The 72,089-nt window shown below is 41.6% G+C and overlaps 1 protein-coding gene across 1 annotated transcript; it reads left to right on the top strand.

Moving 5' to 3' along the window:
- Positions 1–23,863: 23,863 nt before the first annotated feature.
- LOC124788212 (UDP-glucosyltransferase 2-like) lies at positions 23,864–51,019 on the top strand. Its single transcript, XM_047255391.1, has 7 exons — positions 23,864–23,963; positions 24,299–24,503; positions 39,563–39,744; positions 39,833–40,292; positions 48,081–48,303; positions 48,386–48,605; positions 50,507–51,019. The coding sequence occupies exons 2-7, from the start codon at positions 24,321–24,323 to the stop codon at positions 50,781–50,783; spliced, it is 1,545 nt and encodes a 514-aa protein (XP_047111347.1). The 5' UTR covers positions 23,864–23,963; positions 24,299–24,320; the 3' UTR covers positions 50,784–51,019.
- Positions 51,020–72,089: the final 21,070 nt, after the last annotated feature.

The raw sequence follows: 72,089 nt of genomic DNA, 5'->3' as shown, positions 1-72,089 counted from the left end.
AAGAAGAGAAATTAAGCCCATACAGCAAGGTACTTGCAAGCCATACCGTGGGTAGTGTAGCCGCTATAACTGACAGCCACCAGATAAGACTTTTCGGTATTCTACTTTAGTACAGCGTGAACCATTAATTTAAACTGTGTTTTATTAGTGAATAGTTATTCTTGAACTTTAAAGAAACTGGTTCACCTTGTTATTTCATCCTAACCGTACACCTATATAGGTTTCCTTCCTGGTGTTTGGTTAATCCGAGTATCCTGTTTTACAAACGCATAAGTTCCAACCTAATATAAAGAGGTACCATTTAAAATTGTTTTTGTGTAAATAATGAGAGTTACAGCTTTTGAAAGTAAATTCCAGTAAGAAAGAGGTTTTCTTGAAATGAAATGTTCAGTATAAAAAATATGCGCTGTAGTATCTAAGTATTTTAGTATTTAAGTTAGTTGGTTATGAAAAATGCTTTTCTAAATGTCTCCTCTGGCCATTTTTTTTCGCTTCCTTGAAGTTATCTACTGGGCTTTTTCTCTTTTAAAAACGTAATGTATGAGGGTATAGTAGTCAAACAATTGCAGTGTCTGCACCAACATTGTTTACGTGGAGCAATATTTATTTGGAGAAGCAACTTACACATTAGCAAGAGAGTAGGTAAAATTCATACTTCCACTTTTCCAATACTTCATTGTTTCATTGCCTGAATAGGCTGGTGATCGTTAGTGCGTATTTTAAACCACTAAATAAACTTTGAGCCGAGTTGTCCTAGCTTCAGTATAATACTATTCGTACTGTGTTTCTTTCTAACTGCTGGGTAAGGCCTTGGGAAAATAATTGAATAGTCTGATTTATTTATCCATTAGGTACTACACATGGTCAAAAACTTGTGCAAAGGTTAACTCTATGGATTAACTTTTCTTATTAACAGGACTATCCGCCATAGTGTACTTTATTCGGAAAGTAAACAAAATTTAGTAAGAGGGTTATACAAGGCAACATAGAGACAAGGTTTCTCTTATTTAGGTAAAAACGTAATAAATTACAATAGTATTGGCAGGGTTATACTCGACATAGGACATTCATATTCACGGGTCATATATATTAGTATGTTCTTCAGAAATGATTAGCATTTCAGTCTCCTCGGCTGAGCATGAGCCCTGTTGGCTAGTAGGCATTTGGTCCGCCATGGTTCCTGATAACTTGTTCCATGCGTGATGGCTTTGGCGGGTATAAGGCGCAAATAGTAGTCTGTGGTAGAGCTACACATGCTTCATTCACCTGTTTCCAAAGTTCGTCTATGGTGGTTGGCATTGGGTCACAGTGCAACACCCATCGCTTCACCATGTCCTAGACATTTTGGATTGTCGGCAAGTCTGGTGATCTGGTGGGCCTGGGCAATAGGCTGACATCTTATGACACAAAGAAGGCACTTGTTCATGTAGCAACATAATGGTCGTGTACTGCCTCCCTGGAAAATGGCGTCTGGGGTGTTGTGCAGAGAGGGTGCGGTTATGGCTCGCAGTATATTTATTCCCATAGGTCACTCTGCCCTGGACATGCATCAACTGTGATCTGTGGTTGTACCCAGTAGCACACCACACCGTATGGTCTCGAACTGGCGCTGATTGTCTTGTGCTAATGCAGTCACTATGATGCCGCTCCCCCTGTCTCTGGCGAACCGAAATGCCGCCATCGTATTCAAACAAACGTAATCAGGATTCGTCCGAAAACACCATCTGATGCCATTCCCGTCCCCAGTGACGTCGTTTCATACACCATGTAAGATTTATGTGAGGTAAGTGATTCATGAAAGGTGTAGGTTACTGTTAGTGAGGGCCATTCTTTTGGAGGGATTTTTGAAATGTAGATTGCGTTGCGCTAAAAAATATTGTGTGTCAGTTTAGTGATGATCAGAATAAGTAAAGAGAGAAATGTCTGAGTACGTTCAGTTTTGCTCAGCGTTTTGAAAATCAAATAACGTAGAAGTTTACCAGCATAGTCATTCTTACTTTTTCTAAGGGGTCGTTTCATATTTCGCCCCTTAGCCGAGGATACCTCACTGGAATCTTCTGCTTTTTCTTGTAGTTTGAGTAATTAGTGTAATTATTGTTTATTCCTAGCGCGTAGTTGTAGAGAGAATCTCCTTTGCAGTTGAAGTTTTTCATTGTTGTACGGTAAAAGAGTTGTGGCATGCATGTAGATACGCACCAAGTATTTCGCAGCCGCTCTTCTAATTAATTAGATATTATTTTCAGTGGTATTTTAATGTGTTTTCTTATTTTGCTCTTCAAATTGTGCTCTTCTGTGTTATCGTGTGAAATATTGTGACAATTACGGCGTATGAAAAACGTAATAGTAGCCTCCAAAGTAAACTATGAAATGGTAGTGAAGACGAGAGTAGTGTGTTAGCGCCACTGTGTGATGAATTAACAAATATTCAGAATAGTAATTTGGTAATTGTGCGCAGGGGGATGGCCGAGACAATAAATAATCGTGTAGACAGTGAAACAGCTAGTGAACAGGGTAATATTGTCGATCCATCGGCCGGCAACAGCTCGCCCCAGGAACCTGAAATGACAGGACAGAATCTTGCAAATACCTTAGATTTAGGTTTTGCGTCCTCACCTTTATCTCAATTAAGTCAAGACACATTTTCTGCTTTTCTAAATGCGAAAGCTGCCGGTGCAAATGCACTACCGATAGCCACAAAGGAACATGATCCAGACACTAATACATTATCACCGCAATTAATGCAACAAATGAAACAAAATAAAAAAAATGGAACAAAATCAAAAACAAATTAAAGAAACACTTCAACAAACACGTGTAGGTTAAGTAACTGCTGAGTTACTTAAAATCGAATCGAAATGTCAAAAAGTCTGTAATGACGTAAAAACACAAATTTGTGAGCATTTTCAACCTATTTTTTCATGACATGAAAATGCATTACAGAATCATGAAGCAGCTATAAACGAACTGCAAACTATTGTTCATGAAAATCCCGACACCTTGCAAGATAAAATTGACTCAGTTGCATCTACCGATTCGGTTACGCAACTTGCAAGAACTTAGGAAAACTTAAAGGACACAGTAGATACTCCGAAACTTGGTTCAGAATGACACATGGAGGAAATCTATTAATTATCAGAAAAAGTAGTCGAACTTTCAGATCAGTTAAATAATTTATCTACGAAGGTGGATGATAATTTGAATGATACAAGACCGGTAGTCTTTACTCGCACGGAAGAGTACGAACAGGTTAGGAAATCCAAACCACATCAGAATCAAATTAATACGCAACACAAAAGAGAAATCCGCGAAGTACAAGATCAGTTGCCACAAGTAATAGAAGAATTACATATTTCAGAGGACACTCTCGCTCCAATACGGGAATAAGGGCATATAAATACGGAAAAGCCACAAAATATTAACACAGGGCATTTCGGAAATTATGAAAGAAATTGGCAAGGTGCACCGAATTTTGAGACGGAACCGCCGACACGACGTAACAATGACCGATATGCGACTCGCCGACATGGTGATTTTCACTATATGCTGTTTATTACTACATGTAAATTCAAAACATTTAAGAATTCTGGCAACGACATTCATCCACAAGCGTGGCTTCATCAGTTCTCTCATTGTTTTCCTCACAACTGGTCATTAGAGCACAGATTAGAACTTATGTGTGGCTACTTAGAGAATGAACCTGCTGTAAGAATGAGTTCGGTCATTCACGATTGTCACAGTGAAGAAGAATTTTATCATGCCTTCCTCTCAGCATATTGGTCTCAAGCTAGTAAAGATCGCGTAAAACATAGCATCATAATGATGAAACACTTTGAACAATCTGAATTCTCCAGTCTTGTCAAATATTTTGAAGACATGTTGCATAAGAATCAGTACCTGTCAAACCCATACAGCCTCTCAGAACTCATCCGCATTTGCTTAATCAAATTGCCTGAACATTTGCGACATATTATTTTGGCAGGACGTTGCAAAGACGACATCGAAGCTTTTCAGGGACTGTTACAAGAATTGGAAATTGACACTGACAATCACGGGACGCGAAAGAAGGAGAGCAACAATTACAGGTCACGTCCGTCACAATTCCGTGACCACAGAAACAATAACTGGACAAGACAAGGCTATTCTTACAACGCAAATCATGACCAAAACAGACACCACCCATATGACAACCGTTGACAGAGTAATAATAATTGTAGGAAAAGATCACCTCTCCGCAGTAATGACTATGACAAAGACAATCAGAGAAACAGACAATATGGGAACCAAAATAATTATTATCAAGGGAGACAGAATATCTTCAGATGCAATGGTCCACCAGGCAGTTAGGACTCAGGGAGAAGTTCTCCCCCACGTGACCGACAAGAAAGAAATTACAGAAACTACCGACATGACGACAGACGATGTAATCATAACGACAGACCTGAATTTCATCAGAACTTGTGGAATTCAAACAGGGAAGGGTCCTCTAGACAAGCTGAAATTGTAAAGATCAGATCTCCAAATCCCAATAACGACACACGACAACGAAGATGCAGTAGACAATGACTCACACCGCTGGCAGCCACAAAATGTAAGATTAGATCTCCAACTCCCAATAACGACACGCGACAACGAAGATACAGTAGACAATGACTCACACCGCTGGCAGCCACAAAACGTACTTATGAAGCTGACGACGTAGCTGCCTTGGCTATTAATCACGTAAAAATGGAAGACATTAGGGACATCTTACTCCAAGAACACGACGTAAAACATAACAACATTGCATATGCTGTAATTCGCATTACAGTAAATGTAAAATTTACGGCAGTACTTGACTCTGGCAGTCTCATTTCAGTAATTAGTGAAACAGCTTTTAGCAAATGCAACAAATTGAACAATTGCCCCACACTTATTTTACGTAAGATTAAACTACAAGGTGCAAGTTTTGGAAAAAGTGTAGATGTACGCCAACAAACTAACTTAGAATTCTTTTGTCAAAGCCACAGATTCACTATGAACTTTCTTAGCGTTCTTTTATATTGCGAGTAGACTTTTTGAATGAATACAAAGCAATCTTAAACTTTCACGATGCTGAAATAAGTTTAGAGAAAGAAGGTAAGTCAATAGCTTTGAAATTTGAAATTTGGCTCTCAAAACATGACGAGGAAATTAATCGGCTTTACCTCTTGTTAGACGACAGTTCGGAACATTCGACGGAGCTTGACACTAACAATCACCCTGCAAGTATTAACAGGGATGATATCGATGGCGTATATGATACTAATGAGTTAATTCAGAATAAAATTCAAACAATTGAGAATGACACTGACCTTTTTGAGATTTTACAATCACATTCCACAGTTCTTAGTCACGTAACAGAAACAATCAAGGGATTTCAACAGTAATTTCGTGTTCGTGAGCATACTAAATTTTGTGTTAGACCATACGTCATTTCGGCACATTATAGGGGCTGTGTTAGAACAGAAATACAATCTAGGCTTGACGAGGGCATCACTGAGCCTGCAGTAAGCTCATACAACAAATGGATCGATCGGCTTCTCTTAGATTCGAGGCAAATCAATACTATAATCATTCCTGAAACAGGCAGGCCGCAAACGTTGGAAGAACTTTTTCAAAATTTTAATGGTGTAAAAGTGTTGTCTTCTATTGATCTCAGATCCAGCTTTTATCAGATCTAACTTCATCCAGAATGTAGAAAATACACACTTTTCTTTGTTTCGGCGTTTGTTATCAATTTCGGAAGATTCCTTTTGGTTTGAACATTTCTTTGGCAGCGATCATTCGTGGGCTAAATTCCATATTACCTGAATTCTTAAAACGTCTCGTCACCTTATATGTGGGTGATATTCTAATAGCAGAAGCCTCATGGGAACAACATAATCGCATCCTCAATAGTGTGTTGCGTATTTTTGCAGACTCTGGAACTACAGTTAACTTGGAAAAGTCTGAGCTCGGTAGGACAAAGGTGAAGTTTTAAGGACATACTATTTCTTCTGAAGGCATTCAGCCGGATTCTGAAAAGTTAGAAGCAATCAGAGCTATTCCAGTTCCATCCACGAAAAAAAAAAAAAAAAAAACCAAGTCTGCAGTTTTCTAGGTCTCGTAAATTTTTACCGTCGTTTTCTGAATATGTAAATTCTAGTTACACCAAAACTTTGTTCTCTCACTGGAAAAAGTCCTATTTGGAAATGGGACAAACGGGCATAGTTGGAATTTAATTCTTAGAAAGAAGCGCTTCTTAACGCGCCAATACTAGCTCATCCAGATCTGTCACAAGATTTCTGCCTTAGCAGAGATTCTTCTAAAGTCGGTCTTGGTGCCCGTTTATTTCAAGAAGCCATAGAAAATGACAGTGCTGTTCAGAAAACCATTGCTTTTGCTACCCGCATGCTAACAAAATCTGAAGTTAGCTATCGTTTGGACATTTTACAAATTCCGTTTCTTTCTTTCTGATAAACACGTAAAATTACACAGTGATCATCGTGCATTAAAATTTCTTACGTCTTTAAAATTAAATCATGACAGGTTAAAACGTTGGGCTTTGTTTCTGCAAGAATGCCACATCACAATAGTCTACATTCCTGGCAAGGAGAACATTGTTGCGGATGCTCTATCACGTGCACCCGATGGGCTTGAGAAAAGTAACAAAGAAGGCAACCTAAAAAAAATTTCAGTATTCCTTACATTCAGAAAGTCGCCTTTGTAAACTTCATCACCACATCTTTAAAGGACATTTCTCATGAACAAGTTAAAGATCCGATTTGGAAAGATATCAAAAGTAAATGGCATAAAAAGACACACACACAGATTCGGCATATTATGTGGTTAGAAACAACATACTCTTGAAACGCTGCGCTGTTGAAGACAAGCTATTGGTACTTTGGAGTCCTGACGATTTAGTTAACAAGCTCATTTGGCACATTCATTTCAGCTACACACATTTTGGTCCACGAAAATGTTATCATATTCTTCGGACTACTTGTTATTTTAACAATATGGAAAAGAGAATTCGAAGAGTCTTGTGTATTTGTAAACTTTGTCAAAACGCTAAACCATCTACTATCTCACATCGTTCTCCGTTGTTTCCTATCATTCCTTCTAAATTAAAAAAAATTGCTACTGTTGTCTCTTAGGACCCCTTGTCAGAACATCGAATGGATTTTCGTACGTTCTAGTCGCTGTTGAACTTACTACAAAATTTGTTTCTTTCACACCGTTAAGTAAAGCCACTGGACGGTCTGTATCCAACGTCTTTGTGAAAATTTTCTTACACGTTAGTAAAGTCATTTCAGGTAACGGACCGCAATTCAGATCTACTGTTTGGTCACGCATGCTTCGGAATCATAACATCAAACATGTTTTTATTTCAATTTCTTTCTGATTCACAATAGACCTTACAGAATCCGACTTATACAACATGATAATTGCGTTCAAGTTGAAACTCTGCGTACTAGGAAGAGCAAAGGTTTACATGCCATTTCACATGTAAAACCGTTTATTGAGAGACAATCTGCTTTTTAAGTTCGTCTTCTTCATAAAATTTTTCACTTCATGTTACTAGTACGCTTAGTCACACTTAGAAACTGTTAACATGCAACCATGTTTTGAGTTCATCTATGCAGTCAAGAACCTAGGGAGCTTATTTAGGCAGTAATTGCGAATGCATTTTTGTAGTGAACAGACAACACAGTGTTATTGTGTGTACATTCTTGCTTGTTCGTTGCATGATTACGTAACGACTATAAGGCTTACATACGTAGAACATTTACTGCTAATGAGATTTTAATGCATCATTTTTGTTTACTTGAAAAGACGTTCTAGATTTAACGTAATTACTGAATGATAACAGATGACACAGTCGTTAGTTTATTTGACAGCTACACGATTATATCACGATGCTGTTAATGAGTAACACAATTAACATTATTGCTTTTGTGCTGTATCTGTTTTATGCATGCACAGTTTTTCTGTATTATTATGGAAAGTAAAAGATGTTTTAGAAGTAACTTTGTGGTATAGCTACAATGAGACAGCCTTTCCGTAACACAACAATACGTTACAGTGAAGTACTTTCTTGTTAACGGCAGTGAAATGTCGTGTGACGAGGGCCTCCCGTCGGGTAGACCGTTCGCCTGGTGCAAGTCTTTCGATTTGACGCCACTTCGGCGACTTGCGCGTCGATGGGGATGAAATGATGATGATTAGGACAACACAACACCCAGCCCCTGAGCAGAGAAAATCTCCGACCCAGCCGGGAATCGAAGCCGGGCCCTTTGGATTGACAGTCTGTCGCGCTGACCACTCAGCTAACGGCAGTAAGCGTAATAGCTACGATATCTATATGCAAAGCATTTCACTTTTGTTTATGATGAGGTAAGTACATTGACTTTTGCAGAACTTTGCTTACAGAGGACTATAATTACGACACTTGGCACATTTTTACCGTTAAGTAATGACAGAAACTATCCTACAGGAAGATGCACAATTTACTGCTACAGGACACGTATTTGAGTGATTAATTTTTGTACTTAAAACATTTTTTAAAGATTTTTGAATTACAAAGATACAAAGAAGTTTTTCGGTGATACATTTCATTTCATTGCTGTAATCTGTAACACCTGAGGGTATAATTACATTAATCCTCAGGGAGTACACGCCTACTTTGTGTACTAAGCGTGTGACAAGCGCTAGGAGTCCTAGCTAATACGGTATTTGCTTATACAACTTTACACATCGGTACCATATTTATGTAACACAGAATTACACAGGTATCTGATCATTTAAATGAGAGAGACAAAGATTTTTTTTACTATATCAATGACACATGTTTACGCAGTAACATAGTTGCATAACTTCACACTTATGAATTTGTATTTTGTCTGTACTTTGTGAACTGTTCATATAATTTTGGAACCATTGTGATACTATGAGAGCTTTGAGTGATGTATTTGAAGTACATTTGAGTTAGATGACAGTCTAGAAACGAGCAGAGAATTTTTTTTAAGGTTTGAAGTTATTGACAGAAGCTGCGACGATTTTGCGATGTGATTGATCTGTTATGACGATGTTATTACGACAAGGATGTGTATTATGGTGTTGATATATGTTTATGATCAATAAGATGACGCCATATGAGGAATGTGAGTATGTGTTTATATGTGTCTGAATAATGAGTAGTGGTTAGGGACTCTGATTTGTGAAAAGGATGTTGGAAACGAAGAATCGTACTTTAAGAGTTATGAAATGTGTGTACATGCATGAATGTATCACAACACTGCTATTCATGAGATTTCGTTTCTACACATTTCTACTGTAATTTTTTGACCTGTGAATTTTTTTTTAATGTGAGACTGTCAATGTAGCGGAAACTGCTGTCGTAAACATTTCAGTAAGGAAGATAAGTGACCTTGATTTAATGCATTGTGGGCACATAGCTGCATGACAGTCGCCTTTAAAAAAACCATTAGGTGGAGAAAAAAAGAGGCCATTAATCTCACTATTGACATTTCTTTGTAGAAAGCATCGCAAATAGGACACACTCATACTCGAAGACAAACGATTACACTTTGTAGCTCGTAATTTCTGATATTTACTGAAATGCCATACAGCTGGTGAATGACGTTTCATGCCTTGCTTTATGTATATATTTGCTTATTTTGTTTAATATCTGGTTTCTAGTTGCACTGCAATATTGGTTAAAATAAAATTTAATACATGTACTATTATCACTATTTTTTGTCTACAGATGGATTAAATAATAATTTTATGATCTACTTTCTTAAAAAAGGGAGCACAAATAGACATAACCCTTCACAGGAGTTGCATACTTAATTTTTTATTGATCTGGTAGAGTAAGTTGAGAGGCACCCACATGCCTTACTCATACTGTGGCATCAAGCAGTCAGGCCTGCAAGATGAGTGGTCTGCCAAGCAAGTGGATTCATTCTTATTTATCGAGTAACATGAACTCTCGTACTCACAATTAAGTTCCAACGGAAGCGCACATCTGACTATCAGTAATTTACAGAACTCTGACTGTTCACTACGCACTGGCAATACCACATTTTCTTTTTTTTTTTTATTTAACGGCCATCGCACTGAATATGAGTGGCGCACACATTATAAATTCTGGATATCATGACAACATACAATTCGAAGGAAAAGGCACCAATCTTTTTATTTTCACTATCTTATTTATTCCGATAAATTCTATAATCTAAACACACAAATTCTATAACCTACAACAATAACACATGAGAAATTCCGCTTAGTGTGCAGGGCTTTACATTGGTGATTCTCTATCTTATGGTCTCGTAATTATGTAATGCTACAGTGCACTTTCTGGATAGGATGGTGGATCTTTTTCTATATCTCACACTTCGACTCTCACAACCGTTATCACGAAACTTTCCTCCAGACCGAGCGGTACAAAAGGAACACGCATAACCCACTACCTTGCTACTCTCCCATGCAAACCACACATACTTAAATTACATGACATACACCACACTACAACATGAAATACAACACAGGGAATAGTCACAACATTATCACTTTCAGCTTTCCCACTTCAATTAATATTTGTCCCAGTTTCACACGACACTGCCCCACTTCGTAATTCTACTTTCCTACTATGAACTCTGGAGATATATGCACGTCTTCCTGTGGAATGCAAGCCAAGTGGCGTTGCTGGATAGACGGCTGACTCACCTTGCTTCTCTCTCAGAGTATGAATCAAGCATCACATGGAAACATATCACGCAAAGTAATATTAAGAACATATTCATCACACACGCGAGTCCTCAACTGATACCATGGACGAGTACTTCTCTTTATCCTTTGTCTCATACACAGATTGAGACTTACACAGTACTCACCACGTGGAAGTACTCGTCTCTAATTTCAAGTCCTGCACACGCCATTTCTTAAATATTTCAACTTATAGTGCACACGCTAGTAATTCAGCTTAACTTAAGCACACGGAAGTATTTCAACTTATTGCTACACGTGGTTTCATTGTGACCGTTGGTCACTTCCGAAGATTACTACGATCCCATTAATATTACCTGCCTGACATTTAATTCTCCCCACCAAAGTTCCTGAAATAGAGAAATTATTATTTCAAACTACTCTTAAGTATTCCACATGCATACCATGTCTCGACTCTTTTGTCTTTACGGAGCACACCTAAGACAGGTCTTAACAGCACAAGATCCAAGATGGCCATTCTTCAGGTCATCTTGCACCTCTGTTGAGGTGGGGGGAAGACCATACTACCGTATTGGTCAGCCACATTTCAGGCACTCAAAGCTCCAGTAAGTTTTATCTCTTTGGTTCCACCAAAGGATCGTCTCAAAGATGATCTTATATTCACATTCACTATCTGAGGTTAGCAGACGACCATACATTCATTCATTTCACAGATCTCACCAAACTGGATGTAGGGATTTATTTTGTGGGAGTGCACATATGATCAATTAAATAAATAAATTGTCATTCTTTCCCACACTGGTATCCGGCTTTGCTGTTTTAATTGAAATTGAGTTATTATTAGAAAAAATATGTTGTTCTGACAAGAATAACGAAGAATGTTGTGCCTATTTTCAATGTCGGGCGGTACTGTACCCTTTCAAAGTTATTGTGATGCATCACTCTAGTGTTAAAATCTGAAATATGTATTACACATTTCCTATCTTTACTGTAGTATTTTCTCTGCTTGCGCTTTTTCATGTTTAGATATAAGTTCTTGCATTTGCTGCTGCTGCTTGTCAGGTTTAGTTCTACTGAATTTTAAGTTGTGTTAATCCAGTTTTACTACAGATTTATTTTTCTTGTTGCTGCACATTGGCTCATATTAGTTGTAATGTTGCATTTGCTCTGCTAATTTAGATATACTGCTGCTTGCTTTGCCAATTTGCATTTTTTCGTCATTGCTGTTTGTGTTAATTGTTTTGTGCTGCTGCATTGCCTCGTCCCCTAGTTTATGCATCTGAGCTCAGTAGATTTAAGTTAGCTTAAGAGGGGTAGGCTATATAAGAGAATGAGTTGTAATGAATTGGAAGAAATGCATTAAGAAGCTATAAGAAAAACGTTTGGCCAAACAAGTAGTGTACAATGAAGAATAATTGTTTTGAAAGAGGATATGAACAAAAAGTAGGGTTTAGGGACAACAGGTTTAGGTAGGATTTTCTTGTAAACAAATGATGAACTAATGGAGATCTCCGAGAAGTAAAGAAAATTTTGTTTGCAAATCAACTAGTATAAATAGTGCAGTACCAAATGTCACACTGATAATAAACCCTGTGCTGTCCTTTTGTGTTGTTCCGCTATGTGTTTGTGTTCTTCCTGTCTTGATGTGTTTATCTGATAAGAGTTATGTTGTAGAATTTTTCTAATACTTACATTCACTATGATGAGCAATACTGTTATCGTCAAATATAATTTGCATTAATAATATGTTATTTACTTTGTAAAGATGTTTAGACATTATTTATTATGTTCTGTTTTAATGCTCATGTGTGAAGTTAATGTTTCGAAAACTATTCTCATTATTTAATTTATTTACTTATGTCATAATTCCTGTAACACTGATGTATATGTGTATTTCTATTCTTCTGTAAAGCCTGTATTACTACAAATGTTATCTGTATTATTATGCTCTGTAATGATTTGTTTTGTACCTTTGTAATTGTATTCTCATGTCGTAAATTTGTAATTGTATATGCACCAGTTCTTCAATTTCATTTCACTGCACACGTTTCTGTTGGTCATAGTATATGCACAATATGTGAGAAGTTAAAAAATTAAAAAAGACTGTTAGTGCTCGCATGTGTGTTGGTAATTCAAAAAGGGACTGGTTAACAGCACTGCTGGTTCTAAGGACATTCCAAAAAGGTTGTGAGTGCACAAGTGGTGGTTTATGGACTTGATATATTGTCTGCAAGACTTTTCGATTTGTGATTTTGCACCTGCACAGTTGCAACAGATGGCTGCTGGCCATCTTTACACGGACTACAGTGGGTCTGCACCTTTGATGATCCACCAGTACCATTATCTCTACAAGGACAACAGTGGGTCTGCACCTTTGATGGCCCACCAATACCATTATCTCTACAGGGACTGCAGTGGGTCTGCACCTTTGGTGGCCCACCAATACCATAATCTCTACAAGAAGTACTGTGGGTCTGCTCTGTGATGACGTACCTACCTATATTCTTCAAAACTTCGACTGACTCTTCTGTGGGTTTAGTCTGTTGTGGCCCATTACCTGTCTGCATGTCAAGAGTCAGCACTGTCTTTCCGTTGGAAGGACTACACTACTTCATCAAGACTGCATGGAAATCCACTACTTCTGTGTGCATTTTCTTTTGGTGATCAGACGTTGTGCAATGTAATTACGACCGTGATGAATGATCAGGACTGTCTTTATGAGAACAATTTTTGCTTCTGACCAACATTGTATCAATAATTGTTTGCATTTGATAATTTTTTGTCGTCAATATAAAAAAATTAGCAAATAATTATTAAGCACTGCCCAAAACAATTTGCAAAATTTTTTGTGGGGAGCATGGGGGCTATGTAAGTAGGTTGTTTAGGTTTTTATGTTGGTAACGCCACGTAGTGCTCTGTATGAAAATCACTGATTGTGCTGTGCGCAGTCTGTGGCTGGTTGGACTCATTGTTGGAATATTCGCTTATGTAGTGTTGGACAGTTGGATGTGAACAGCGTGTAGCGTTTTGCAGTTGGAGGTGAGCCGCTAGCAGTGGTGGATGTGGAGAGAGAGATGCCAGAGCTTTGAGCGGACGATCTGAACGTGTGTCCCTCAGAAAAAGGAAATTTGTTTAATTGGATGTCACAAAATTATATATAATGACTTTTGAACGCTATTATGGTAAATACATAGTTGGTTCTCTATCAAAATCTTTCGTTTGCTAACTATGCCTATCAGTAGTTAGTGCCTTCAGTAGTTAGAATCTTTTATTTAGCTGGCAATATTGGCGCTCGCTGTATTGCAGTAGTTCGAGTAACGAAGATTTATGTATGGTAAGTGATTCATGAAGGGTATAGGCTATTGTTGGTCAGGCCCATTCTTTTGTAGAGATTATTGTTAGTTAGATTGCGTTGCGCTAAAAAAATATTGTGTGTCAGTTTAGTGACGATCAGAATAAGTAAAGTGAGAGTTTTGCTCAGCTTTTTGTAGGGGACGTTCAACCATTACCGTCTAACAAGTGTCTGCACATTCATCAAAGATAAGCGGAGAAGTGGACGTCGTGCACGTAACCGATGCCATCATCAACAGCGACGGACTGTCGTTCCTCATAGTGTTCGATGTGTTACACTATTCCAGTTTTGCGCCAATGCCGAGAAGGACGCAGATCTGTCCTGAAAGGCCATTCGGACGAGGTGTCGATCTTCTCAGGGGATGGTGTGGGTGGTGTCACAACACCCACCTCATCGTGTTCTGCAGCCTTCCGTGAACCAGTCTGCACAAACCGGTTGCGCTGCCGAAAGACTCGTCCACACGAGCATTTTTTTCTTTATTGTTATTTTTCACCTCATACAAAGGTGGGCTGGCAGCGGACAAATCTACTCCACTCTTCAGCGACAAGCATTACAATAAAAGAGACAAGGAAGACAGAATAGTAACAGATTGGTGGTTAAAAACAGTAGATGCAAAAATGAAAAACACGAAGCCATTCACACTCGACGAAAAGACACGAAAAACTCTCGGCACTGCACACATACAGTGATGACTTAGACGGTACAGGTGACCGAAGGCGCGTGACGGCGAAAAACACTAAACACAAACACGATGGTACACACACGAGAAACTGATGGCGATGATCTCCAGCGTGCGAATGTCCACTTAGCGTGTGCGAGTCCACACGAGCAGGAATTTCCCGGCTGAAAATTCGTAGTAGTAAGGTCTTATGGGAACAAACTGCTGGGGTCATTGGTCCCTAAGCTTATACCCTACTTAATCTAACTTAAACTAACTTACGCTAAGGACGAGACATACACCCACGCCCGAGGGAGGACTCGAACCTCGGACGTCGGAGAGACGCGCGGTCCGTGACAACGCCCCAGACCGCGTGGTCACACCGTGCGGCTCTCCCAGATGGGTGCGTCGTATTCGCTCATACCAATAATGCGCCTTCTTTCAGACTCACCGATTTGACTGTTCGCGCATGCGTCTGTGAGGGATCCTGCACATCTGCTCAAGCCACACTGATCTATTAACCTCGATTTATACCTACAACGAGAGCCTCAGGCACATTTTACCGGTAGGTAGTGTTGAACCGCGATATCGATATTGATCTCGAACACGCGACATGACATGGTTCAAATGATAATCAGTTCTTCAGCAAATACTAATTTACATGTGTTCTGAATATAAACGACCTATCTCTAGTTGTTCGAGGTGTTCTGTTTACTTTTTTTCTGATCAGGAATGTATTTTTCAGGTATGCTACAGAAAAACCAAAAACATCAGAGAGATTGTGGCGATGATAGGAGCCCATTGCCAGTTTAAATTTAATTTTAAAGAAAATTCTTTAAATGTTATTAACCTTTTAATTAAAATAGTTTATAAAACTAATAACAAATGAGCCAATGAAGCAATATCTGCACATGATATGTCATTTAAAATTTGATGATGTTACTAATCAGCACAACACACTTCTTTTACAGTAAGGTAGGCGTATAAATAATTGTGGACAATTTTACCTAATTTATATGCAATTTGTGCCATTACTAGGAATATTCCACGTAACCTGCAACGTGTGAGTGTCCCTGAACGTAAATTAACATTCCTATAAGGAACTAGGATTCTCTTAACCCTTTGAGTGCTGCACCGGCGCGTGCGGCTGGCCGTGCCAAGCCTGCACCTGGGGCCGCCTAATCCGGTACTCGAAGTGGCAGCCACTTCCGCGGTCTACTGTCACAGACAAAGATATGTTACTCTGTGCTACTGTGTGTGCGTGAGCTCTCCGCTCAGCCATTCTCTCCCTGGCCTGAGTATTTCTGGAATGTCCGCGGTTCGTGGCCTTGCGGTAGCGTTCTCGCTTTCCGCGCACGGGGTCCCGGGTTCGACTCCCGGCGGGGTCGGGGATTTTCTCTGCCTCGAGGTGACTGGCTGTTGTGTGTCTTTCATCATCATTTCATCCTCATTCACTCGCAAGTCGCCGTAGTGGTGTTGAAAAACTTATGGAGCGGCGGCTATTTCTGGAACCACGGCGGTCGTGACCACAGAGCGTATCCTTCTATGCTCTGTGGTCGTGACCATCTAGCAGATAGTGTGATCATCGACGTTACAAATAAACGCAGGATAGCTGGATACTTATTCCATAGCTTTGAATCTGGAGATGAATTGCTCTATAGACCTAATGTACACTGAAACTGCTTACGCTGCTAACATGTAACTCCTCATCAAAGGCTTTCTTTCATTTGCAATTAGTTCTTGAGAATCGTCATAAGGTCTCAGTATGCATCTGTGTTTTATTTGACATACTGATACTTAATTATCAGATTTTTGTACGCAACTTACGATGTAAACGCTGTAGAATCCGTAACGACCAAACATTGACGTTCTTCTGTACTAGCGCAATAATTCGCCCGCAAACAACCGTCTGGATGCCGAGACACACTTTTGCAGCTAATCGCTATATTTAGAGAGAATTAACCAAATAAATTATCCCCAAGGAAACTTCAAAATCAAAAATTCAACATTTCTGAATCATTTTTATATGGGACGCTATTGTTATAGTACAGTATAAATAAACAATGATTTATAACTTTTGCTTAAGAACTAGGCATGGAAATACTTAAGTTTCGAAACTACTTAACTAAATATCACCTTTAATTACTATTGACCTTTTGTGCTTCAGAAACGGGCGAGTGTGTGCAACTGACCAACGAGTACCGAGACGCTCTTTCCAAGCGTAGTCCTAAAATTTTTTCATAAATTCGCTGACCTGGAAAACATAGGACAACAATCTGTTACTGAATATTATTACCAACAGACTGAATGTTTCACATGTTCGTACATAAGGTGTTTGTCAGCAAAGTAATTCATCGGGAGAGGCTCTTCAAGCTCAGATAATTCGGTGATTTACTTTTTTCTTTCTTTTCTTTTTTATTGCACAGTTATATTTCCCATCCTTCTTTCTCATCCGGACTTTGGACAGGCAATGGCGAAGTTAAAAATATTTTTTATATTTTTTTATTATTTTCGTTTTCTTAAATTTTTAAGTAATTTTTTTCAGAAGTAAGGGCTCCATTTCATCTTCCAGCTGTAGCAACTTGGCTAAAAGTTCTTCTTTGTGTGGTATGTTTCAGAATACGTGTCAACGCACAAAGGTACGTTGCATGTTTTGCATTCAAATTTCGTTCCTCGACGCATATTCTGTTTCGAGCAGACTGCGCATCTACGCAGTAGTCGGCGTTCCTTGGACTGGCCACCTGGAATGACATGTGGAAAGTGCCTCCCAGTAAAGCGAAGAGGATTCTCGTCATCAAAGCGTCATCCTATCCTATCTCTTCTCCGTTCTGTAGCAAATTTTTCCACAAGTTCTCGAACCAGTCATAAATGAAAATCTGCTTATGATATTTTGCTCCCCGTCACCGATCTGTGAAGAGTGTGAGCATTCAAAACACAAAGGTCCACAACATGAAAAAAATACTTTTTGTACCATTTAACAGATTTACGCACATATGCAACAGAGCTTAACAGCATGTCGGAGTGGTCTACTGCTCCCGTATTTGCATCGTAATGAACAACACATTGCTGCTTCATTACTTTTTCGTCAGTCGTCCTGTCTGTCTTTCCCGTGTCACGCATTTCTGTAGTGTTGCAGGTAGTCAGCATGAACACTTCTCTCTTGTTGCACCATTTGATGGCCAGCATTGCGTCACTTGACATAAACTCAACTTCTCCTCGTTTCAGTTTCTTTTGTAGCTTCGAAAGTTGCGCTTGTTCCTACGTACAGTGCCGCATGCTTCTGTTCTCTGATTGTATAAACAGAAGAACAAGGCTGTACTTGTATGCCAATTGTCGACGTACTGGGTATATCCACGTTCAAGGTATGGCTTCATTAGTGTTGCCACAATATCACCAGATTTCCCCAAATTATGGACTTCAATTCCTGTTGTTGTGCCCGTGTATACAATAAAATCCAAGACGTATCCAATTTTGCAGTCGCACAACACGAATGTTATGATTCCAAATCTACATCGTTTCGAAGGAATGTATTGTTTAAAACATAAGCGACCTTTCAACAATAAAAGGCTATCATCGACACAAAGTTTTCTGTGTGGATTAAATGCACTGCGCAACGCCACACGAACTATATCAATTATTTTCCTAATTTTAAACAAACTGTCATCTCCACGACTGGCCGAGTTGTCACTAAAATGCAACATTCTCAAAAGTAACATAAAACGGTCACGGGACATAACTTCGCCAAAAATTGGAGAACTCAGAAGTTTTCCTTTATCCTCAATTTTTTAACACGAGCCATGAAAAGTCAAATGCCTATGAAGCTATCATCATCATGAGTTATCTGCTATATTAGCAGGCCCTTTGCCTCTCCATTTTCTGCGATCCATTGCTTCCTTCTAAGGCTGCTGTATGTTGTACCGTCCATCATGTCATCCAGTATCTGGAATCTCTTCCTTCCTCGCTTCCTTTTCTCTTCTACATAACCTTCTAAAACTGTTTTTATCAGTCCGTCATTCTTTCTTAATATATGCCCAATCCAATTTCTTTTTCTTCTCTTTATTACATCTAGTAACTGTCTTTTCTCTCCCACTCTTCTCAGTACCTCTTCATTTTTTACTCTGTCCATTCAACTTATTCTTTCCATCTTCCGCCATGTCTAGATCTCAAAAGCCTCCAGCCTTTCTCAGTCTTTTTTCCTCATAGTCCATGTTTCTTCCTCCTAGTGCCAATACTTTTGTTTTATTTGTGTTAATTTTCATTCCATATTTTTTTCCGTTAGTTGCAATGGTGTCCACCAAATCCTGTAATTCTTTTTCCCCTGTGGCTAGAAGGATCGTGTCATCAGCAAATCTCAAACACCCTACTCTTCTTCCTCCGATTTCTACTCCTTTGTCATCTAATGAGCATTGGTCAATCATATTTTCCAAGTAGAGGTTGAAAAGAGTAGGTGATAAACAGCATCCTTGTCTTACTCCTTTTCCTAGTCTGATCCAGTTTGTACTTTCTCTTCTCACTTTAACTGAAACTTTTTGATTAAGATATAATGAGTTTATAAGTCTTCTGGTTTTCCAGTCCACTCTCTTTTCCCTCATTATAGTCGTCAGCTTGTCCCAAACCACATTGTCAAATGAAGCTATACATTTCCTCAAAACCTGTACCTTTCCAGGTAGATAGTCGAGAACGAACTGATTCCGACGTACTCGCCAGGGTGAAAGTGAAAAATCGATTCGTTTCAAGTGCTATAAATTTCAACAGATCTTCTGATAGAAATAGCATTAAAAAGGCTAGAACGCTTGAATCAAACGCTAGTTGGCAATTATGTCCTGAAAATGAGTCATCAAACGCGTGAAGTGCTGGACTGAAATAACGTTTTTGCCAATCCAATTTATCATTCTAAGGCGTGGCCTTTTACGGATCGATTCGTCTTCACTTTCAGAATCAGAAGAACTGTCCTGGAGAGCTCTACTAGGTGAAGTACGTGAAGGTATATTACTACGAGATTCTTCTGATGAATCTTCATCGTCACTACATTCATTGAAGATGCCACACTCAATGTCACTGCTTGTCAGTATCTCCAGTATCTCTTCGTCAGTGCAACGAATCCGTTGTGCCATTTGTCTGTGGAAAAGTGAGAGAACTCTAAAACTCGTCATGAAACGGCAGATGGTTAAACGACACCAAAAAAAGCAGAATATCACATGAACCAGCTAGCACGAATGTCGATCAGCAACTGCGAAATCCGTAGCAGAGTGTTTCCCAGATAGCAGGGACAGCGGCACAGAACAATAAATAGGGTACATCCATCCCAGAGAGTGCACGGCACAAAAGACATGCAGCCCTGAGCGGCTATTAACGTCCGCAGGCCCACAGGCAGTGGAGCCTGCTGCGGTATAAGCCGTCATTAGGACTCAGGTACCGGCCAGGCCGCGCGGCGAATGCCGTCTGCAGGGCTCACGGGAGAGCCCACTTCAACGGCAAAGAACATCCACAGGCCCCGCGGCAAGGTGGAGAGCCGCGGTTTGTCACGTCCGCAGTACTCAGAGGATTAATGTACTGTCAAACAAATGATGACATTGGCTACGAAGTTTATTGCATAAAAATTTCTCGGTTAACTTGCCGTGCCAAATTCGGATAAAATTCCAGGCTCTCAATGAAACCACCATGCAGCTTCGTCAGGAACTCAAAACTGACTGTCATGAACTGACAATGTTCTCTCTTTTATGCCGACAGTACAGCAACTGATTGGCTGGATTAAGTCATGATGCGCTCTCTAGCTAGCGTTGTTGCAGTAAAAAAAAGTTGAAGAAACATTGCAACAGGCCTTTAGACACTTTCGACCTGAGAGTGTCGGGAATTTATAGCGTTCCTTAAGAATGTGACAATAGTTTCGTGACCCACTGACCCACTTTATACCGACGGCTAGCGATCCTTACGTCGAAAATCAGAGTCATCTTAAACATAGAGATTTGGATAACTCAGGGGCGGCAGAGTACAGCATATTAAATATGCACAAGTTTTTGTTTGAATAAACGAGAACACTTGTTCACGCATCAAACTGTTGGCACTCTTTGATCAGAGAAGCACTTGAAATTATACTTTGAGAAAAAACCTTCGTTAGAGACACTGGCTATGCTTTTAACAATTCATGTAAGCGTGCGTTTGACAAGCAGAAACCAGAGAGGAACACTTACAGCATTTCACCGCCGCATGCGATGGACGACGCTTCCAGCAAAGCTAAGTAGAGAGCACAAGCAGAATCTGTGGACGTACCTCTGCACGCACCATCATGACGTAATCCAGCCAATCGGATCCCGCACTGCGGATACAAAAGAGGGAACCTCGCCAGTTCACTACAGTGAATTTTAATTCCTGACGAAGATGGTAGACAACATCACCGAGAGCTATCAATTTTATCCAGATCTGATACGGAAAGTGAACCGAGAAATTTTCATGCAAACGATGACAATTTCATAAAAGTTGGATGATTTATTCAAGAGAAAGAGCTTCACAAATTAAACAAGCTAATAATTCGCTGGTCCACTCTGGTCCTTATGCAAGCAATTATTGTGCGTGGCGTTCATTGATAGTTTCTGGGTGTCCTCATGAGGTATATTGTGTCAAATTCTGACCAGTCGTCACATCAAATCGCCAAAATCCAAAGATAACTGGAGAGCTCTGCCCATAATGATCTAAAAATTCTCATTTGGTGACAGATGCGGCGATATTGCTGGCAGGGTTTGGCAAGCACAGAGTCAAGCAGTGGAAACTCTTACTATGTACCAGGGGGCTGATACGTAATCTGATATATAAGCGTACGATAGCGTGACATGAAGGGGAATAAAACGGGGTGTGAAATATCGTCGACGTACTTCTGTGCTGCAAGGCTGTCGTGGATTACAGCCAAACTGGTCCTGCTGTGAAATGAAATGGTACCCCAGACTATCATTCCTGGTTGTCAGGCCGTATAGCAGACGACAGCCAGGTTTGAATCCCATTGCTGTCTGCGGCGTCTTCAGACTGGAATCTAATTGACTAGAACAGATTTGTCGGCAGTGAACAGTCCCACTTCGAAATGAGCCGTGGTGACCAGCGAAGACGTCCCCGCAGATTGTCGCCCGCCATACGTCGCGACAGCCAGGAATGATGATCTGGGGGGGGGGGGGGGGTCTTTTCATTTCATGGGAGAACTCATTTGGTTGTTGTCCGCTGCACTCTTACAGCACAGCGGGACGTCGACGATATTCTACTCCCAGTTTTGTAGCCCTTCTGGGTAACCTTTCCTCGGCTTACATTTCAGCAAGATAATGCGCACTCATATACGGTGAGAGTTTCAACTGGCTGTAATCATGGTTGCCAAATTATACCTTGGCCAGCAAGGTCGCCGGATCTCTCCCCAACTGAGAACGTTTGGAGCATTATGGGCAGGGGTCCTCCAACCAGCTCGGATTCTGACGATCTAAGGCGCCAGTTACTCAGTATTCCGGACTCTAAATCTTGACGATACTTAGGATTATTCGTGTGAGTCTCTGTGATTGTTTTTCTGCTACAACGCGAACTTCAACTTTGTCTGGGTACTGATGCTTGCAGAAAAAAAAACACCAAGTTGTCCCTTTTAGTAATGCTATTTTTTCACATAAACAGCGCCGTTGCCGGTTTCGAATCGGCAAGTTCATGATCAGATGGCTTTTCACGTTAAGTTACGTATTTGTTGTTATCTGCATTAGTTTTCACTTTTTATTCCCCTTGTGACGGTGGTGTCGTCGAAAGTCCCGCATCATTACCATGCAATGCTGACTACTTCCGTTCATGCATATAATTTTCATTACTGCATGAACGCAAGCAGTAGACATTACAACGTAATGTCGCAGGACTTCAGACAGTAGCATCACCCCAAGGAACTTTAACGAGAATGGGGGATAAAATTTGAAAACTAATATAAACAAAAACAATTATGTATCTTAACGTGAACAGACATCCGATGATGAACTTGCCGGTTTCGACAACGATAACGGTACTATTTATGTGAATTAACAGTATTATTAAAAGTGACTGCTAGCTTTCTTCTCTGCGAGATTCGATGTGAACTTACTAGATGTTTCTCGCGATAGTCATTGACATAGTGAAGGTGTACGACCAGCGCCATCTAACTTACAGCAAGCCAAGCAAACGTTGCCTTGTCCACATAAGCATCGGTCATTTTCAATCTTTTCGTTGAGTCTGTAACTGAGATTTTTCACTTACGAACTTTAAGTTCTTGTTGCTGAATTTGAGATGTATCGTGCTATTAAATGAACTTTATTCGCCGATGCCACTGTGTTTTAACTCTCTGCTCGCGCTACATGTTTTACGCTGCATAATTAATTATACTTCAACTGTCTTAATTTCGTAAGATCGCATAACTTGCGAAACCACCTTTCCGATATGTGGAAACTTGCGTTAAATAGCATTCCTTAATTTGTACTTTAAACAACAAATTATCCTTCAGGACTTTTCCCAGTGTTCCATTACTTGTTATATTTCAGCTATTATTTCAGAACATATACAGATTTACTTATTCGCTTACATTGTCTGTTTTCTGGTCAAAAGTATGATGGATATATCTGTATTGCGAAACAGAGTGAAGGTGTACGACCAGCGCCATCTAACTTACAGCAAGCCAAGCAAACGTTGCCTTGTCCACATAAGCATCGGTCATTTTCAATCTTCGTGCTCTTGTCCCACGAAAATGTCAATAGAGTCCTATTTCATGCTCTGCAAAGAAAGTTTTAGCTGAGTCAACATGACATAGATATCGACATCATTCCACTTTGCGCAGCTCATATCGCCCTGAGAGAGCCATGCACTCAATGTTGGCAGACACTTATGAAACTTAACGAGATAAGTGAAACAAGAAGATAATCTATAAAGTCATGTTTTACGGAGTTTTGAGACAATCTTCAGACCCAAACTCTCCTTAGTGTCACAAGGGAGATAAAACTCAAGCACACGAGTCGCCAAGTCATGATTACTAATCCCTCAGTTGGAGGAGTACTAGCTAGCATTACTCAGCGAATTCCCCGTCCGTGACTGGACCTATTACCGAGGCCACGCGCTAACAGATAAACGGCAGAACAGATGCGGCTGTATCCAGACGCCTTCCGATTCTTCTCCCGGCGGAGTCGAGGTCCTAGGTGACAGCATACGCCTCTCGTGGCGTTGCCGTTCTTTAGCACATCTGAACAGGTGACGTCTCTACTCAAAACGTTTGTGAGCTAGAAATTTGCCTATATTCATTTGATCGTTTAACAATGCTCCACGTAAAATTTAAAAAGAAATCTTAGATTGTTGCGCGTCGTAGTCCACTTGACATAGAATCATCCAATATTCCTTTTTACATACCTTGGTGGTCTGGGACTAATACAGAGAGTAGCCATAATAAATATTCGATTCTTTCCCACGCGGCTGTTGAGAGAAAACTTCCAGAAACACGGCAGTGTCAGGGATTGTGCTTTAGTTATTCTTTTTCTCTGTAGCAGACCGGTAAAGTGCTTTTATGTAGTCCTTGCCTTTGTCTGCAGGTGCACGATTGGTTATTTCGCTATGAGGAGCTCTGTGACGCTATACCTGGTGCTGATGCTGGCAGCTCGAGCTACAAATTCTGCCAGGATTCTGGCCATCATCCCGACACCGTCCATCAGCCACCAGCTGCCTTTCCGACTGATAGCCCTCGAGCTCGCCAGAAGAGGCCACCAGGTCACACTCATCACAGCGGACCCCATAAGAGTAAGTAAACCTTTGGCTGTACAGAGAATATCACTGTCATAACAGGTAGAGAAGGAATCTATGACAAGGAATGTAGTTTTTATACAGCTTGGACGGCACTTTTCCTCACTGAAGGTTATTGTTCGGAGCAGCATGAATTCCACGAACAATCTGCAGAGTTATGTTGGCGAGAGATACCAGAAAGATCACTGTGCAGACATTTAAAACTCTGTAGACGTCACAATTGTAATTTAAATTTCTCGTCTGTTATAGCATACGCCGAAAAGGTTCATTTGATGAGTAATGGTCCTTGGTCGGCAATTACCTGATTTCTTTACAGCCTTAACTGCCGTTAAATTACGTAAAAATAGCGAAATCGTGGATTTATGCTCAAGGATCCAATGCATTTTTTCGACTTATCACTCTTTCCTTTTATCACATGACGTCATTAGACGGCAATATAACAGTGGCATGTATTGATCACGTTCCTCTCCTGGACTTCGGAACCTGGAGTCGTTTGCTATCGAGCTGCCGGCGATCCAATGTTTCCTCCCACTTTTAGGAGCACTAGAAGATCGACCCCGGTTTGATGATGCGATGCACTTTTGGGAAGCTGGGGCAGACGATAGCCTGTTACTGAGATACTGTAGCTGCTGTTATCAACTGAGATGTTATTATGCGACTCTGGATGGATGCCGTAATTTTATTGAGGGACAAATCCATCGTAAAGCCTTAGTCGCAGAACTGCCGGTGACCACTCGTTAAACTTGCAGAGGAAGGTGCTCTATAAACTCGTAGCACATGTGTCAGCTTAAGATTGCTCTATGAATTAAGCTACCGTCTTGTTACACAGCTTCGAAGTCTGCACATACTGAAACGAATGTCATAAAAAATATTCTTTCAGTTAAAAACTGAAGCAGTCTTTTGCTACAAGCGTGACTTTTACCGTCATTAAGCACGAGAGAAGACGTGCAGCTGTGTCTTAACCCCATGTAACGATACAGAAATGTTTAGGGAAATTTGTTTGCTTTTCAAACTGATTTTCAGCGTCAGACACCTAATAAAGCATGTAGATATGTTTAATGTATGCAGGTGTATCACTCAGACATCATATATTGTTACAATATTTCAAATTCCGTGCCAAAGATACTAGATGGTGCTTTTGAAATCTGTATGACGCTACTTATTTTGAGTTCAACCATTCTGTAGCAAATATGACATTATTTTTGTTACTGGAATTTCAATGCGGCTTAGTTGTTAATGAATAGTAAATCATAGATTAATTAAATTCCTTCAGATAAACTGTACACGTGTCTCTCAAGTCCAAAATTGAAGGATTTTTAGTTGCCATTGTGAACGGCAGTCATTGCAGTATCGCAGTGCCAGTCATTTGCATTATTGTTGTGCAAGATACTTTTAATACACTCCTGGAAATTGATATAAGAACACCGTGAATTCATTGTCCCAGGAAGGGGAAACTTTATTGACACATTCCTGGGGTCAGATACATTACATGATCACACTGACAGAACCACAGGCACATAGACACAGGCAACAGAGCATGCACAATGTCGGCACTAGTACAGTGTATATCCACCTTTCGCAGCAATGCAGGCTGCTATTCTCCCATGGAGACGATCGTAGAGATGCTGGGTGTAGTCCTGTGGAACGGCTTGCCATGCCATTTCCACCTGGCGCCTCAGTTGGACCAGCGTTCGTGCTGGACGTGCAGACCGCGTGAGACGACGCTTCATCCAGTCCCAAACATGCTCAATGGGGGACAGATCCGGAGATCTTGCTGGCCAGGGTAGTTGACTTACACCTTCTAGAGCACGTTGGGTGGCACGGGATACATGCGGACGTGCATTGTCCTGTTGGAACAGCAAGTTCCCTTGCCGGTTTAGGAATGGTAGAACGATGGGTTCGATGACGGTTTGGATGTACCGTGCACTATTCAGTGTCCCCTCGACGATCACCAGTGGTGTACGGTCAGTGTAGGAGATCGTTCCCCACACCATGATGCCGGGTGTTGGCCCTGTGTGCCTCGGTCGTATGCAGTCCTGATTGTGGCGCTCACCTGTACGGCGCCAAACACGCATACGACCATCATTGGCACCAAGGCAGAAGCGACTCTCATCGCTGAAGACGACACGTCTCCATTCGTCCCTCCATTCACGCCTGTCGCGACACCACTGGAGGCGGGCTGCACGATGTTGGGGCGTGAGCGGAAGACGGCCTAACGGTGTGTGGGACCGTAGCCCAGCTTCATGGAGACGGTTGCGAATGGTCCTCGCCGATACCCCAGGAGCAACAGTGTCCCTAATGTGCTGGGAAGTGGCGGTGCGGTCCCCTACGGCACTGCGTAGGATCCTACGGTCTTGGAGTGCATCCGTGCGTCGCTGCGGTCCGGTCCCAGGTCGACGGGCACGTGCACCTTCCGCCGACCACTGGCGACAACATCGACGTACTGTGGAGACCTCACGCCCCACGTGTTGAGCAATTCGGCGGTACGTCCACCCGGCCTCCCGCATGCCTACTATACGCCCTCGCTCAAAGTCCGTCAACTGCACATACGGTTCACGTCCACGCTGTCGCGGCATGCTACCAGTGTTAAAGACTGCAATGGAGCTCCGTATGCCACGGCAAACTGGCTGACACTGACGGCGGCGGTGCACAAATGCTGCGCAGCTAGCGCCATTCGAAGGCCAACACCGCGGTTCCTGGTGTGTCCGCTGTGCCGTGCGTGTGATCATTGCTTGTACAGCCCTCTCGCAGTGTCCGGAGCAAGTATGGTGGGTCTGACACACCGGTGTCAATGTGTTCTTTTTTCCATTTCCAGGAGTGTACATTACTATATTAATTTCATTTCATACTGTTCGCTACATTATACAAAGGCATTTCCATTGGTTTTAATACATGTCTATCAAGCAGTTACATTCACGCATATTTTTAGCTTTTACTTCCTTATGTATTGATTTATTTCCACTACCAAATCTAGGGCTCCTACATCTAACTAGGTACAGTACATTTTCCAATTTACACTCATTACGATAAGCACGGACACATGAGGAACGTGATAAAAAAGCGAGTAATGAAACTATAGGAGAAGAAACTGGCGTGACTGTGTGAAAAATGAAAAGAAGAAGAAGCGTAACTGGAAGAAGATAGGAGTTGCCTCCCACGTGACAGTGTTGTGGAGACATTTTTCAGTACACTCGTCCACACACGACACGTGTCTCTCTATAAACTGTCTGATTTTGAGCTACTGCTGTGGCCAGCAATGTCCTCAAGTCTGACCCTGACAAAACGTGCTTGACAAGATCAGACATCAAATCCATCCTGGTGTCAGTATCCAGGCCAGCTTGGCTCAGGGGAGAATATAACTGATTTACGACATTATACCTAACAGGATCATACATCCGGGCCAGAGGGACTGCGACATATCACTGATAAATGGGATTGTTGTATGACTTACCGAAATACGTATCCTCATAAAGAATTAGGATATCTGTCTGTTAATTATTGTTGAGTGTGCTCCCTGCCGCCGTTGGATAAGCAGCTGCAGCAGCAAGTCGTATACTCCTAGCTCACTCATTTGTTACATAGTTTAATTCTTAATTTCTTTGCGTGTTTTTGGTACTTGCATTGTTTAATTCATAAATTTCGGGCGTATTATAGTATTTGAGAGTGTAGCATCGCGTTTTAGTACCTGAATAGTGTAAATTCGCGTAGTCTCCTTCCGCCGCCGAGCAGTGTCAGCAGTGCGCAAGTAGCAGCATTACCGCATTTACTAGGCAATCTTGTATTTTAATAACCGTTTAAATTTTGTCGATTCGTTTGCGCTCGCTGTAGATTAGTTCAGATGTTCTTTTCAAAACAGTTTTTAGCATGGATAGGGACTGCAACTGCTGTGTTCGGATGCAATCTGAGTTGGCATCCCTTCGCTCCCAGCTTCAGGCAGTGTTGGCTTCGGTCAGCTTGAGGCTGTTGCCAATGGGCATCACTGTGGGGGTCCGGATGGGGGTTTGTCGGGGACGGCCAGCTCGTCCCATGCATCCCATGATCGGACTACGACTGTGGTTGCCCGGGATACTGCCCGCATTGAGGCTGATCCCTCACCTGTGGTAGAGTGGGAGGTCGTCTCAAGGTGTGGCAGGGGGCGAAAGACATTCCGGAGGGCTGAACGGAAAGCCTCTCCAGTTTGTCTGACGAACCGGTTTCAGGCTCTGTCTCAGGCTGATACTGATATTCGGCCTGGCATGGCTGCTTGTCCAGTTCCAGAGGTTGCCCCTCAGTCTGCAAGATCCGGGCAGTCGCAGAGGGTGGGCTTACTGGTAGTTGGGAGCTCCAACGTCAGGCGCGTAATGGGGCCCCTTAAGGAAATGGCAGCAAGAGAGGGGAAGAAAACCAATGTGCACTCCGTGTGCATACCGGGGGGAGTCATTCCAGATGTGGAAAGGGTCCTTCCGGATGCCATGAAGGGTACAGGGTGCACCCATCTGCAGGTGGTCGCTCATGTCGGCACCAATGATGTGTGTCGCTATGGATCGGAGGAAATCCTCTCTGGCTTCCGGCGGCTATCTGATTTGAAGACTGCCAGTCTCGCTAGCGGGATGGAAGCAGAGCTCACCATCTGCAGCATCGTCGACAGGACTGACTGCGGACCTTTGGTACAGAGCCGAGTGGAGGGTCTGAATCAGAGGCTGAGACGGTTCTGCGACCGTGTGGGCTGCAGATTCCTCGACTTCCGCCATAGGGTGGTGGGGTTTCGGGTTCCGCTGGATAGGTCAGGAGTCCACTACACGCAACAAGCGGCTACACGGGTAGCAGGGGTTGTGTGGCGTGGGCTGGGCAGTTTTTTAGGTTAGATGGCCTCGGGCAAGTACAGAAAGGGCAACAGCCTCAACGGGTGCGGGGCAAAGTCAGGACATGCAGGGACCAAGCAGCAATCGGTATTGTAATTGTCAACTGTCGAAGCTGCGTTGGTAAAGTACCAGAACTTCAAGCGCTGATAGAAAGCACCGAAGCTGAAATCGTTATAGGTACAGAAAGCTGGCTTAAGCCAGAGATAAATTCTGCCGAAATTTTTACAAAGGTACAGACGGTGTTTAGAAAGGATAGATTGCATGCAACCGGTGGTGGAGTGTTCGTCGCTGTTAGTAGTAGTTTATCCTGTAGTGAAGTAGAAGTGGATAGTTCCTGTGAATTATTATGGGTGGAGGTTACACTCAACAACCGAACTAGGTTAATAATTGGCTCCTTTTACCGACCTCCCGACTCAGCAGCATTAGTGGCAGAACAACTGAGAGAAAATTTGGAATTCATTTCACATAAATTTTCTCAGCATGTTATAGTCTTAGGTGGAGATTTCAATTTACCAGATATAGACTGGGACACTCAGATGTTTAGGACGGGTGGTAGGGACAGAGCATCGAGTGACGTTATACTGAGTGCACTATCCGAAAATTACCTCGAGCAATTAAACAGAGAACCGACTCGTGGAGATAACATCTTGGACCTACTGATAACAAACAGACCCGAACTTTTCGACTCTGTATGTACAGAACAGGGAATCAGTGATCATAAGGCCGTTGCAGCATCCCTGAATACGGAAGTTAATAAGAACATAAAAAAAGGGACGAAGGTTTATCTGTTTAGCAAGGCAGATTTCAGGCTACCTAACAGATCAAAACGAAAATTTCTGTTCCGACACTGACAATGTTGAGTGTTTATGGAAAAAGTTCAAGGCAATCGTAAAATGCGTTTTAGACAGGTACGTGCCGAGTAAAACTGTGAGGGACGGGAAAAACCCACCGTGGTACAACAACAAAGTTAGGAAACTACTGCGAAAGCAAAGAGAGCTCCACTCCAAGTTTAAACGCAGCCAAAACCTCTCAGACAAACAGAAGCTAAACGATGTCAAAGTTAGCGTAAGGATGGCTATGCGTGAAGCGTTCAGTGAATTCGAAAGTAAAATTCTATGTACCGACTTGACAGAAAATCCTAGGAAGTTCTGGTCTTACGTTAAATCAGTAAGTGGCTCGAAACAGCATATCCAGACACTACGGGATGATGATGGCATCGAAACAGAGGATGACACTCGTAAAGCTGAAGTACTAAACACCTTTTTCCAAAGCTGTTTCACAGAGGAAGACCGCACTGCAGTTCCTTCTCTAAATCCTCGCACAAACGAAAAAATGGCTGACATCGAAATAAGTGTCCAAGGAATAGAAAAGCAACTGGAATCACTCAATAGAGGAAAGTCCACTGGACCTGACATGATACCAATTCGATTCTACACAGAGTATGCGAAAGAACTTGCCCCCCTTCTAACAGCCGTGTACCGCAAGTCTCTAGAGGAACGGAGGGTTCCAAATGATTGGAAAAGAGCACAGATAGTCCCAGTCTTCAAGAAGGGTCGTCGAGCAGATGCGCAAAACTATAGACCTATATCTCTGACGTCGATCTGTTGTAGAATTTTAGAACATGTTTTTTGCTCGAGTATCATGTCGTTTTTGGAAACCCAGAATCTACTATGTAGAAATCAACATGGATTCCGGAAACAGCGATCGTGTGAGACCCAACTCGCTTTATTTGATCATGAGACCCAGAAAATATTAGATACAGGCTCCCAGGTAGATGCTATTTTTGTTGACTTCCGGAAGGCGTTCGATACAGTTCCGCACTGTCGCCTGATAAACAAAGTAAGAGCCTACGGAATATCAGACCAGCTGTGTGGCTGGATTGAAGAGTTTTTAGCAAACAGAACACAGCATGTTGTTATCAATGGAGAGACGTCTACAGACGTTAAAGTAACCTCTGGCGTGCCACAGGGGAGTGTTATGGGACCATTGCTTTTCACAATATATATAAATGACCTAGTAGATAGTGTCGGAAGTTCCATGCGGCTTTTCGCGGATGATGCTGTAGTATACAGAGAAGTTGCAGCATTAGAAAATTGTAGCGAAATGCAGGAAGATCAGCAGCGGATAGGCACTTGGTGCAGGGTGTAGCAACTGACCCTTAACATAGACAAATGTAATGTATTGCGAATACATAGAAAGAAGGATCCTTTACTGTATGATTATATGATAGCGGAACAAACACTGGTAGCAGTTACATCTGTAAAATATCTGGGAGTATGCGTGCGTAACGATTTGAAGTGGAATGATCATATAAAATTAATTGTTGGTAAGGCGGGTACCAGGTTGAGATTCATTGGGAGAGTGCTTAGAAAATGTAGTCCATCAACAAAGGAGGTGGCTTACAAAACACTCGTTCGACCTATACTTGAGTATTGCTCATCAGTGTGGGATCCGTACCAGATCGGTTTGACGGAGGAGATAGAGAAGATCCAAAGAAGAGCGGCACGTTTCGTCACAGGGTTATTTGGTAACCGTGATAGCGTTCCCGGAGATGTTTAATAAACTCAAGTGGCAGACTCTGCAAGAGAGACGCTCTGCATTGCGCTGTAGCTTGCTCGCCAGGTTTCGAGAGGGTGCGTTTCTGGATGAGGTATCGAATATATTGCTTCCCCCTACTTATACCTCCCGAGGAGATCACGAATGTAAAATTAGAGAGATTAGAGCGCGCACGGAGGCTTTCAGACAGTCGTTCTTCCCGCGAACCATACGCGACTGGAACAGGAAAGGGAGGTAATGACAGTGGCACGTAAAGTGCCGTCCACCACACACCGTTGGTTGGCTTGCGGAGTATAAATGTAGATGTAGATGTAGATGTAGAACGATGCACATACCCAAAGTAAAACAGGAACTGATGAGCCAAAACATTACTACCACCTGCTTAATAGCTTGTTTGTCCGTCTTTGGAACGAAATACATCACTGATTCTGCGTATCGGGGATCGGATTGTTTGTTAGTAGGTTTGCGGAGATGTGTGGCATTAGATGTCTGTTCACAGGTCATGTAATGCGCGTAAATAACGGGCTGCCGATTTGCGTACGCGATGATGGCACCCGATAGCGACCCAGATGGGTTCGATAGGATTTACTTAAGAACGAATTTCGCTGCCGAGACATCAACGTGAGTTCACTATAACATTCCTCAAACTACTGTAACACGGTTCCTTGATATCCCGGATACTGGCATCGGGATGGATTTGGGGTCTGAGCTGGTCCCACATGTTTTATCAGGGTCAGTTTTGGGAGTATTGCTGGCCACGTTAGTATCTCAAACTCACACAGACAGTTCGTAGAGACGCGCGTCGGGTGTGGACGAGACATGGACAATTCTACTGTTTAAAGATGGCATCGCTGTCGGGGAAAACACCATACACGAATGGATGCAGGTGGTTCAGGCCAGCAGCGTGTCTTCGATTAGTACCACAGGTCCCTTGCAAGAACATGAGAATGTTTCCCGTAGCATAATACTGCTCCCACCAGCCTGCGTCAGTGACTTTCTGCACGTTACGAGCCACCATTCACCTCGATGACGGCGTTTGTGCAGACGACCATGAACCTAATGTAGCAAAAATGTGATTCACCCAAAGAGCCGACAAGTTTCCATTGATCGGCGGTTAAATTTCGATGGTTCCGTTCCCAATGAAATCGTGATTGACGATGTCGTTGGGTTAACATGTGAACACGTAGGGGTGGTCTGCAGTGGAGCTCCTACCAACCGATCCCTTCTTCTGGTCAAGTTGTGCCACAAACTTCTCTTCTCCCCAATCCTATTCAATACTTCCTCATTAGTTACGTTATCTACCCACCTAATCTTCAGCATTCTTCTGTAGCACCAAATTTCGAAAGCTTCTATTCTCTTCTTGTCCAAACTATTTACCCTCCATACATGGCTACACTCCATACAAATACTTTCAGAAATGACTTCCTGACACTTAAATCTATACTCGATGTTAACAAATTTCTCTTCTTCAGAAACGCTTTCCTTGCCATTGCCAGTCTACATTTTATATCCTCTCTACTTCGACGATCATCAGTTATTTTGCTCCCCAAATAGCAAAACTCCTTTACTACTTTAAGTGTCTCATTTCCTAATCTAATACCCTCAACATCACCCGACTTAATTCGACTACATTCCATTATCCTCGTTTTGTTTTTGTTGATGTTCGTCTCACATCCTCCCTTCAAGACACCATCCATTCCCTTCAACTGCTCTTCCAAGTCCTTTGCTGTCTCTGACAGAATTACAATGTCATCAGCGAACCTCAAAGTTTTTATTTCTTCTCCATGGATTTTAATACCTACTCCTAATTTTTCTTTTGTTTCCTTTACTGCTTCCTCAATATACAGATTGAATAACATCTGGGAGAGGCTACAACCCTGTATTACTCCCTTCCCAACCAATGCTTCCCTTTCATGTCCCTCGACTCTTATAACTGCCATCTGGTTTATGTACAAATTGTAAATAGCCTTTCGCTCCCTGTATTTTACTCCTGCCACCTTTAGAATATGAAAGAGAGTATTCCAGTCAATGTTGTCAAAAGCTTTCTCTGAGTCTACAAATGCTAGAAACGTAGGTTTGCCTTTCCTTAATCTTTCTTCTAAGATAAGTCGTAGGGTCAGTATTGCCTCACGTGTTCCAGTATTTCTACGGAATCCAAACTGATCTTCCCCGAGGTCGGCTTCTACTACTTTTTCCATTCGTCTGTAAAGAATTCGTGTTAGTATTTTGCAGCTGTGGCTTATTAAACTGATTGTTCGGTAATTTTCACATCTGTCAACACCTGCTTTCTTTGGGATTGGAATTATTATATTCTTCTTGAAGTCTGAGGGTATTTCGCCTGTTTCATACATCTTGCTCACCAGATGGTAGAGCTTTGTCAGGACTGGCTCTCCCAGGGCCGTCAGTAGTTCCAATGGAATGTTGTCTACTCCGGAAGCCTTCTTTCGACTCAGGTCTTTCAGTGCTCTGTCAAACTCTTCACGCAGTATTGTATCTCACATTTCATCTTCATCTACATCCTCTTCCATTTCCACAATATTGTCCTCAAGTACATCGCCCTTGTATAGACCCTCTATATACTCCTTCCACCTTTCTGCTTTCCCTTCTTTGCTTAGAACTGGGTTTCCATCTGAGCTCTTGATGTTCATACAAGTGGTTCTCTTATCTCCAAAGGTCTCTTTAATTTTCCTGTAGGCAGTATCTATCTTACCCCTAGTGAGATAAGCCTCTACATCCTTACATTTGTCCTCTAGCCATCCCTGCTTAGCCATTTTGCACTTCCTGTCGATCTCATTTTGAGACGTTTGTATTCCTTTTTGCCTGCTTCATTTACTGCATTTTTATATTTTCTCCTTTCATCAATTAAATTCAATATTTCTTCTGTTACCCAAAGATTTCTACTAGCCCTCGTGTTTTTACCTACTTGATCCTCTGCTGCCTTCAATACCTCATCCCTCAAAGCTACCCATTCTTCTTCTACTGTATTTGTTTCCCTCATTCCTGTCAATTGTTCCCTTATGCTCTCCCTGAAACTCTGTACAACCTCTGGTTCTTTCAGTTTATCCAGGTCCCATCTCCTTAAATTCCCACCTTTTTGCAGTTTCTTCAGTTTTATTCTACAGGTCATAACCAATAGATTGTGGTCAGAGTCCACATCTGCCCCTGGAAACGTCTTACAATTTAAAACCTGGTTCCTAAATCTCTGTCTTACCATTATATAATCTATCTGATACCTTTTAGTATCTCCAGGGTTCTTCCATGTATACAACCTTCTATCATGATTCTTAAACCAAGTGTTAGGTATGATTAAGTTGTGCTCTGTGCAGAATTCTACCAGGCGGCTTCCTCTTTCATTTCTTAGCCCCATGCATGGGGTAACACTGACCAACCCCTTTCTGCGATGTGTTCAGAATTCTCAGACTTGTGTGGGGCCGAGCGTTATCTTGTTGCAGCGAACATCTCCTGGGTTGCTGTGGTGCCGAATTCGCCGGAAGCGCGTCTTTTGTTAATGTGTTGACATATGCTTCTGAATTAGTGGCACCGTCTGTTGGCATCACATCAATGATAATCACATCTTCACAGTTCCAAAATGTGGTGATCATGACCTTATTGGCGGTAGCAGTTGCTGCAACATGTCAGGTGTGACAGCCATGGTGGTCTCCCCGACCGCTGAAAATCGTGGAGCTGCGTCGAACCGCCACCTAATAACCTCACCCTCCGCCCCCAGCGACTAACTGTACTTCTGTCGACAAGCAGATGCTCCATAGACTTTGCACAATCATTTGTGAATATTCCCCAAATTTCTTTCTCTGCAGTGAGAAATTCAATGTCGGCACATTTCTTGTGGCCTACATCGGCTACAGTTGCCATTTTGAAACTGTCCTGCAGCTACACTATCAGTCAGATGTGACGGAAACTTGGCGAGCTCACTCAGAAGACTTCAAATAATACATAAATAACGTTTCGCATTCTTAGCTTTGTTTTTGGCTGAGAAAAAAGTGCAGTACATTACTTTCTGGGCAACCCTCGTAAATATTTGTGAGGATACATATTTGCCGGCCGGAGTGGCCGTGCGGTTCTAGGCGCTACAGTCTCGAGCCGAGCGACCGCTACGGTTGCAGGTTCGAATCCTGTCTCGGGCATGGATGTGTGTGATGTCCTTAGGTTAGTTAGGTTTACGTATTTCTAAGTTCTAGTCGACTGATGACCTCAGAAGTCGCATAGTGCTCAGGGCCATTTGAACCATTTTTTTGATACATATTTCTGTAACGGTCCAAAATAACAAAAGTGCACAGTGCGACGTTTGTTTATAAGATTGCGTTTCAAAATGATTGTAACGTTAAAAATCATCTGGAGGAAAGGTATCTTACTATAATTTCCCTATTCCCAATTATCGCCGCACTTGCTTAAACATGAGACATATGGCCGATGTTCTGCTCCTATTGCCTGCTCTTATTAATTCTAATAAGTATGAATAGATTGTTTAGGATCTTAAATAAGTTTAAAATAAACGGAAGTTCAGTATGTATGCTTCAACACATACAACACTTAGAAAACATTACTACGTTTCTGTATATTACTTTGTTGCTTTAGGTGTGCTTCATGGCCTACATTAAATATATTAAATAATTAATTATTATATTATTAACAGGTTTCTAGAATATATTATCTGGTTATCGCTTTTTGTTAGTAAGAAACTGTTTAGTTCATTCCTAGTGTAGTTACAAAGAAGTAGGAAGAATAATTACGGTTAAACCCCGTCGCAGACGGTGTCGTTATAGACAGGACAGAAACTCAGATTTGGGAACGAAAGAAAAGGAAATTAGCTGTGTTATTTTCAATGGGACCATCAGAGGATTTGCTTTCAGTGATTTATGGAAACCACGGAAAGCTTAGATCAGGATGGCTAGAGCGACATTTGAACTTCTGTCCACCAGAATACGAGCTCAGTATCATACCATTGTCTCAGCCACCTGTTCGGGTCATGTGGTTGCAGTACGTAATCAGCGTACCTCAGGGGATGAAAGATATACAGCTGATCATCAACGAATATCTGAGCACTTCAGTATGATGCATTGTCAATCATCAAACTGTTCACGATATTCCTCTAACGGAAATGGCAACGACTTTCTTTCGAAATGACCGTGCGATGAAAAATAATGCTGCAAGCAGAAGCGTAATTCATCTGTGAAGGACATATTCGCCACTTAGGGTGTCTCGATGCCACTGGCACTACGCTAGACAGCACCATTACTTACAGGGTGTTTCAAAAATGACCGGTATATTTGAAACGGCAATAAAAACTAAACGAGCAGCGATAGAAATACACCGTTTGTTGCAATATGCTTGGGACAACAGTACATTTTCAGGCGGACAAACTTTCGAAATTACAGTAGTTACAATTTTCAACAACAGATGGCGCTGCAAGTGATGTGAAAGATATAGAAGACAACGCAGTCTGTGGGTGCGCCATTCTGTACGTCGTCTTTCTGCTGTAAGCGTGTGCTGTTCACAACGTGCAAGTGTGCTGTAGACAACATGGTTTATTCCTTAGAACAGAGGATTTTTCTGGTGTTGGAATTCCACCGCCTAGAACACAGTGTTGTTGCAACAAGACGAAGTTTTCAACGGAGGTTTAATGTAACCAAAGGACCGAAAAGCGATACAATAAAGGATCTGTTTGAAAAATTTCAACGGACTGGGAACGTGACGGATGAACGTGCTGGAAAGGTAGGGCGACCGCGTACGGCAACCACAGAGGGCAATGCGCAGCTAGTGCACCAGGCGATCCAACAGCGGCCTCGGGTTTCCGTTCGCCGTGTTGCAGCTGCGGTCCAAATGACGCCAACGTCCACGTATCATCTCATGCGCCAGAGTTTACACCTCTATCCATACAAAATTCAAATGCGGCAACCCTTCAGCGCCACTACCATTGCTGCACGAGAGACATTCGCTAATGATATAGTGCACAGGATTGATGACGGCGATATGCATGTGGGCAGCATTTGGTTTACTGACGAAGCTTATTTTTACCTGGACGGCTTCGTCAATAAACAGAACTGGCGCATATGGGGAACCGAAAAGCCCCATGTTGTAGTCCCATCGTCCCTGCATCCTCAAAAAGTACTGGTCTGGGCCGCCATTTCTTCCAAAGGAATCACTGGCCCATTTTTCAGATCCGAAACGATTACTGCATCACGCTATCTGGACATTCTTCGTGAATTTGTGGCGGTACAAACTGCCTTAGACGACACTGCGAACACCTCGTGGTTTATGCAAGATGGTGCCCGGCCACATCGCACGGCCGACGTCTTTAATTTCCTGAATGAATACTTCGATGATCGTGTGATTGCTTTGGGCTATCCGAAACATACAGGAGGCGGCGTGGATTGGCCTCCCTATTCGCCAGACATGAACCCCTGTGACTTCTTTCTGTGGGGACACTTGAAAGACCAGGTGTACCGCCAGAATCCAGAAACAATTGAACAGCTGAAGCAGTACATCTCATCTGCATGTGAAGCCATTCCGCCAGACACGTTGTCAAAGGTTTCGGGTAATTTCATTCAGAGACTACGCCATATTATTGCTACGCATGGTGGATATGTGGAAAATATCGTACTATAAAGTTTCCCAGACCGCAGCGCCATCTGTTGTTGAAAATTGTAACTACTGTAATTTCGAAAGTTTGTCTGCCTGAAAATGTACTGTTGTCCCAAGCATATTGCAACAAACGGTGTATTTCTATCGCTGCTCGTTTAGTTTTTACTGCCGTTTCAAATATACCGGTCATTTTTGAAACACCCTGTAACTTCCGTGAACTGCACAAGCACTGCTGTGTGTATGGCATCCAGCGCTAAACTTTCAAGTAGTTGTAAGTTCTGCAGACAGTTGATTAACGGTCTCAAAAGCGGAGGAGATATGTGGCACTGTTGGCTGAAGGGAGGGTGCCGTGAGGATGTAAATATCAGTACCGGCACCTATCCATCTTCCCTTGAATAGTAACAAGGAAACAGCTAAGCTTAGTATCCCCATCCCGCAATTACTATCAACAACGCTACATGCTGTCACTCCATGAAACAACGCAGAGAAGTTTTGAGGCGCTACAGTCTGATGATCAGGGAGATTTACGCCACCGCCTCTGTTCCTCTTGCTTGGGACATACAGGTACCGAAATTTCATATACCACCAAGACTCGAAATATCTAACTCCAGAGTACCACCAAACAAGCTTGCATCGGGAAGCGCAGCTAAAGGGGCAGGTTCCGTCACTTTGTAGCTCATTCCATGCTTCTTAGACAGTTCTCTGGGTTCGAACTGTTTCTAGGCACCCGAGGAGTCCACGTTACAAAATAGAGTCTAAATGACGACCGTGACACCTTACAGTGTAAATCTCACCAAGAGACTACTCTCTGCTCGCAACGAAAATGAAAATACGACTCAGTAACTGCCAGTCTGCTGCTCTACTTACCGTTGTCTTTAAATCAGTAACCTGCTCGAAGTAGGGTACAGGTCATTTTACGGAGATATAAAAAAGCACTTTCAAAATGCTATGATTACGGGTGATAACTTTCCCTTGTTCTTGCTTTTCCTTACCTTAGCTCAACTTTTAGGCATTAGAATGTAATTCATTATTGTTCTTGTTACATATTTCTTCCATTAGAAAAATATCCAGAATTACACAGAAATTGATCTGTCGGCAACATACGAATACTGGAAGACATCATTTGACTTTGTATCAATGGCAGACAAAAGCCCAATGGAAGTGATGAGTGCCTGGACTCCTGCAGGAAAGGCGATTTGCGAGATCCAGTTAGAGTCCCAACAGATTAAGGATTTCCTTCGGTAATTATGATGTTTGAATTGAATGATATATTTTGCGTTCTCAAAATTTCAGTGCTGAGATAATATGACCTCTTAACTTTGTTCGCAGGTCCCAACAATCTTTCGACGTAATAATCATAGAAAAGTTAATGTATTATTGCTATTATGGCTTGATTCATCTCCTGGGATACCCACCAACAATTGGCTTCGTGTCTCTGGGCGCTCCCGCTGCAGTACTGGATTCTTTTGGGAATCCCAACAACCCGGCATACTCTCCCGATGTCATGCTTGGGTATACAGACCACATGTCCTTCTGGCAAAGGCTGTATAACGCCTACATTATAGCACGATATACTTACATAATGAACTATGAAGTGATACCATCGCAAAATGAGCTCGTTAGGAAGTATTTTGGTCCCGGTATCCCCCATATATACGAAATCGACAGAAACTTCAGCCTCCTTCTTGCAGACAACCACTTCAGCGTCAACTATCCGCGACCGCTGCTGCCTAATATCATCGAGTTGACGGGACTGCATCTGGAGAAAGAGCAGAAGCCACTTCCTAGGGTAAGTAGAAAAATCTACTTTCGCTAATTCATGACAAATAATTTCGCCTTGAACTTACTAGTGTGCCACTATAGGGTGCAAAGAATTCTCCGATAATTATTTGATTACTTTTTGATAATTGAGCTTTTATTGATTGACACACGTAATTCATGACACAGCACACAGACCCTTGGTCCACTGAATCTGTTGAGTAAATTGTATGCTGTTCGTTAAAATATTGTCACGCGCTTCACTGAACGCTCAGTGTGTGACAACAGGTTGCGTGTATGAAGCATGCATAAAGATGTTTTCTGTCAGAAGGAGATGACGAGCAGAATTGTGTCAGTTGTCGATAAAGCCATATTTGTAGGAACTCACAAGATCGCGAATAACGTCAGACTGATTTAAGGACAGTTAGTCAAGCACACGTCCACAGTTAAAGACGTTATTGTGAGGAAAGTGATGAAGTAACTTCATTATGAATTTGCAAGACCTGATAGGAAACATATTCTACAATGAAATCGTCATTCTGTGAGAATCTAGACTTTATAGGTGAAATTCAATGAAAAAGATCTCTTCTCGTTGTCAGCCGCCTAACAGTCTTATTTTAAAGGAAATTTTTTACACGTTCCCTACATCTCCCAACTGAAAATTCGTTCAGAAAGATTTTGTGTCTCTGCGACAGTATAACCTAGAAAAACATCAAAAACTACGGTTAGATATGTAGGTCACCTTTCATGCACCTGCATGAAGTGTCAGGCGGACCAATCACATGTCTCCTGTGGTAGCTGCCCTGGTGCCTGGTGGGAGACATGATAGGGGAAAAGGGCAGGGGGGGGGGGGGGGAGGGACAGATAACGAGATTAGCACATCATTTCCTGCAGCCTGTGTTTTCTAAAGTGACCGATGTCCATCTACAAAGTTGGTCCACAAAACATTAGGCAGTGGCCCTCCCTCTGCCCACCGCTCACGGAGCCTTTCAGCACATGGTTGGACATTAGGCTGGGCAAGGAAATAAAGCTGGACAATTGTTTGCCACGAGCCCATGGTCTCCGCTCCAAGCATTCTCTGTTAGCCCCATCTCAACTTCAATGCACCGTGTCTACTTACACAAGCAAACTCATCACCCTGTTAAGGAAGGGAAATGATGCTACATGGACAAGTGTGCTACCACTCACTGTTGACCAAGATCTTGAACAAACTCAGTGTAACACACACGGTTATCATCCTCCAATTGTACATCCGATCTCAAATTACAGAAAAAGATTTGAAAAATTACCTGCCATTGTTCATCGTACCCTATCGTTAAATTTCGTATAACTAATAGACTTGTACCATACTGAAAACTCCATTGCTGAAGTTTCAGTTACTCTTAATTCCAAAGGGAACCATTTTTATCTGTTTTTATGGCCACCATTTAGCAACAACAACATATTAAAAGCAATGTAACTGAATTTGAATTTGGGTAATATTCCTATTTAGGTAACATATACAGTGCTGTCCATCTGTCAAATATATGAAAATAAATGTCTGTAAACTGCAGTTGCACTTCATTCGTTCAATCAACCACCGCAAAATGGCGACACATGTATACCGACAACAAACAAAGGTCCTAATGCAGTAGGTACAACACACACGATGTCTGTTGTATTGTGCAGTTCATAGATAGGTCAACGTATCGTTTTTCCATGAAAAACGAGTTATCATTATCGAACAGTGTTTTGCTGATCATCTACAGGCAACGTGTTGTAGACATGTCTCGTGGGAAATATCCAGATGCCTCAGTCATGAACGGTTCCACAGTAACGAAATTAATCGCCGTTTCCAGGAATATGGAACAGTTGCAGGCAAGCAGATAACGGGTAGACCGGTTATTTTCAAACTGGCTATGGCTAGTGAAAGGATGTTTCGTTCTTCTTCGAAAAGCTTGAGGAGACTGTCTGTCCAGTTCAGGGTTCATCTGTTGGAGATGAAGATGCGAAAGCTTAAGTTTTTGTTCGTAGTGCGCAGAAATTGAAGGCCACGGATTGAGATGTCTCCTGTACTGTGGGTTCCATTGTTTCAGACATTTGTTTATACCTACGCAACAGCAGAGCTGGACTACACTTCCTTAACTGATGAGACACGATTTCTTCTTACAAAGAAATATCACTAACTACACCTCTTATTTAACGAAGAAGAAAGCACACTAGCAAGAGACTATCCTCAAGAACCTGTCTGGCACGAAAATTTCGGCCATAATTCTGATAGTACCAAGCTATGACCTTCTGAAAATATAGTCTGGGAACTACGCGTGTACCATTAGTTTGTCATGCATTCCACCATAGTGCAGGCCCGCTTAATGTCTGAGCGTGAAGTACTGTATAGGTCAGGGAGGAAGAGTTTCTTTTCTTTTTTCTAGGCCATCAGTCTTCTGACTGGATTGATGCGAATTACTCTCCTGTGTCATCCACTTCATCTTAATAACAACTCCAACCTACGTCCTTAACTACTTGATGGAAGTTAATCCCTGATATCTTAACAGATGTGCTATCATGCTATCTCTTCTTCTTATCAGAGTTTTCAATATATTCCGTTCCTCACCGGTTCTCTGGAAAAGCTCTTCATTCCTCACATTATTAGTCCACCTAATTTTTAACATTCTTCTGTAGCACCACATCTCAAATGCTTCAATTATCTTCTGTTGCGATTTCTCCACAGCCTACGTCTCACTACTATACAATGCTGTGCTCAAAACGTATATTCTCAGAAATTTTTTCCTCAACTTAAGGCCTATGTTTGATACCAGTAGACTTCTCTTGGCGCAGAGTGTCATTTTTGCCAGTGCTGGTCCGCTCTTTATGTCCTCCTTGCTCCGTCCGTCATCGGCTATTCTGCTCCCTAGGTAACAGAATTCCTTAATTTCATCTAATTCGTTATCATATTTTCTGTTAATTTTCTTGCTGTCCTCGTTTCTGCAACTTCTCATTACTTTTGTCTTTCTTCGATTTACCTTCTGCCCATATCCTGAACTCAGTAGCCTGTTCCTTCTATTCAACAGGATCTTTCATTCATCTTCAGTTTCACTTGGGATAGCAATGTCACCAGCGAATCTTACCATTGATATACTTGCACACTGAATTTTAATCACACTCTTGAACCGTTATTTTATTTCCGCCACTGGTTGTTCGCTGCATAGATTGAATGTCAGGGGTGAAAGACTACGTCCTTGTCTAACACTCTTTGTCGTCCGTTCTTGGTATTCCACTCTTTTTGTTATCTCTTGGTTCTTGAATATGTTGTCCGTATTTTCCTATAGCTTATCCCTATTTTTCTCGTGATTTCTAATAACTTGCACCATTTTACATTGCGGAACGCTTTCTCCATGTCGACAGATCATATGAACATGCCTTGATTTTTCTTCAGTCTTGCTTCTTTTATGAACTGCTATGTCAGAACTGCCTCTCTGGTGCCTTTACCTTCCCCAAGGCCAAACTGATCGTCATCCACAGATTCGCAATTTTCTTTTCCAGTTTTCTGTATGTTATTGTCAGCAACTGGGACGCATAAGCTGTTATGCTGATTGTGCAATAATTCTTGAAATCTTCGCAAGTGTCCGGATGATGTTTTCACGGAAGTTTGATGGCATACCGCCAGTCTGATACATACTACACGCCAACGTGTGCAATCGTTATGTTGCGGCTTCCCTTCTGCCTTATTTGATTTTAAGTCTTCCAAAGTTCTTCTAAATCCTGATGTTAATACTGGATCATTTAACTCTTCAATATCGACTGCTCTTTCCTGTTCTATCAGCTCATCAGGTAAGTTCTGGCTCTCACTGAGGCCCTCAATTTACTCCTTCCACCTATTCGCTTTCTCTGCTGCATTCAACAGTGTAATTCCCGTACCATTCTTAGTGTCACCGCCGTTACTTTTAGTTTCACAGTAGATTGTTTTGACTTTTCTGCATACCGAGTCAGTCCTTCCCGTAGAGGCCTGTGAGATATTATTTTGAAGTTGGTTACATGCTTTTATTAGCTGTGTCAATGTGCAGTTTCTGACCTTTACATGGTGACAGAGATTTCTCCGTTATATCGCGATTCATAAATACAGTGTAAGTGAATGAAATGAATGGATGTGTGATTAAAGAAGTAACATAGCACTATTTAATTATTAACATCGCTGTTGTGCGTTATTTTCTTTGAATTTTAAATCTGACGCTGTTAAACTGAACTACATTTGCCGAAGATGCACTATTCTTCAACGTGATTGGCATGATTAAATGGTAATGAAGAAGTCCCAAACTTCGTTTTGTAATGTTTCTTCAGTTTCTTAGCTTTACTCGTTTTGATTTGAGGTACATATATAGATTGTTAAAATGATATTGAACGTACATGTGCATGAGTTTGACATATTTCATTCTGTTATGACTTCCCATTTTTTTTGTGCATAAGATAAAATGTGTTCTCGAAAAATATTTCTCAAATCACGGTTATCAGATATAGCTATCTTGCCCCTCCTCTTCCCTAGCCTTTGAAATCTCGTGAATAGGAGGGCACTGGTTGTCACTCCACTGTACAGTATTTCGCACTCGGTCATTAGGAGGTTAAAATGGGCCGAAGCGAGTGACAAGCAAACAATGCACGCGAAAGTTTAAAAGTTGTACTTTCAGAAGGCCATAACTGAGTACTGTAAAAAAATATGGCACAAATTTTCCGACACGGTCAATTTCTGGGGCTGATAACCATGCATGTGTGCTTTTTTTCGCTTTATATTATGAGATCGTGCTGGTTACGTTTCTTTGTTAGTAGATACATGAGTAGACAAAACACTTGAATTTGATCATCCGAAAAAACACTATTATTTCGTGAAAACACCTTGTGCTGTTAGAAAACAGGAGTGTACTGCGCTGCATCGCATCGTCAAACAGTGGGCCCTACTTTCTTTGAAACTACAATGAACAGTGTCGTGTATGAGGACATAATTACACTGTATATTTTGCTCATTCTGGAAAATGAAAATTGCTATTGGCTGCAGTGTGGAAGCGCCACATGTCATATTTCTACCTGACGTTTGCGAATTTTCAGTCTCCTTGTATATTTTTATAGATAAAAATATAACTATTAAAGCTGATGATCATTTATTTAAATGTTAGTAGTTGCTGCAAATGTAATGGAAAAATGATATACTCAAAATTACATCGTTTACATATCTAGTTAACAATGCTAAATGTTAAGACAAGCTTATCGAATCATGAATATTTAACTGTGTGTAATTTAGAAAACCAAAGCAAATTTTGAATATAATTACTTATCTGCAAACATGAAAAGTATAGAAATGAATTACAAAAATCACATGAAAAACCGCAGGTCACAATATTCAATAAAGGCGATGATCTTTATGATGTGGTACCTTACATGTAACCTATGACAAACAAACTACACAGAATAAAAGAAACAAATATTTAAAAATACTATGTCTGAAGTTTTTAATTCCATCAGTAACACTGAATTGCTTGAGGGGTACTGGTATTGGTACAAAGTAGTAAAAGCAATCAACAACATGGGAAAGAGGGGTACTGGCATTGCTAGAAAGTAGTAAGAGCAAACAACAATATACTAAAAACTATCAAGCGACTTATATACAAATAAAATTAGTTTTAGTGTCTTCTATAACACATAGAAATTGACGAAGATAAGTTTTTGTATGAGACTTAGCATAGTAAATAGTAATCAACTGGAGACACTGTAACTTATTTAAGGAACATCAACAGAGATAACGATGTGTGGCTAAACCATCGATGAAACGAGTAATATTTAAAGGAATTAGCAGAGCTGCACTCACCAGAGAAAGTCCTGGTGACAATACTAATGCAGTATGGTGGGCATTCTACCTGTTACAGAGAACTGCAACTTTAATTATTTACACATCTACCGTTAGTGTGAACCTATAGGAAGTTACATTTACGTCCAACCCACTTCTGCTGGATGCTTCAATTTTTTTATGTCAGGCATTGTATAAAGTTATGTTTTACAAATTTTCTGAAGTCGAAAGTATACAGATTTGTAATCCGTTCAGAAAACGATGCTGAATGCTGCACTTCAAATAAAGAAGTGAAGCAACGATCTACTGTCGAAGAAGCAAAGTTTCTGAGGTGGAAATCTTGATTAACAGTACACGATCACGTTACAAATGAGGATTTCGTAATTTATATGGTCAGTGCCAAATGTGGACAAGAGGAGAGAAAGCCTTCTAAAATGGCACGGAGTTATTCTTGGAGGACATACAACAGCGGGAAAGATTGTATTTAGTTTGAGAGTAAATTTAAACAGGCAGTAACATGATCTAGGGAGCGATGGCTTGAAACTCTGCTTGAAGATTACAATCCTGCACACTGATCAGTCAGAAGATTGGACAAAATGGTGACAGAGAATCGAAACAGTGGACACCGCCGGCATGTGGGACAAATGCTAAGGAAGAAGAAGAAGTCATGTCCATTGGCATGCACTCGATCCAGCCAACTACACTGAACAAAAATACAGGAAAATACGTTTAGTGTGGCTATGAAGCCAAGCATAAATAAAATTGTTAACTTGGGCAAAGTCACAGACTCCCAGGTTTGTTACGAGTGTTGTTCAAAATTTACGAGGAAATGTGAAATTATATCAAAGGTGTTTTATAAATCTTTTGGCTATCTATATTTATGAGTAGAGTGAAATCATTTTGTTGGAAGGATGTAGGTACCAATTTATTTTAACGGTTGCATTGCGTCTGATGGCTGATTCTGGGATTGAAGTTCCAATAACCTAATGTCTTTCGCTGACTTTTATTCATGAATGGCGTACACACAATATCTAAGAGCTGTCATGTTGTCTCGTTCTTTGGTCATTCCAGACAAATGTGTAATAATAATAATAACACATGTGTCTCATTTGAACTGGCTTTTAGGCAGCTCTACAGCCAGCTTGGGTAAGGAAGTGGGAGGTCTGGCAGAACATCTTCGCATCTTTTTAAGCTTCTCAGCAGTTTGAGAGTAAAATGAAACAGGCAGTAACATGATCTAGGGAGCGATGGCTTGAAACTCTGCTTGAAGATTAAAATCCTGCACACTGATCAGTCAGAAGATTGGACAAAATTGTGACAGAGATTCGAAACAGTGGACACCGCCGGCATGTGGGGCAAATGGAAATAGGCGCGTAAGCACACATGGAATTTGTGATAAACGTAATCTCTTCTTTTCCCACCTCAGACATGTACTGGTGAGACAAGTAGTGAAACTTTAATTTATGGCTAAATATTTAGTGATTTAAAATGAGTTAGCTATAGAAAATCATGTGGTGAGAAACTAAGGTATGCTTGATAGCTGGTAACACTAAAAGCTTTACGTGTAAATGTTTAAATGTTCTCAGTTGTCACTAAGAAAATGTGTGTAAGCACACCACATCAGTTCATATCCTCAACTTATGAGTAGTTCTTATTCTTAACTTTCAAACTACACAGGAACTTTTCCAGCTTATTGGGGACTAACATTTCTGGGAAAAGAATGTAGCAATAACATTGAAATACCCGTAGACTCAATGATGTAAGTGATATTACCAGCCTTTAACCTTTAGAAGAAGGTACATTGTGATGAAAATAATTTGACATCCAGTTTACAGTTGTTACAAGTGTTCGGTACAGTGTTTATTGTGCTTAAGAACGAAAGTAATTTACGATACATCTCATTAAAAATGAGTATCTTGGATAGTTTTCTATTTTTGTAGCACATTCTCTAAGTTATCAATTTGTCTATATAATGTAGTTACTCCCATGGAGCTATTTATTTTGCAGGATATCCAAAATTTCCTTGATGGTGCAACAGATGGTGTGATTTACTTCAGTCTCGGCAGCAATGTGAAAAGTATTGCATTGCCAGAGCATAAGAGGCGAGCGTTCCTCGAAGCTTTCGCGCAGCTGCCTCAGCGGGTGCTCTGGAAGTGGGAGGTGGACAGCCTGCCTGGACAGCCGGAGAACGTCATGATAGTCAAGTGGCTGCCCCAGCAGGACGTCTTGGGTAAGCTTCTGTACACTGTAGGATTCCTGTGCGAAGAGCTCTGTACAGACCACCTCTATTACCTCTCTTTCCGCTTTTTCAGCGCATCCAAACATTCGTCTGTTCATCACTCAGGGAGGACTCCAGAGCATGAATGAAGCAAGTTACTTCGCAGTGCCTCTGATTGGCATTCCTTTCATAGGAGATCAAGAGCACAATGTGGCTAAAATGGTGCAGGCAGGAATTGGGTACCGTCTGTCATTCAAAGATGTCACTACCGATACCGTTCTGAAAGCAATTCACACAGTTCTTGGAAATGATAGGTAAGTTAACATATTTTCATTTTGATGAGAAATATTAAAATTTCATTTGTGTTATCAAGTTAACAAACTGATATTTTTCCCCAGTATTTCTCGACCTGAGCTGTAGCTTACTTCCAGAGATTTTTATGTTGTCAAACAGTTCAGCCTTAAATTCATTCGATTTCATTAGCAGAGTAATGACAAATTCTGAATGTACTTCTATGTGACGTTTCGTTGCTATAGAAATACAAAGGACAATTTCTACGTAAGAAATATAATTCTATATACAGATTGATCTCTAGCGGTTGTAATTTGCTTCCTCTTTCTGAACCTTAATCTGACTCCAGTCAATTACACTACGGGGCTTTAAAATTGCTGCACCACGAAGATGACGTGCTACAGACGAGAAATTTAACCGATAGGAAGAAGATGCTGTGATATGCAAATGATTAGCTTTTCAGACCATTCACACAAGATTGGCGCCGGTGGCGACACCTACAACGTGCTGACATGAGGAAAGTTTCCAACCGATTTCTCATACACAAACAGCAATTGACCGGCGTTGCCTGGTGTAACGTTGTTGTGATGCCTCGGGTAAGGAGGAGAAATGCGTTTTCGACTTTGACAAAGGTTTGATTGTAGCCTATCGCGATTGCGGTTTATCGTATCGCGACATTGCTGCTCGCGTTGGTCGAGATCCAATGACTGTTAGCAGAATATGGAATCGGTGGGTTCAGGAGGGTAATACGGAACGCCGTGCTGGATCCCAACGGCCTCGTATCACTAGCAGTCGAGATGACAGGCATCTTATCCGCATAGCTGTAACGGATCGTGCAGCCACGTCTCGATCCCTGAATCGACAGATGGGGACGTTTGCGAGACAACAACTATCTGCACGAACAGTTCGCCGACGTTTGCAGCAGCATGGACTATCAGCTCGGAGACCATGGCTGCAGTTACGCTTGACGCTGCATCACAGACAGGAGCGCCTGCGATGGTGTACTCAACGACGAACCTGGGTGCACGAATGGCAAAACGTCATTTTTTCGGATGAATCAGGTTCTGTTTACAGCATCATGATGTTTGCATCCATGTTTGGCGACATCGCGGTGAACGCACATTGGAAGCGTGTATTCGTCATCGCCATACTGGCGTATCACCCGGCGTGATGGTATGGGGTGCCATTGGTTACACGTCTCGGTCACCTCTTGTTCGCTTGACGGCACTTTGAACAGTGGACGTTACATTTCAGATTTGTTACGACCCTTGTCTCTACCCTTCATTCGATCCCTGCGAAACCGTACATTTCAGCATGATAATGTACGACCGCATGTTGCAGGTCCTGTACGGGCCTTTCTGGATACAGAAAATGTTCGACTGCTGCCCTGGCCAGCACATTCTCCAGATCTCTCACCAATTGAAAACGTCTGGTCAATGGTGGCCGAGCAACTGGCTCGTCACAATACGCCAGTCACAACTCTTGATGAACTGCGGTATCGTGTTGAAGCTGCATGGGCAGCTGTACGTGTACACGCCATCCAAGCTCTGTTTGACTCAATGCCGAGGCGAATCAAGGCCGTTATTACGGCCAGAGGTGGTTGTTCTGGGTACTGATTCCTCAGGATCTATGCACCCACATTGCGTGAAAATGTACTCACATGTCAGTTCTAGTGTAATATATTTGTCCAATGAATACCAGTTTATCATCTGCATTTCTTCTTGGTGTAGCAATTTTAATTGCCAGTAGTGTATGTTTCGCGTCACTTTTACACATATTTTCGTAATACATATTAATATTTTTTCTTTTAAACTTAGTTCCTGTTTGATTAACTGTGTTTCATTATTTTTTCTTGCACTCAACTTCTGCAGTAACTTCTAATTATTACTTGCACCCTACGATTATTTCCCTCTTTTTCGCACAGCTACCGAGAGAACATGAAGCGACTCTCAGCAGTATTCCGTGAGCACCAAGAGAGGTCCCTGGACAGTGCTGTGTGGTGGATCGAGTACGTGATACGTCACAACGGTGCTCCGCACATGCGCAGTGCAGCCCTCGACCTGAGCTGGTGGCAGGTGCTGCTGCTGGATGTCATCGGATTCGTTGTTGCAGTGGCGTCCGTGGTGGTCTATTTGCTGTACAAGACGGCCTGCTATTGCAAGAGATTCGTGGCTCTTAAACTGAAGGAGAAGACTTTGTGAAACTAATTTTGGAGGAATCTCATATATTCGTACCATAGATTTTGACTACAGCCAATGTGGAGAGATAGGCTTCAACTAAACTTCTATGGCACGGTGCATATGATGTTTTATTGTCCGCTCCCGGTAGCTGAGTGATCAGCGCGACGTACTGTCAATCCTAAGGTGGCCGGGTTCGATTCCCGGCTGGATCGTAGATTTTCTCCGGTCAGGGACTGGATGTTGTTTGTCCTAATCATCATCATTTCATCCCTATCGACGCCAAAGTGGTGTCAAATCGAAAGACATGCACCAGGCGAGCGGTCTACCCGGCGGGAGGCTCTCGTCACACGCCATTATTTTATTATATTAACTTTTGTTTTCACGTGATACTCCGATAAAAAGTATTCATTCCTGCTGTGCAGGTGACTAGTATGTGACTCTTTGTATTTATTGAAATACTGAATGTATTATTTACAAAATAAAAATCTTTTGTTGCGTGTATTTGTTTGAGTGGATTTTGCCGTGTTACACATTGCTGAGAATAGAAACACACAGTATTTAAGTCACTGGTGCCTAAACTATTCCTCTGTATCAGTTGCTCACTTTTTTGGCAGAAACATATATGCATTAGGAATGTACATCTTAATTCTTTTGCCAGTGCACTACTAAGTCAGACAGTTATTACAAATTATTAATTTCCTTATGTTTATTAGAAAGGACGGTAGCAGTAATACTGATAGCATTAAAACAGAAACTTTCTGCTTCCACGACAATCACTATCGACCAGTAGGCAATATAAATGAATCACTAATCGGAAACAAATGTGAACACAGATTTTAAAACGTTGAAAAAAAAAAAAACGGACTGTGATGATCGTACCTCACTACCGCTTTATAAGGCAGAGGTCCTGTGTGTGTGAGAGCTGCCTTTGCTTGAATGTGTGTGTGTGTGTGTGTGTGTGTGTGTGTGTGTGTGTGTGTGTGTGTGTGTGTGTGTGTGTGTGTGGGTGGGTGGGTGTGTGTGTGTGTGTCTTCACCTTAAAAAGGCAAATATGAACATACACCTACAGCTACACTCACGCCATACAAAAATAATAATAAATTACAATAATAATTCACTATGTAGGTGAAGTATCTATTAGCTACCCACAGTGTCTGTTTAAGTCAAACCTGAATCTTGAAACATCAGATTTATGACATAATTTCCCTAATGTAGAGCTCGAGTGTAAAAGTGTAATCGACCTTCTCAGACGACGAGAACGAGCTATCAAAAACAGGGATATTTAAACCCAGGTATCAGATCATTGTATCAGGCTAGGCGGTCACTTACTCTCGATTAAATAGAGGTGTCAACGAAACTGTCCACATCGTGGTATCTCAAGTACAGTATGGACGGTTTTTGCTGCCTCTGCATGTCTCAAAAACGCATTGGAGCGGTGAAACTCGCATATGGCATGTTATCACTTCGCGTTGTAGAGTTTGCGGGACCAATTCTGGGTGCCGTCAGAGAGTACGGTCTGCGTTCGTTACTGTGACTGTGCTTGCTGTGTAGCGATGAAGCATAGGCGTCGCTCTGCTTTTGCAATACTCTTATTCTTCGCATCCTCTGAGTTGCCATTGTGACACACGGTCTGAGGAAGATGTGAGTCTTTTCCCGTCTGTGTCGAGCAATAGCTTCAAAATGTAGTAGTGATCCGGAAAAATGTTTGCTCTGCAACAATGTTATCATCATAGCATTACTGCGTTGAACGGCCACACGTGAAAAATCAAGCCTGTAATCAATATGCCTCAGCTGTACGCATCGAAATGAAAGACAGCTGTTAGAATAAGGTAAAGAAGACTTCTGGATAGCAAATTTGGTCGAATTTCTCCGAGACGTCAAATACCACACGAACTCATCTTCAGGCTACAGAAATACAGGAGACATTTCAAATTATAGATGGTCGAGTGACTACATGTTGCTCCTCCTACGGTTGAGAGACGGCAGAAATTTCTGAACTAAAGTTTCTCATACAGAAGGTTCGCGTGAAGTCTTCAAGAGGTGTTAGGCCGGGCAGTGCACAAGTTTTCTCCGAATCTATCATAACAAGCTTTTGCATAACCACAGCAGAATAAGAGCTGCACTAAAGATGAAAAACAGTTGTCAATGAAGGCTAAGGTCAAGATAGGTTGTAAAGTGATTGTAGATGACATATGTGTCGACAGAACTATGTAGGAAAACATTTGTAACATTATAACTTTTCATTCTGTTGACCACCATGATACTAGCGTAGAAAGCCTAACTGCGGGTCTCTGTATGAGGTTTTGGACCGCTACTCTTTCCATCACATCCCTCTTTGTTAGACAAAACCGAGCGAGGTGGTGCAGTGGTTATCACAATGGACTCGCATTCGGGAGGACGACGGTCCAATCCCGTCTCCGGCCATCCTGATTTAGGTTTTCCGTGATTTCCCTAAATCGCTTCAGGCAAATGCCGGGATGGTTCCTTTGAAACGGCATGGCCGATTTCCTTCCCCATCCTTCCCTCACCCGAGCTTGCGCTCCGTCTCTAATGACCTCGTTGTCGAAGGGACGTTAGACACTGCTCTCCTCCTCCTCCTCCCCCTGTTAGACAAAAGTGGAACTGCGGTTTTAAAGTTAGGTGCATGAACGTCCATATCTTCCAACCTGCAGCAGTGAATGCCGAAAGTTTGTAAGATCCCTTTGATGTTTATATTCCTCCTGACGTAGATTCAGTATACAACGATTTTTGTTCTACAAAATGTTAGTTCACTTTCGCAGGCGGTCAATCTTGTGAACGAATATCTCCAAATATCTCAAAATTCATTGCATCTTGTGAGCAGCTTGATCTTCTTAACTGAAATAGATACGGATAGTCTCGTGAAGTGTGCTGTTGACATGCTGTCCATATCCTTGCCACAGTGTCGGTAGCTGTATAGGAGGAATGGAGGTCTTTTCCCACAGAACAAGTAGACTTGGCTATTAATTGCACCTTAAATCGTTGTATTTGATGTGTTGTTGCTCCGTGTAATTACACGTCCATCAAAGGCCCCGGAAAATCTATCAATCTACCACCTCCAACTTTTAGATTTAAAACATTTTCTACGTGCGAGCCCACAGCTGCCTGCATGGAATTAGTTTTTATTTATGGCGTATCATGCATTCTCCAATTTTCATAAAATTCATACTATGAAACATATAACTGACTAAATGTTACGTCTTTGCCTCCTTTTTATGTAAACCAGTATATTTCGAAATAGTTTTGATCTCCACTTACCGGATGCCTGCAAACACACTCCAACCCTTTTGTTTCCTGAAGTATCAAATACATACAAATTATCCTATTTTTATGGATCGCGGCATTAAATAGTGACGAAACATTAGTAAACTATTCTCGTGACTCTGTTTTTTTCACCGTTTGGGAAAGGTGGTACTACTGATTATAGCCTGGTCCTCCAGTGGCTTGTCGACCAATACTTTTCTGTGCAACACTTTCCCTAAGTAACAAGCAAAATGTGTTATAATATAGCAAACTACTAATCTATGAATATCAGGAACGTAGTTACACCTTTACTAAATGCAATTCAGCAAAAAAGTTTTTGTTCTGATTGTAACAGAGAAATACTACACAAAAGAAACATTTTTGTTTTGGTGTAGATTGAACCTGTTTGTAATACATACGTCACATCGTCCCCTGTTTACGGAAAGTGTGGCTGACGAGCATATGTTTCCTATTACTATATACTATGAGATTATCTTTTTTTTGTTTCTTTGTTAGGATTTGGCTTTCAACTGTGGTACTAATAAACCTTCCATTCGCCTTGGCCGCCAGTCCGAGCAACATTTCTCCAAAACTCCAGAAACGAAATTTTTGCATACAGCTCACAGTACATTTCATTACCTTTTAAGAATACTTTTGGATGTTGTCGCGTATTCCCCACCGCACACCTTTTTTACTTTATATGCAGTTTATATGGCATAAAATTTTGATTAATTTTATATTGCTTATTGTTGCGAGCACGACAGATAAAATACGATTCCCACTATTAGTTTCTGCAGTTGAAAATATTTTAACTTTATGCACTTTGACCTATTATGTGGGGATACGCACAACACTGAAAGATTGACTGCTGTGGACGTACGATCTCTAATTTCCAAACTATTTTTATAGAACACTGATCTGGCTCTTTAGATATAGAACATGTCATCATTACTGTAACTAATTATGCAATAAAAAATGTCCTTCGCTACTTTCATCTCTTGAATGCACTGACAATTACTCTGATTACCTGTACGGAAGTTACAGTATGTTATGTTCACTAAACGTAAAAGCTGCAGGGGATTTTTTAAAAAAAATATATGAACATATTAACTGCCACGACTAACATGAGAGCATGAAACTAAAAAAAAAAGAAATTTGATTATTATGTTATTAGCCAGAACAGGTTTTGCACAGCAGTCTTTGATCACACAGAAGTAAAATTTTATCACTCATGAATTATTTACGTAACTGATAACATAATAGCAGCTTCCCATGTCCAACTGAAAATGACATAATAAAATCAACAGTTTCCCTCAGAAGTCTCCGGGAAGCTGAAAGAGATAATTTTAATGTACCGTTACCTGCCCGCTATATTGCGGGAGAACTGCTTTCATTCAGTTTAATTTGAATTTGTCGCGGCAGCTCCCGCGATCGCTGCACGGCTCTGCGTCATGAAAAATTCGTAATATGCTGAAAACTGCTAAGAATGTGGAATGAAATCTTGGGCAAGCTAGCAATAAATTATTACAGGGAATAATTTTAACAATTTCCATATTCAAATAATCAACATAAATTGAACGTACAAACCTTTTACAAATATCAGCCTCCAATGGCCCCTTTCTCGATCAAAGGACAAACGAAGGCTACCTATGCATTAAAGCGAGCGTCACAGGCTCTAACAACTTTAACGGCTACAGGAAGACAGAGGCGGTAATGTTTTAACCTCCACTATTTATAGGCAATTTAATATGCATCTTTGTAATTCTTTCTAATTATCATTATCTGCTTCGATACATACATTCGCCGACCACAGACGTTATTTGTGAAATATAAATACATAAATATTGCACAAACTTAAAAACTAAAAATTGTTATTTCCTTTTATACATAATCTACAATTATTCATACAGTAACGAAACAGTAATACAGGTAAATGGTTATTTTTATTATTTTTATATATTCTAACGATTTTGTAAATGTCTTGCCTATTCCAAAAGCAGGTCTTATCTGTCGGCATAATTCACACTTCCCATATTACAACTGTAGTTCTTGAAGACAGACGAGCACTTAATGTTGAGTTTAGTGCTACGCTTCTGCTTTCTGGACACAAAAATGACGTCTGCTCCATGGTAACTGGAAACCAGAAAGATAGTTTGTTATCGTTCCATAAAAATACCTCAATTGCAGAGGATAACATCCTATAATCGAAGCCACATCTTTTCATTTCCTTAGAACGTGAAAGGCCTGCTGGGAAAACGTTCCTATTGATCCTCATTAAGGCGCAAGCCAAAGTTTTCGTTACTTTTAACCTTCCAGGCAGGGCAAAGTGAATAAAAATTTTGATTAAGTCCAGTCTCCTGTTTTTGCTCCAAAACAGCTTTGATAAACCTGAATCATCCTCTCTCCCCTCGCATAACTTTCAAATTTACTCTCCAGAGTTTTGTTTCTCCCTTGACAGATGTCAGTTGCAAGAACATACCCTTTCTAGTCTGCAATACAACACAGTTCGTAATCAGTTTCAAAGATATGGACGTCGGTACGCCCATTCAACTATTGTCGCCCTGACAACGTAACACCTGGATCACCGAAATGATCACGTTTGCCACTGTTCCTAAGTGCATTACATTTTAGCACCTCTTGCTATTTGAGGCTACGTCCAGCACTGTCGAAAATAATCGTTTTCGTGGTCCAGATGTTACTGTATGGGGAGGCATAATGTTGCATGGCGTACTGACCTCCATATTTTAGAAAGCGATGCACTCATCAGCTATCGCTGTTGCGACGTTGTTCACCTCTGCATGTGCGCCATTCGATGACTGCATTCTGACCTGGCTTAGTTCTTATGATGAAAGTGCCCGAGCGCATCAAACAGCACAAGTGGACGAGCAATCGGAACGAGAGTATATTCGGCGAATGGAGTGTTCTGCACGTTTCCCCAACTTCAAATTCCATCGAGCACGTGTGGGATGAGCTGTAGCACGTCCACATGGAGCAAAGAGCATCTACGAATTCTCAACCAACTCTGAGGAATGGAATGCTCCACCACGAAAACTCGTCACCAAAGTCGTAGCCAGAATGAGAACGCGTTATAGAACATTCAGTGCCGTCCGTTGTGACCACACGACCTGTTAAAATACGAATACATCCTTTTGTAATGTCTGGGGCCCCATCATAAATCGTAGTAACTCCAGTGTAATTACAGGGTGTATACGCGGACAAAGAAAAAAATTCCCTGATTTTTCCCGGATTTCCCGGTTAAAAATACACTTTCTCTCGGTTGAAAACACACTTTTTCCGTGTTAAGTGACACTATATTTTCGCCCGGAACTGAAAAACTTATCAATCCTTTGAATGTTTATGGTTTTATACACGGGCGTAAAATTTCCCAGAACCTTAGAAAACGAAACTCAGGGAAAAAGACACATTTTGGAAATATCTTTTATGTGCAGCAACATGTACTATGCGTATTTTCGTATTACGAAAGTATACATTGGAATTCCACCAAACACCGCATGTTACTTTGCGAATCATTGAAATCGAGATTGCGATGAGCTTTTGTAAGCCAGTCATAGCTCATGTCACGTGATCTCGCCAGTCGACAACACGTGGTGCAGTCAGCCAACAGCAACATCACTGTTAGGTAGCACGAACACACAAACACACAGTGTTGCTACAAGAAAAGCAAAGCTTTCACATATAATATTGGCCTCTAAGGTTAATAAGCTGCAAGAGAAGTTAAGCTTTCGCATATAATGTTGATCTTTTCTGCGCGTGTTACACTTTAAGATGTATCACAAAAATGTGCCAGTAAAATTTTTAATAAAGACTTAAATGTCTGATCTTCAGGGTTCGAAATTCTTTTAAATCGCTCGTCATCAAAGAGTAGATTTTTAAATGAGAGTCAAACGCTCTGTGGTTTAATTAAGAAATTCATGGTAGGGTTCGAAATTCTTTTAAATGGCTCGTCGTCAAAGAGTTGATTTTTAAATGAGAGTCAAACGCTCTGTGATTTAAGAAATTGAAGGTACATTTTCGCACAGAGTTCAACTTACGTAAAAGGATATTTACTTTGAAAGTAACGCTTTTCAAACTACCATTCGCAACATTTTCCCACGACTTGTTAGAAACAGGTTCGTTTCAGCAGTTGCCAGAGAGCGCAGATGACAGGCGACACCGCGCTTGCGCAGCTACCATGACGTAGGAAGCCAGTATGTACGTACCGGTACGTGTAAAACATTGAAAGATCATACTTTATGTAACAAAAGAAACAATACGTCAGAGGATACTCCAAGAGCATCGGAATTTCGTGAACCGCACTAAAATGTGCACATTTAAAGTGTACACTTAAAGTGCACATTCGTATGTCCAGAATCCCACTGAAGTAGACCTCGACCTGATATTAAGCCTTTCAGTGGGGTTTTCGGAATGTAAATTTTCTTGGAGCACCAGTACTGTATATATCATGTTTGGTGAACAAGTTAAATTCAAATGGGCTTAAAACTTCAAAACATTATTTTTTTTAAATGCCAAAGGGCTTATGTGAAACAGTACCTTAAACTAGGCTGAAGGCCTTAAGAGTAAAACAACCCTAATTTAAAACACAATACCGGCTAGAAGCCACATAAGTACCAATAACAAGAACAAATTTAAAGAAAAGGCAGTCCACACAAGGGTACCTAGATGTTCGAGGATTCGCCTGTGATTCAAACACCAACGCTCGCTTAGGTCAGACAGGCAGTCGGGCCAACCATTCACGATCCGACGGCCACCCAACCGACAGAGCGTCAACAGAGCATGCTCAAGGTGGTTTCCGCTCCACACTTGCACCAAGGTTCAGTTCCGCATTTGCACCAAAATTCCAGCGATACTGACAGCAGAGACGGTGGAACGAAACAAGAACGGATCCCAGACAACCAATAAGGGGTGGACGACTCGGAAACGCTCGTCGTTTAATCAAACGACCGACTAACTGAGAAGCAGTACGCCGACAACACTTAAACTTGTCGATGAAAATCACATAAACTACACACAGTCCCACGAACATCTGCACAAGGGCTAGACTACGCTCACGGCAATGACTGTGCAGTAACGAGGCCGAACCACCAGTCGGCGCACACAGCCAACCCATAAGCAATTGCCGGCCAAATACACGTCGTCTAACAAAACGACTCACCGACAGTCAACCCAGGTCGTCCCCACTCAGAACATGTGTGTCGGCAATCGTCGGGCAAGTGATGACTATCCGCACCTTCCTTACGCTGCATGCCCTACTGGTGCTACGTCGCGATTGCGTCAACCGCCTAACTGCTACACATCAGCACGGAAACAGCACTAAAATAACTGGGCAGTCGGCATCACAAGCTAGACACAGTATCACAAACACTTGGACGAAGAACGCGACCAATGGTAAAAGCAGTGACTATGCAGTGACGAGGACGAACCGCGAGTTGAGATCAAAAAATGGTTCAAATGGCACTGAGCACTATGGTACTTAACTTCTGAGGTCATCAGTCCCCTAGAACTACTTAAACCTAACTAACCTAAGGACATCACACACATCAATGCCCGAGGCAGAATTCGAATCTGCCACCGTAGCGGTCGCGCTGTTCCAGACTGTAGCTCCTGGAACCGCTCGGCCACTGCGGCCGGCCCGAGTTGAGATACACATATCTCCAACCCACAAACGAACGGCGAGCAATCACGTTGGACGACGGTTGAATCCCGCGTCTGGCCATCCTGATTTAGGTTTCCCGTGATGTCCCTAAATCGCTCCAGGCACATGCCGGGATGGTTCCTTTGAAAGGGCACCGCCGAATTCCTTCCCCATCCTTTCCATACCCGATGAGACCGATGACCTCGATGTTTGCTCTCTTCCCCCAAATAACCCAGCCCAATCACGTCCCCCAGTAAGACGACCAACCGGCGATCGACCTAGACCGTCCCTATTGAAAACACGTGTGCTGGTAACGGTCGGGCGAGTCATGGCTATCCGAACCTCACTGCCGCTCTAACCGACCGACCGACTCCTGCCGCGTTCCAACCGCCCAACTGCCAGGTCCGAACCCTACTGCTGGCGCGTTGCAACTCACTGCGAGATACGAACTGCTCCCCCAACACACGACAACCCGGAAGTAATAGTAGTCCAGCAAAGATTATACGGCGGGACATATATCGATAAGCGCTGAATTAACAAAACGAGGTGGCAGTACAGTAGAACAGAGTGTAAAAAAGAGAGAGAGGGCACGAACACGAGCCACGCAAGGCTCACCATTTACATTTCGAAATCCCATCGGTCCACGTCTTATACAACGATTTCCACCCAGCGCGTACAATTGCCGCCTGCAGAGTAAGGCCCTACCTCTCTGACGAGATTCTCATAAAACCACACTGATTGCCTACTAGCTTTCCTTTCCTTTCAGACGGCTACTATGTATCTGAGACGTACCATATCCCAATTAGCTACCACTGGTAAATACACCCTTCACCGTCGTCGAGAAATTGCAGGAAGATTAACTGTAGTTCCAACAGGGAGGCGTCCCGTACTGGCTCATACGTAATGTCAAATATTAAAAACACGTTGTGTCGGTTACCAAAGCGTAGCGGGACATCCATGTGCAGAGTACATACACACCTTCACCTACTGTCTAGAAATTCGAGAACCCGCACTGTCGCACTTAATTCTCCTCTGAAGAGGACGTATTGGCCATGTCACTGAGGACGCAGAGTCATCAGTGTTCCGGGGAAACAGCATAGGTCCCCGAAAGTGCCACAGCCTTCTCTCCAGGCGTCTTAAGACAGCCGCAGCCCTCGGCAGCATGCAATAGCGTCTCAGGCATTGCCAACGGTGCTTACTGCTTTTTCTGCACAGTGGAAAGTTACCCCAGAATACGCACTGTGTCCATTCCCGCTACTATTCAGTATTCAGTGGCACGAAAAAAATAAAATAAAAAACGAGAGTCCCAATGCGTTTTAGACGCTACTAACACTAATCAGACTACTCCAAGAAAGTAAAAATGACAGATACTTAGTAAGCAATCGCACTGAGTACTCAGAACAACGTAGGTAGTAAAGATACTTTTATTCATCATAGATCTGTGGCTTACAATTATTACAGGTCTCGTAATATCCGACAAGCAGTTAAAACGGGTGATATATCTGTGAAGACGCAGAGCTAGTAGCCTGGGTTTTCTTCATCGCGCACTGGCACTTAGTAAGACCAATATGCAACTAGAAACATAAGTAATGGCAACGTACCTTTTAATATACTATGTATATATTTTTATCTCGATCCACATAGGAAGATTTTTTAACAATGTCGAGCTCAGTTAATGTTCAGATATATTTTCATATACAGTAGAGCGTCGATTATCCGAACGTCGGTCAACCGAACGACTGCTTAACCGAACTGTGTACTCGCTCGCACCTGTTACTCTCCCACCCTACCGTCCATCATCCCCCTCACTCCCACGCCAAGTTTCCCACAGTAGTCGCCGCACTGGGCCACCGCTGGCGGAACATTGCTTCTAATGGGGCCTTCACAAGGCGCTGCTGACCGGCCAAGCCGCCAGTCGCTGTGTTTCAACAATCAGCACACTTCTGTCGGCTTGGCACTGGCAGTAGAAGTAGAGGGAATATCAAAGCTGTTCACAGCAACAGCTGCGCCAGCTTACGCTAGGCGCAAATTGAGACACGTATAGCGCGTGTGGCGTGACGCAGCGCAGCGCGCGTTTTTGTAACATCACAGGTTCAAATGGAACCGCGCAAATTGCGACGCGACGCGACTGGGACGCGACACGCGCCTGCGCCAGGTCGCCCGGCGTTGTGGTTGAGGCACAGTTTCTCGCGCCGCGCGTCGCTCTTGCCTCGCTATCACCGTGGGAAATTTGAGGAGGGGAGCGGAAAAGTAGCCCGGCCATATGCTCACATCGGAACGGCGCATATCAGTAGTGATAGTATTGCCAATACGATAAATTTTGCCTTACTGTGTACTGAATTTTATTGCCTTTGGGCAGTGTTTCGGTTTTCGCCATTTAAACGCTCCATCTTTCTTCGTTAGCACGTTATACTTTTCTGTTATTTATATCTGCATAGTTTTGTTTTTCTTCTGTCAAGAAAAATGTATACTTCAGTAACTGATGAACCATTGGCCGCTGGAATTGCACCATATGCCTCCGCGATGTTTTCAGATCGCAAGAATGGACAGAGGGTACTGAAGAAGAAAGCAATGAATATTATAAAATTATTTGATTAAGAATCAAGGCAGGAAAGTAAAGCAAGGTTATATTCTCGCTGCCTAGTAAGCTAGCGTATCTGTACGATCTGTTACAAAAATTTAGAAAGGGATAATCACCACAGGTGTGATCCCTTTGTTCTTGTGGTAAAAAGCGTCCAAGATCTGAAGTATAGAAGTTTCACTGTGATTACTCTGATACGGATGTAATAATGTAATACGACACACTGTACTACATGCATGTGAACAACATATTTCCACTGCAAGCTAGAAACAGTCAAAAAGCAGTCACAAATAATAATGTTTTAATTGGTTCGCCGTGATGAGAAAAAGCATTTCAATTGTTGCATGGACATTACCAACATTAATAAACTAATTATACAACAACAGGCTACACAAATGAAGAAAATGGTCGGTATTATTACGAAAGTAGGAATATTCTAAAAGAGTGTTAAGATTAGATATATTTAATTTGTTGAAATGTGCTGCTGACAAAGGCAGATATACTTTCCATGGCAATGTTTTTCGAACTCCATCTCACAAGGCACACATGGCTAGCTTTTGCATTCCTGTCGCGCGCATTATCCTTCGCTGCTGACAATAGACTGACCGTTGTGTTGTGTGACAGATCAATTGTTTATTTTTCTCAATAACAACTATTTTATTCGCGATCACGCATTGTCAGTTTGGCAAGCCCTAGGTGAGTAAACAGTATCTGGCATGCGCCTATCATTCCACCTGAAGGAACGCTCGTCACTATTTTAATACTGCTCATACCAAGAGAAGAAATAAAATCCTTTGGTAAGTTTCCATTGCAGTCGCTCAGTGTTAAAAATACGATGGATTACGGGGATTCCACCAAAATTCCAACAGAATTGCCAATCTGTTTTTGTGTGAGTTGTTAACCATTTCTCATTCGAAGAAGCATCACCGTTTATGAGTAAAGGCCACATTTCTCTTGGTGACTGGTTTAATTGTACTTCCTTTGTCACAATGTAATTTGCCAAACTCATCTCACAGCAGCTATTGAGACAGAATTCTGAAACGGAGGGCCTCATTAAACAAGTAATAGGCAATCGCAGAGCTCAATAGTACCGGTTTGCAGTAACATAAAAGAAGAAATTTCATGTTTATTTTCATACTAGGAAGCTCTTGTTTCGCTTGCTGTCGATAACTCTTAAAAAATTACAGTCACTGGAGTGAAATAAATAAAAAAAGAAGTATAAGTAGTGATATCTCGCCATAGATAAGAAAGCTCCGTGTGTTTAATAACTGGCAAAACACTCTCTTCCTTGTGTGCTATCATTCGCCAAACTTTCGTTTCGATGTCTCGAGCGGTTTGGGAGATGCGAGAGATGTTGCGAGTATTTCATTCTCGAGGGCGTGAGATCGGAAGTGAGCGCGCTACATGGGATCCATTTTCTCGAGATCGGAGGCAGATAGCGATCTCCTCCCAAGTCTAAACAAAAATTCAGCATGTTAGCTAAATTTCATACGCAGCAACATATGGTCTTATACGCACCAAACGCAAAATCATAGCGACCCCTAATTTTCGTTGCAAACTTTTTGAGTTTTGCGTAGCGTCTTACTAAAATGTGTACATCACAATAAGAATGGTCATTAGCTAGGTGATGGGCACTTCGTCACGAAGCTGACATATAACGCTACAAGTAAGGCAAAAATCATATATTTTCAGGGAATAGTTTCTGTAAAAATGTTTGAGGAAGATAGGTTGCGCGCGCTTTGGTTCAGTCAGCGCAGAGCGTCCCAGTCGGCGCGTGCGAAGTATGGTGTACGCGTCGCAATATGCGCTGGACCCGCGCGACCCGTGCGGCACGTGCGTGTCTGGCTGTAGTGTCTTGTCACGTCACACGTGCTATACACTTCTCAATTTGGGCCTAGCCTTAGAGTTGAGACGTGCCGCTCCGCGCAGTTTGAAGGTTTGCGCGCCCCCAAGAAGAGCTTCTCACGGTACAAAGAGTCACCTTCTGTCCTCTGTTACGACCACTAGTGTGCTGCTGCGTGAAGAGGTGAACTTGACGATACAAAATGCTTAAACGTAAACGTGTTGTACTTTCTATGAGGGACAAGTACGAGATTATTAAAAGGTTAGGAGAAGGTGAATCTGCAACCACTCTATCCAATGAGTACAAGGTGGGGAAGTCGACAATTACGGATATAAAAAAACAGAAGACGAGTATAGCATATTTTATAGCTATGCTTGATTCTACTGATGGATCAACAAGCCGTAAAACTATGAAGCTCGCCACTAACACAGATCTAGATGATGCTGTTTACAAGTGGTTTACACAAAGAGATCGGAAGGAGAACCTATCTCAGGTCCCATTCTGTGTGAGAAGGCAATGCAGTTCAACGAAAAACTTGGAGGGCCTTCGAACTTTAAAGCGAGCACGGGCTGGTTAAAACGCTTCAAGTCAAAACACGGCATTCGTGAGCTTACAATACAGGGAGAAAAACTGTCGGCTGATTCTTCAGCAGCTGATTCTTTCAAAGTCGAACTAAGGGACGTATTAAGGGAAGAAGATTATGTTCTCGAAAACGTTTACAATGCTGACGAAACTGGACTTAACTGGAAAGCTTCACCGAGAAAAACTCTTGTTTCACGTCATGAATTAGCAGCACCTGGTCCTAAAACAAGCGAGGACCGTATTACAGCTTTGGCTTGTGCTAATGCTACTGGAAGTCACCGACTGCCTATGTTCGTCATTGGTAAAAGTAAAAAACCGCGTTGTTTCAAGCACGTTAATATGTCAGCCTTGCCTGTTGTGTACACCTCACAAAAGAGTGCCTGGATGGATAGTACGATTTTTATGAAGTGGTTTCTGGACGTTTTCGTACCCTCTGTAAAAGCTCATCAGCTAAAGAATGGGAAGAGGGAGGAAGCACTACTTCTCCTTGACAATGCACCAACTCATCCGTCATGTGATATTTTAAACGAAAAAGACGAGTTCATAAAGGTAATATTTCTTCCACCTAACGTAACCTACTTATTACAGCCCATGGATCAAGGCGTTATTGAGACTTTCAAACGATATTACAGGAAAGAATTGTTGCGTAAGTTATTGTTGGAAAGAGAAGAGGATGGAGAAGAAAGTCTCTTAAGAAATCATAAGAATATTGACTTGAAAGACGTGTCCTACATGATCAGCGCAGCATGGAATAGTGTAAAGGAAGAGAATTTGAAGAAAGCCTGGAATAAAATTTTGGACACAGAAGAAAATTCACAACGTATGGTTGAAAATGACGAACAGAATGATGTGTCCGAAATTCTCGGTATGCTAAAAGAAATAGATTACCACGAATGTGATGAAGAAGACGTTCATGAATGGATGAATATCGATGATGCAGATCCAGGGCATCAATTCATGCAGGACAGCGAGATTGTAAACGTCGTCACTGATAAAGATGACGCCGCCAGCATCTCATCAATCAGTGCTCCAGAAACTGAAGATGAAAGTATACCAACAGCTTCTGAGGCGTTCATTTGTTTAGATACTGCCTTGCGATAGTTTGAAGCCCAAGATGAAAGTGAGCAGTTTCAGATATCTGTAATGGAAAATGTACGTGACTTAGCTGCTCTAAGCGTGTAGGCTTTCTTAGACAGACCAAAATAAAGGATTTTTTTAAACGTTAATTTTGTGTACTGCAAAATGCGTATGTAATATGTATATATATTTCTTTAATAAACTGTGCCACATACCATATATTCCTACTGAAGTTGCCTTTGTATGTTACTTTGTAATACTAAAAGAGATGCCTGTTTTTATGAATAATTTTACTGTACAGTACTTCTTTTTGGCAAATAAACGTGTACAGTTCGATTATCCGAACAAATCAGTTTTCCGAACACCCATGTCCCCCAATTACTTCGGATAATCGACGCTCTACTGTAATTTCGTTTTTATTTCAGCAACTATATTTAAATCAAACCTTTGATAAGACATTTAATCTCATCATAATCTAACTTAATGGTCTCTTGAAACACTGCTATAAAATAATTATACTTTAGTTTCCAGCCTTTACTCACTTTGTACAGGACCACAGCCATCTTTCATCACATCATAGACAACATCACTTCGAGACTGTCTTGTGACACTAGTTACGTATTCGGTGGAGCTTGTGCCTTCTTCTCCCAACACTCGAGGTCCATCTGTTTATACTAATACTATTCTTTCTGTTGTTATCCATATCCTCACAGAACTGAGCATTGCGTTTTCAGTATTTCTTTTCGTAGAACCAGATCACTGAATCCACTTTCTTCTCAAGGCGTTAGAATCTCTGTTTCTGTTTTATATTTCGCGGATGCAGTGCTCAGATTAATACTTTCTTAATTGCCCTCCTTACCAATGGCTACAGGGATCCACTTTATAGCCTTTATTTCAGAAACGCCGATCTTATTCTCAATTCTGTCAACCTAGGTGGTGGTGTTTATGTGCCACAGAAAACAGGTAGACTAATAATTGTGTTATGTTTGATGGGTTTGAGTTGTGGCAGAGTGCTTTCTCGTCGTAGGTGTACATGTCCCTGGCCAGTGTCTTCTTCTTCTTCATCACTTAATGTTAAACGAGTTCTACTACTGATGAAACTATCCACGAACAACAGGAGAATGATAGAGAGATCACCTTTCACATATTTACTAGCTGAGTTCCTGGAGCTGCCCGAGTATCTATTTATCCCAGTTTTCTATTAGTCCACCTCTTTCGCCCTTTGTCTGTCTCCCCCTTCCTCCCCTCTGTGTCTACCTCCTTCATCCACTACTGCCTGTCCATCTCCTCCTATCCTTCTCTCCATCTGCTTCCTGTTCCACCTTCCTCTTTACATCTCCTGTCATTGTCCTTCTCCTCCTCCTCCTCCTCTCACTGTTCATCTCCTCCACCATTACTCCGCCTCCCCTCCCCCTCTCTCTCTCTCTTCTCTCTCTCTCTCACACACCATCTTCTCCTCTTTCCTTTTTCTGTCCATATCCTCCTCTCCCCCCTCTTTGTCTGTTTTCCCCTCTCCTTCTTTCTGTCCATCTCCTCCTTTCCCCTACCTGTGTCCATGCCCTCCTTCCCCCTCAATGTCTGTCCATTTCGCCCACCTCCCTTTTTTTTTCTCTACGTTATCACACCCCATTCCAACAGGAGGCTGGTGGTTCTTACCCCCACAGCACTTCTTTCCAGATCGTAACTAAAATGTGTACCAATGGTTGAAATCGTTCTATGGCTCCTCGCTTTCTACGTATTGATTTGTTAATGTACACAATTTCATATACATTTGACATATATTTGACGTATTTCACAAGTATTTGTACACATGTTTCACCTGTACCTCTAACGAATTTCCCACTGCAGTTGCATTTTCACGCAGCTCAATGTTTTTCACCCATCTCAATGTTATGAAGTCGTTTCCCCTGGACTACGTGTCGTACAACGACATAATTTTACTTGTACATTCAACGGTATGTGTGAATATTGTCTGCAAAATCTGTCGCGATTACAGTTAGTAGTAAGGAAGTAATAAATTAAAACGTCATGGTTCATGCAGCAGTTTTACTGCATGAATATAGAAAAGGTAAGCGATAAACTTTTGTTCTTTCATCTTTTTGTGGAGGCTCTCAGCGATAAAAAGTTTCCTAAGAATCAGAAATCACGTGTTAAGTATGTTGTAAGTCACTAAGTGCTCTCCTTCTGAAGCACTGGATAAATAAAGGGTGGATTTTCGCACGTCGCGGGCTAAACTGCCTTCTCACTCTCATCCTCACTCCTTTGATAGGTAGGCAGTTCTTACGCTCACATCGATTATTTGCAGGCAGTGGGTGATTCGTGCACGAAGTTTGTTTGGAATCTACCCAGTAGTTTAGGGGGATATGTGCAACATGCATACGAGTATACAAGTACCCATTTTGATATTATGGATTTATTTATTTGTTATATAATGCGCTTGAAATTTAAGCGACACGAAAAGTTAAAGATTTATACTAATTGTTGTGTTGTGATACATTCGTTTTGTTACTTACAATTAAAATTTTTATTACTGTCACGTGGTATTAAGTACAGTTCGAAAGGAAACATACTACACAAAGAGAACCCATTTCTATTGTGATATTTCGACACGTAAGCAGAACACCGCTATGATCCAATACTTTTTCTTCAGATTCTTGAACTAACACAAAATTATTAAGTTTTAGGCGGCAAAGTTTGTCGACAAGGGCGCCATGTTTCGCTGATATTGTCTTTAGAGTTTTTTCTTTTCATTTTTAGTTTTGAGGTAGTCAGACAGGCCTCCAAGAGCCTTAGCTATGCTGAAACATTATTACAGTTTTCTTTCAGATTGAAATTTTTGGGGCACTTTCACATATAATGTATTTATTTTCCTTTTATATTCCAACACTATAACCAACCAATTAATTATATTCTCTGTCTATGTCTCTAGAAATATGAAAACAATAACAGAAAGGAACACTTATCAAATATTTTGCAGCAATTTCAGTATGTTCATTAACATGTTTTCTGCTTCGTCGACTATCTGTAGGTTACATTAGAGTGAGGCTAATAGGTAAAGTATCATTGAACAGACAGAGATATTAGGTAATTACGATATTTAATGTTCTGATGCTGATCTTGTTAAATTTAATAGTTTGTAGATTAACTGCAGATTACAGGTGATGTCATTTGCACTGAATTTTTATTCTCAATCACACATTGTTCTAGAAACATCTGAACACATTACATGGAGACGCTTAATACATGGAAATGATTTTCTCCGCAGTAAGTGCTAGTAACCTTTCTGAGTGCTTAACTGAATGCAGACATCTATACTGTAACGGACCTTATATATACATTTCGTACAATAATATGGCTCTGGCTCTGAGCTCTATGGGACTTAACATCTGTGGTCATCAGTCCCCTAGAACTTAGAACTACTTATACCTAACCAACCTAAGGACATCACACACATCCGTACAATAATAGTTAAATATTACATTTTAAATAAGTAGTTCTCTAATATATGTGTAAATGTAATTTAACTTAATGGAGGGCAGAAAATAATATTGTGTTTGTTCCTTTAAAACTGCGTAATATTGTTAGTTTCCTGATATTTTCTGTGGCGTTATATTTCTTCCCTCTTTAGCCCTCCGTAAAAATGTCACGTGAAAAATAACATGGATGGTTTTCGGTGATAAGTTGTCGTCTCATATTCAGGAAACATAAGTAGCACAGTCACTCTCTGTGATTTATCCTGAAATTCGTTTCCCTTCTCTACAGACTTCGCTGAAAGTAACACGACATTGACACAGCGGCAGAATAAAAAGCTGTCGTTATTTCACATTTAGATAAGGCGGACTAAGGCCAAAGGGAGTCGTGGTGCCACGTGTTCACGTTGAGTCCTCGTTTTCGAAGTCACGCTCAGATAAGAGCGGCGGATGGAAGATAAGGTTTTATACGTGAGTCAGCATTCTTAATAGCCGACTCATGCTTCGTGAACAAGTTACCAATTCGAGACTTCAGACACGCTCTAGTTTCTGCCACTGAATTTTATGTTTGGTTTCATATTTGTTTGCAGCAAGTTACTGTGCCTTTTTCTAAACGGAAGCGCAACATGTTATTGTGAGTTACTTACCAGTTGATGAGAATAAATACAATGCCTCATCATCAAGAATATGTGACCAGCATAGAAACAACAAAATCGACAGGCTCAAAAGGATCAGTAACAACAGGAAATAACTTTCCATTGTTATTCAAAACATTCTTGTGTGTCTACGTCTCAAGGAGATTTGTAACTTCCGCTGCTTTCAAGCAGAATTTGTAGTTATCAACTATTCTTAAAGGTCTTCTCCGGGAGCCGTTCATCTGTATTAATGTTAAGATATTTTTCTTATCTTTTCAACACAACAGTTATAAACGACTAATACAAATTTTCTGTTTTGTTTGACGTCTCTATTGTCAACTGTCGAACGCGAAATCCAATGCTTTGAGGTCAGATACTTGCCTAGTTCTCAGATTTTCTGAGCAAGATAACGTTACATCCAGTTTTATTAGAATGAAAAATTAAAACGATTACAAGTTTAGCTACATGTTCCCGTTTGATCAAGCTTCCCACTCTACAAAGAGCCACAGGCGTACCACCTGCATCTTATATGTATTAACGTCCTTTACTGTTCAATCTCGACCTCCTACTTGAACCATTCTTTATTTTTAGCCTGAATTACTGTCATATAATACTATAACTCAGTGTCAGCTCGTCTGTCTAGTAAGCTAACTGGACGTTTCGTAACCCAGAATTTGGAATTTCCTGATATGGTCGAAATAAGATGTTGGATGCTAATACCGTTCGTGTAGTACAGAAGCGCTCATTAACGCTTGCAGGACCGTAAGTTCTTTCTGTTACTGTATGTTGTATGAGAAGCTGCTCATAGTGGAGTACGAGTTGGAAGGTGCTTCTTATTATAGTAGTCATTAAATCTTCCTGTTGTCCCGTTTATGAACAGAGTGTGGGAACAACGATTACTCATTTATCACCATGCATAAAGTAATTAATATAATGATAGCTAGTTGTTATGAGTTCACTGTATAGTGGTTGCTGCATCACGTTAGAGAACACATAAAAAAAAGATTATGGAATTTTGTTAGGTCTTTCCGATACAGTCAGGGTGTTAGTTCCGTTCGTCTACTTCAGAGTTTTCATTATCTCTGCGGCACCCGTTCGGAAGTGGAAGAACGTAATGGCATTCCGCGATGCTTTTCTGTATGTTTCTGTGCTTGTCCAAGGTAGCACACATCGCACGTAAGTTACTCGATGAGTGGTTCTTGCATTAGCCAAGCCCTTATTTATATGATCATTCTGTTTCATATTCTCGTGCACTATTGTATTCAGTTAAAAGTATAAATACCTTATTCCACTCATTTGTCTTGTATTTCACATTATTAAGCTTTTTCGTTTTATTTAAGTGCACAGTTCCATTAATCTATATTTTCAGTTTCTTCTTGACTTTTAATCCAATCTAAAATCCGAACTGTCGCGCGGAGTTGCCGTGCGGTTTGAGGTGCCACGTCACGGACTGCGCGGCCCCTCCCGCCGGAGGTTCGACTCCTCCCTCGGGCATGGGTGTGTGTGTTGTTCTTAGCATTAGTTACTTTAAGTAGTGTATAAGTCTAAGCAGTTTGGTCCCTTTAGGAATTTACACACATCTGAACAATTAAAATCCCGACTGAGAGCTTAGACCTCTCCTTACCTTGTGGTAATACTTCTGATAGCGACATCGGATTCTCAGTTTGATGGTTGGCGAATTCTTTCAGCATCAGCTGTGATGATTGTAGCTATACTACCTACAGTTCGCGATAACGGGGAACTCCGGGTTCAAGTCCTGGTCCGGCACAAATTTTTGTATGTCACCAATGGGTGGCATAGCTATACCCAGTGCAGCTGACGCTAAAAGGATTAGGAATTCAGCGAATGTATTTCGAAAATATTTCGACGGTTTTAGGATCGTCAAGTAAAATATGTATTACAAGCCTTAGGCAGGACATGCGACGATAATAATAATAGTCTCAATTCCTCAAAGTTTGGTTCTTCCTGGTGCGGATTCCAAGTAAAGTTGCTAGCACTAAGGGATGAACAGGTTAGTCTACGACATAAGGAGGTAGACAGTGTGACGTATGGATGTTTGGGTCGGTCTGGGGAGTGTGCTCGAACAGATTAGACTACGATACAATGACGTAGACAGCGTGACATGTGGGAGTTCGGGTCGGTCCATGGAGTGTACTTGGATAGCCTAAGTGGTAAAGCGACCGCTCGCTATAAACGGGTATTCCGGGTTCGAGTTCTGTTCCGGC

Source organism: Schistocerca piceifrons, chromosome 3, assembly GCF_021461385.2.
Source record: "Schistocerca piceifrons isolate TAMUIC-IGC-003096 chromosome 3, iqSchPice1.1, whole genome shotgun sequence".
NCBI classification, from domain to species: Eukaryota; Metazoa; Arthropoda; class Insecta; order Orthoptera; family Acrididae; genus Schistocerca; species Schistocerca piceifrons.
Note: the sequence above shows the minus strand (reverse complement) of the source record. Positions and strands in the feature narration are given on the sequence as shown.

Coding starts and splice junctions, on each gene's coding strand:
- LOC124788212 (XM_047255391.1), top strand. CDS start 24,321: ATGAGGAGCTCTGTGACGCTATACCTGGTGCTGATGCTGGCAGCTCGA. Junction 40,293..48,080: donor AGCAGAAGCCACTTCCTAGG/GTAAGTAGAAAA, acceptor TTTATTTTGCAG/GATATCCAAAATTTCCTTGA. Junction 48,606..50,506: donor ACAGTTCTTGGAAATGATAG/GTAAGTTAACAT, acceptor TTTTTCGCACAG/CTACCGAGAGAACATGAAGC.